General features: G+C 33.6%; 5 protein-coding genes across 8 annotated transcripts in view; 1 reads left to right on the top strand and 4 right to left on the bottom strand.

Annotated features, from left to right (window-relative positions):
• Positions 1-1,045, bottom strand: part of LOC133316803 (protein SUPPRESSOR OF FRI 4) — a 4,176-nt gene extending 3,131 nt beyond the window's left edge. For all 4 annotated transcript variants that reach the window (XR_009752254.1, XR_009752253.1, XM_061518584.1 and 1 more), the window contains exons 1-2: positions 718-1,045; positions 132-232 (exon numbers count right to left, since the gene is read on the bottom strand). Coding sequence is in view for 2 of the 4 variants with exons in the window: in XM_061518584.1 (XP_061374568.1) it covers positions 132-232; positions 718-911 (295 nt within the window). In the remaining 2 variants the exon portion in view is untranslated. The remainder of the gene's footprint in view (positions 1-131; positions 233-717) is intronic.
• A 16,711-nt stretch (positions 1,046-17,756) lies between these two features.
• Positions 17,757-21,630, top strand: LOC133316827 (uncharacterized). The gene is made up of 5 exons (XM_061518610.1): positions 17,757-18,347; positions 19,324-19,482; positions 20,786-20,884; positions 21,021-21,170; positions 21,321-21,630. The coding sequence occupies exons 1-5, from the start codon at positions 17,757-17,759 to the stop codon at positions 21,453-21,455; spliced, it is 1,134 nt and encodes a 377-aa protein (XP_061374594.1). The 3' UTR covers positions 21,456-21,630.
• A 1,287-nt stretch (positions 21,631-22,917) lies between these two features.
• Positions 22,918-26,806, bottom strand: LOC133316816 (uncharacterized; the record flags this gene model as incomplete). Its single annotated transcript, XM_061518600.1, is given in 5 exon segments — positions 22,918-23,056; positions 23,362-23,501; positions 24,463-24,571; positions 26,053-26,518; positions 26,521-26,806. Coding segments are annotated over 5 exon segments (1,140 nt in total), but the record flags the coding sequence as incomplete, so codon positions are not given.
• Positions 26,807-46,963: 20,157 nt separating this feature from the next.
• LOC133316815 (uncharacterized) lies at positions 46,964-50,359 on the bottom strand. The gene is made up of 4 exons (XM_061518599.1): positions 50,322-50,359; positions 49,626-50,169; positions 47,517-48,403; positions 46,964-47,456 (listed from the first exon to the last, which is right to left on the bottom strand). The coding sequence occupies exons 1-4, from the start codon at positions 50,357-50,359 to the stop codon at positions 46,964-46,966; spliced, it is 1,962 nt and encodes a 653-aa protein (XP_061374583.1).
• A 5,485-nt stretch (positions 50,360-55,844) lies between these two features.
• On the bottom strand, positions 55,845-56,387 carry LOC133316814 (dirigent protein 5). Its single transcript, XM_061518598.1, has one exon. The coding sequence runs from the start codon at positions 56,385-56,387 to the stop codon at positions 55,845-55,847; it is 543 nt and encodes a 180-aa protein (XP_061374582.1).
• Between the last annotated feature and the right edge of the window lie 15,702 nt (positions 56,388-72,089).

Genomic DNA, 72,089 nt, shown 5'->3' with positions numbered 1-72,089 from the left:
CTTTGGGTTGTTTGCAGACTGCAGTTAATAAGTTGTATCGAGTATCAACCGTCAATGAACCAAACAAAAACCAAAAATATTTTTCGGCCCAAGACAGAAGCCATCAGACAAGAATAAGAACAATATATGACCTTCATCTCCATAATGAGCAGCCAAGACATCTGGTGGAATCCCTTGCATTCCATATATTTCAATATCTGTACTCTCTCTCCCAGGTTTCGCATTGGGCACCCTGAAAAACACAAAAAGGAAGATCTCAACAATAATTGACAAAATGGCAACAACTTAAGGAAACAACACAAAACAAATGATCAATGTCGAGATTTTAAGGCGCACATTCAAAAGGCACTCGTAAAAATATTTTAAGTTTACGCATCAAGTGTAAAATATGCTTGGCTAACATACCGCCTTCCTCTTCGTTAATATAAATTCATTCAGTAATGGATCATTAGTAATCAAGATAAACCTCAAACCAGACAGCCACTCAACCACTTACAAACACTCCATAAAAGTAACTAGCAACCAGAACATTTACTAAATTTCTAGCATCATGATTACGATGTGCTAATATAAAGAAAAAAACAATTAACATGAGTGAAACTCTTAACACGCAAATTACATAAACCTCTATTTTTTTTTCTAAGATGAAATTCAATGCGATTATACCCCAAAATACAAAACCCTAATTTAGGAGAAATCTAGGAATGAGGGTTATACTTGGTGACGGATTCCTTGTGGACCTGGAGAACGTGGATGGCCATGCCGCCAGCGGTTGAGAGCTTCTTGTGGCAGACATGGCACTTGAAGTGCTTCGCTTTCTGATGCTGCACTAAGATCTTCTCGTCATCGAATTCCCGATCGCAGTAATAACACCACACCTTCGAAGAAACCCTCTTCTTCTTCTTCCCCATCTCGATTCCGATCACTCGAGAATTGGGTTTGTGCCAAAGTTTGGAGCTTGGGGTCTGTGTCGTGCACCCACCCTTCAATGGAGGAGGAGGAAGAGGAACTAGGGCTCAAATTGTTCTCCTGTTTTCGCAAATTGAAAAATCAAAACCCTCTCTGTTGATATGGATACGGGGTTATTTCTACAATTGAGCAGAGTTTTGTGGTCCAATTGAAATATTCATTTGTTCGAGGGATTTTTTTATTATATTGGTTCGGTGTTTTTCATTTTTAAATACATAAGTTAAGTATGTCATTTTAGAAGAGAGATAAACACCAAAAATAAGAATCATGTAAGAGAGAAAGTGGGTGATTTTTTTAATTTAAATTTTAAATAAAAAATTATGGTGTGTCTATCTCTCTCTTAAAATGACATAATTTTATGTAAACACTTTTCGTTATTATATACCAGTACTAATATATGACCGTGCTTTCAGAAAAAAAAAATTGATCATTTTGTCAAAAATAAAATAAAATCGAAAAGCAATTATATAACATTATATTGTAAAAAATATGTTTATCACAGGGTGTCCAAGTCATTAATTCTCACAATCAAAAATCAATTATGTACGTGTAATAAATTTTCATATTTATACACACACAAAAAATTCTTATACTTCATTTTAGATTATTTTCTTTATGTGTGTGACATATATTAGATGACGATTTGAAAAAGATTTGATAACAAATATTTATTAGTTTAATTGCCTACATATGTATGATACCTAGTACATTTTTTTAAGAAATAATATTTTTTATAAATTTCTCTAAATAAACTTTAGGAATTTTTTTTTTATTTCAAATAAACTATTCCAGTGAAACGTATGAAATATAATAAAAAGGGTTTAAAGGATATAGAGTGATGTTATTTTAAATGAAAGAAAAATACAAGTAATAAAAAAAAAGAGTTTTTTTAATTCAAATTTTAAATAAAAAATATTAGTTTGTATCTTTTTCTTACTTAAAATAACACAATTCTATATTTTTTTAAAAAAATAAATATTTTTCCCAAAATAGAATGATTTATATTTAAATAACTTGATTTTATTTTGTTTGTTTGAGACACAATTTTGTCGTGCAAATAGAATAAAAAACCAAAGAAAACAAGTGTCATTTAATTGATTGAGACATGTTAAGTGACTTTGTCAGTTATGTGTTGTGTATTGAGGTAGATGCGTTGGGTAACTCGATAATGACAAATTGATGATATATTTTCATTAATCAATCCAAATTAATTTAAACAGCAATAATCGAACTAAAAAATTAATAATTGAATTAATTCAAAATAATTTTTTTTATAAAATTTAATTAAATTGGATCAATTTTCAATTTGGTTGATAAAAATTGATCAAATCCAAACCGATATAATGATTTCTCAACTTACCCTCTATTTACTTAGGCCTATTCTTCAATCATAGCCCAAAAATCATATAGTAAAATCCTAAACTCAAGACCATCGACCCATTAGCTTCTAACGCAAGAAAAAACCTAACCACCCAAACAACCTCAAACCATAAAATACGAGGAGCAAGCAAACTCGGTTTGGGAGAATAAAAACGATTTCAAAGAGATTGTATGGCTTCATTTTGATATAGCCAGTGGTTTGTATGACAAAAATTTTAGATTTTTTTAAAAAAACTGAAAATCAATCCAATCCAAACTGAATAAAATTGATTGAATTGGACCGGATTTAAAAAAAAATCTAAATCGAATGAATCTCACATGATCAAACTAAAGAGATTGGATCGAATAATTTTTACTTCCAGAACCGATTTAGACCGCATCTCAAACATCCCTATTTCGGGATATAACTTATCCGAGCATGAATCGGACATTTTAGACCATGATGTTTTTGGCAAATCATGCCTTCAAAATATGACTGATTTCATTAAGCAACTATTTATGCTTACCAAACTCGAAAAAGTCATTGAGAAATATAATAATACCCCCCAGGTTAAGTGATTGATGTAACTCATCATTTATTTGTGATTCGATTTCCTATCCAAGCTATTTGTTTTATAGACGAAATATTTATGGGTTTGATGTTCGTTATTTTAAATGACATAAGTTATGTCATTTTAGGAGAGAGATAGACACAGAGAATAAAAATTATGAGGACGAAAGTGAGTGATTTTTTTTATTTGAGTGGGTGGTTTTTTTTAATTCAAATTTTAAATAATTTTTTTTTATTTTGTGTCTATCTCTTTCTTAAAATGACATAACTTTATGTCATTTAAAATGACAAACACTTTTCCCAATATTTATAGGTTGTTTTAGTAACAATTACATCTACAATAAGTGTGGTGGATCAGAAAATTTTATTTATTTCCACACATTTAGTGATGGGGTTCAAAAAAAAAATGCATTAAAAAAAGAATATAAACAAAAAAAGAAAAGAAAATTTGTACATTTCATTAATCCCTGCATATGCACATAATTTTCTTATTTAAATGTACGAAATACTTTTATGCTTTTTTTTCACCCCCAAAAAGTATAATATAAATTTAGATCAATCTAGTATATTTTTAAGTAAATAAGATAAAAATTAATAGTTTCATATAAAACTTGAGACTTAAAAAAAATAAAAATCTGAAGCCGACTTACACAAATTCTCATAGATTGCTAGTCTCTTACGGCGTTTGACCACCATATTCCACCCCGATCTGACGGTGGTTCCCATTTACCAGCGATAGATTGCACTGTTCTATTTCTTTTCGCTCTCCAGTCTCAACCACCTCTTCCTCCTTCTAACTCCACCAATTTCACTTCAATGCAAAAGCACACCGCAACTCAACTCCACCTAACGAGCACATGGGAAAGTAAATTATTATTTTTCAAAAGTTTGTGTCCGCACTTGTGGTCACTTGCAACAATGTAGGTCCACCAGTGTCTACAACTAAATTGAGAAAGTATTTTCATCACAACTAGGAGAGAAAGATAGAATGGGAGGTCGAGGGAGGGCTAAGAGCCTATAAAGAAGCAAGAAATTCATTAACGCCTAAACCTTATCATAAATCAACTAAATTGTTTGGCCTTATAAGAAAAGAATTGCTTGATCTTGAATATTAGTAAGTGATTTGATGGTTTAAATTGTACAAGCTAAACTTGCTTACCTCAAATTAGTGTTAATATTTGTCGCTAGCATTGCACTTCATACTCACATGTTCACAAAAGATACAGCAATACACGTTTCTAAGGGATGTAGGCCTCCCAAAAAGTAACGAAGGCACTGAACCTGCTTACCTCAAATTAGTTAATATTAATGTATTTGTGCGCTAGCAATGCACTTCATACTCACAAACAACACACGTTTCTATGGGATGTAGGCCTCCCAAAAAGTAACATAGGCACTATGAGTCAGACTCAATAGAATTTAATCAATCTTTGTTTTTTAATTTGGTTGAGGGATAAGACAAATTGAATCCATTTATCAAATATTTCATTAGAATCATTGATGAAATATTTGAATTGGTCAGGTTTTCAAGAATTGAATCAATAGTCTACAGGCTATAGCACACCCACGCCGGAAGGGCATGCTCCGATAGCCATACTGTATAAAGGGACAACGACCCTTTTGCCACTTTTAGGCAAAAATTTACTGGACCGCCACGCTCCAAAAAATAAATTCCAGAATGCCACGTCACGTAACTCGCTACAACACCTAACGAGTTAGGAATGGACACGTGGCAGCAACTTTAAGGCCACAAAACTCGCTGGACAGTCCAACACTTTTCTCAATCGACGTGTCAGACTGCTCAATTTGAGATATGGTAGTCGACGTGGCTGAGTTGTTGCACTGTGCAACGACTTACATGGCACTTTTTTGACACGTGGCCCATAGTTGCCACACTGCATAGTCAGTATAGTTGGTTTGGCACAAATACCCATATACAAACAAAAGCTTTGGTACAAATACCCATGTGCAAACAAAAGCTGGGTTTTTTTATGCTGACACATTTACTGATGCATGTGTGGGTTTTTTTAAGGCATATGGGATATGATTAATGCAGATGCCACCTTTTGTTTAGAAAGCAAATAGAAAGTTTGTTTGGTTACTTTGTTTATAAAGGAATGTTAAATTCTATTTTAAATAATAAATTTTATGTTAAATATTTTAATTTGAGCAAAAAAAGTTAATATTTATAAAACTTACATGGTAAACAATAAATATGACAAAAAAATTTCTAAAAAATATTTAATAATTGTATTATATAAAACAAAAATAATAATATTCCTAGTTCTCATTAATACTAGCATCCACAAAAATAATTACATATCATAGAATAAAATTTTGTCATTTTTTATTGTTTACAATGTAAGTTTTATAAATATTTCACTTTTATCGCTCAAGTTGAAATATTTAACATAAAATTTATTATTTAAAATATAATATAACATTTCTTTTATAAATAAAGCAACCAAACAAACTTTGTGTGAGCTTTCTAAAAAAAGGTCGCATCTTAATCATATCTCATCTGCCTTAAAAAAGCCCACCCTTGCATGAGTAAACGTGTCAGCATAAAAAAATCCCAGCTTTTGTTTGCAGATGGGTATTTGTGCCAAACCAACTATACTCGTTGTAGTGTGGCAACTATGGGCCACGTGTCAAAAAAGTGCCACGTAAGTTGCTGCACTATGCAACGACTTAGCCATGCAGTCTGACACGTTGCTCGAGAAAAGTGTTGGACTGTCCAACGAGTTTTGTGACCTCAAAATTGCTGCCACGTGTCCATACCTAAATCGCCAGGTGTTGTAGCGAGTTAAGTAATATGACATTTTGGCAAAATTTTGATAGAGCATGGCATTCTGATAAATTTTTGCCTAACACGTGGCAAAAAGTTAATTGTCCCCTATATAGAACCTACCATGACATGAAACTACACACTTACCACTCAATTTAAGAGAATATGTTTGAGAATTTGGAGGAGAAAGAAATGAAGGGAATCTAAGAGAGAGGGAGGGGAAGGAAGGAAAGTGAATTGAAGGGTATTATTTTTCTTTGTTTGGAAATTAAAAATATAGCAAGAGAAAAAAATGGAGGGGTAATGAGATATTTTTACAATTTTATCATTTTTAAAAATATTAATATAATTATTATATTTTACAAATTAAATTAAATTTAAAATTTCTAAACAAATTATTTATGTACTTTTCACACTATTAAAAAAGATCATGTTTTGGACGAAATTTTTCCTTTGCAAACAACTAAAATTTGGTTGAAAAATACTTTTTTTATGGAATTTTTTTATCGAAATGCGCTTCATCCAAAGGCGATAGAATTTAGTATTCGTCGGAATTTTGGACGAAAATAAATTTACGTCAAAATTTTCGACGAAAAATAATCCGTCAAAAAATAAAGCATTAACATAATATTTATTTAATGAATTCCGTCAAAAATTTTTACATGAATTGAAGACATAGGGTGAGGTTTCACGCAATTGATGACATGCATTTTTTCAATATTTTCTCCGAAAAAATTCTGTCAAAAATTTTCAACAAAAAAACAAATTCCTTCAAAGAATTTCACGCGAATTGATGATATGTTTTTTCTCAAAATGTTTCATAGAAAAAATTCCATAATTTTTTTTTTAAATCTCCACGTGGATTGGTTTTGTGTTTTTTTTTCAAAATTTTTGACAAAAAAGTATTGCATCAAAATTTTTGATTGAATTTACTTTCTGCCAAAATTTTTGACAAAAATCATTTCTTGAATATTTTCGATGGAAAAAAATTTCATCGAAAGTTTCGGCGGAAAAAAAATTCGTCAAGATTATCAACGGGAAAAATAATTCAGTTGAAAAGTTTCGGCGAAAATATTTCCTTCGAAACTTTCGATAGAATTTAGATTTTGTCAAAAAATTTGACAGACATTTTTTTGTCGAAAATTTTCTTCAGTGATTATGAGCAAATCTTGTTCGTATCTAATTTTGTCTCTTTCAAAGGAATTTAGATTCCGTCGAAAATTTCGACGGAATTTTTTTGTTGAAAATATTCGTTAGTGATTTTGACTAAATTTTGTTCTGTCTCTATTTTCGACGGAATATGATTTTTGTCAAAAATTCCATCACTATTTTCGAGGAAATATGAGATTTTTCTAGTAGTGTCACATTTAAAAAATAATTAATATTTATGAGGTTTTCACATTTTAAATCTAAGGGCGAGTAAGTAATTTTTAATATTTCATCCACAAATCTCCCAAATTAGGAAAACCTTAATTTTATGAGTGAGAAGAATTTTGGTAGATTTTACAAAAAATTTCAATTCCCTTCCCTCTTTTTTGTATAATCATAAATAAAGCAAAGACATAATAAAATCCTCCGTTTTCCTCCTAAATCCATACGGAGAACAACATTATTTCATATTAGAAAGGCATAATTGTATAAACGAGAAGTGGCAGCCCTTGTTTATGTTGTACGCGCTTAACCATGTCCCGGCGCCTGGTGAAAAGCTGTCTGGGGTCCTGGAGGTGGCCTTGGGATGAGGTTCGGAAGCTTCCTCCTAATCTCCAACTCTGCAAAATAAATAAACGCATGTAGCCATAACTCAACAAAGGCTAGTGCTTATAGATTTTGCACTCATGTCCATATGATCCATTAATTAATTACCATACTTTTGAAATTTTCCAAAACATAAACAATTTACTAGGCCAATTTATCATAAAATCATAATTAAAAAATATAGTGAAGTTTCACAATTGTTTCAGGAAAAAGTTGTATTGACAAATTTTTTTTCTTATAAACTTATAAACTACACTAAGTCTGACTGGCATACATTAAGAGTAAAAGTGTATGACCGATCAAACTTAATATAGTTTATAAATTTTTAAGAAAAGAAGTTTGTCAATATAACCCCTCTCTAGTTTTGGAAGTTATTAAACTTCTGTATGAAAAGTGTGTTTGTGTGTGAGTTCTTAAGCCTAGAAAACCTGCAATATTAACTTTGCCTCAATAGCATGAAAAAATTGCACGACCCCAACCCAACTCTATGTATCAGGAATCAAATGTGTAAATAATTAACACAAACCTGCACTAACTTGAGTCGGCAGCATGAAGGAAAACGATGCAATTAACACAAACATCATTAGAAAAAGGTAGAAGGAATGCAGACCCATCTCCTAAGTTTAAATGGTAAGGCATGTCCTGCGATTATTCAAATTTATAGTCGTCCCATATAAAAGTTGCCAGTCGATTCGGTTGTTTTCTTTTTGTTTCCTTTGTTGACTATTGTACATTGGATCAGGTAGTGATTGAAATTTTGATCTGATTTGCAGAAAAGTATTTATAACCAACGAACAAGGCGTTTACTTGACCAATTCAATGAGGATCAGACAATCGAAAGATAATATTTACGCATTAATTCTATGTTCATATTTGTTTTTATGCAAATTCAAAGTATTGAATTATTTACTTAAGACTTTATAATGTAAGCGGTAATGGTTATAAGTAACTGTAGCTAGACTCACGAGTACAGATGTAAATGGGCTGTGTTAGGCTGGGTTTGGCTTAAAGGTAAAAAGTATTGGGTATGACCTGGCCTATTAGCTTATGTAGGTCTAAATTACAGGTTTGACTTGATTTATATTTAAAAAATAAAAGCCTTGGTCTAGGCCTGTTAGCCTGTTTAAGCCTATTAAACATTCAACAATCAAAAAAATAACTAAAATAATATTATTTTATTATTCAAAATTATTAAAATAATAATTTTATTTATTATAATTTAAATAAATAATAGGATATAGGCTGCCCTGTAGGCTTATAGGCTAGATATGTACAAAAAAATCTATGGCCTATTTTCTAAATAGGTATTTTTAAAAGCCTAAGCCTATTCTATTTTACTATTTATAATAGACCAAGTTTGACCTAATATAGGCTAAGTCGTAGACCCGTGTAGGCCGACCTAGCCCATTTTAACTTTGTATCATTTTAGGTGGAATGACATCGTTTTGATCTATAATTGGTGATTTTTATATTCTCTCTCCTTCATAAAATTAGGAAGAGAGAAAATGGATGAAGAAGAATATAAAAAATCATCAATTATGTACTAAAATGACGTCGTTCTATTTAAAATAATATAAAAATATATATTTTAAGGATTTTATTTTTCTCATATTATTGAAGATAAGTATCTCCTATCATAGACACATGATGTGGTGGGCTCACCAGTCACCACCCATTAAAAAAATAAAAAATAAAAAAATGATGGCATAACTTTTTATGTGAGAGTAGCATAAGATAATTATCTCATATAAAATGAGACAATAATTTTTCATATTTTAAAAGGATGCATATTTTTCTCATCTTTTATTATTATTTTCAACGAAAACCAGTAAGTTTGAAAATGATTTTTTTGGGTCAAAGGAATACAGCTTACCAACACCTTACGCAAAAAAGTCTTAAGGTTCCGTCTATTTCCATTTTTTTAAGAAAAATAATTATCAATTAAAAAAGTGTATTTAATTTTTTTAACGATGATTAGATAAAATTTATAAAAAAAATTGTTTTGAAAAGTAATCTTAATATTTTTTTCAGAAATTTAAAAGGTTAATTTATCAAAAAAATTCTCAAAAACTATACCATAAAGAACATGTTTGGTACATTTTTTTAAAACTTAAAAGCTTACTTTAAAAATAAAACTATTAAAAAATGGGATTAGTGTTTCTCATATTGTAAAAGATAATTTTATCTCATATACATACATAAAAGTGTAAGGGCCCATATTTTTTTTTCTCTTTTCTCTTCACACGAGTCTCACACACTTTTATGTGTGCATATGAGATAAAATTATTTCTTGTAACATGAGAAATATTAATCCCTATGAAAAAAATAAATCTTATGTTGTAGGAGAATTCTAATCTCATGTAATAGATACATGAAGTGTGAGACCCACTTATTAACAATAAAAAACAAAAAATGAGTGGCATACCTTTTTATTATGTGTAGGAAAGATTTATTTTCTCATGCAACATGAGAAAAACAAAAAACAAACCCCTATATATATGGGTGTGAAATTAACGTTTCTCCAGGCAGTTACCTTTATTTCTTGCAACCCAAAAACGACATTGTTTTAAGGTTTAAAATTAAAAATAAAGGGTATTTTTGTAATATTCATGATGCAGGAGAAAATTAATATTTTTAAAATATCCTTTATTTTTGACCTTAAATCCCAAAATGACGTCATTTTGGAGTTGTAGGGATAACTTTATCTCTTTTAACAGGAGAAACACTTTTTTCTAAATATATATATATATATATATATATATATAAATATTTATACAGTGATTATAGATAAATTATCTACATTCACCCCAAAACAACGTCGTTTTGGATTAAAAGATTAAAAAATTATAATGATAAAAACTATTATAACCTTGAAATAAATTAAATTATAAAAACACATTGATTTACGTCCCAAAACGACGTCGTTTTAGGCTCAATGCAGATAACTTACTTACAATCAATGCAAAAGAATGAACTCATATACATATATATATATATATATATATATATATATATATAGAGAGAGAGAGAGAGAGGTGGGATCATTTGACACCTCATCTAAGAGCCGTTAAATCAAAAAAGATCAACGACTCTGATTTGTAAACATGTGACATCATTGATCTTTTTTGATCTAACGACTCTTAGATGAGGTGCCAGATTTAAAATTTGACACCGATGTCAAAGGATCCTACCTCATATATATATATATATGTATATATATAGGGGAGAGATAATTTGAATCCAGAGTAAGAGTTATAAGTCTTACTCCTCATCCTAACCGTTGATTTCCGTCCATCCAACGGTTATAGTTTAGGAAGTTATATTAATTAATTATTAATTACACTATAAATGACAACCGTTGATTTTCGTTCATCAACGGCTGAGATGGAGAATAAAACTTAAAAGTCTTACTCTGGAGTCAAAAGAACCCTCCCCATATATATATATATATATATATATAAAATATATATATATATATATTTACAAACTTTTTTCTAAATATATATATATATATATATATATATATATATAAAATATTTATGCTTTTGTAGCAGAAATAATTTTTCTGCCACACTTAAAAAAAAAGTGATTGGATCCCAAAAGAGAAGAGAGAAAATATTAGTGGGATCAGTGGCGGACCCAGGAAAATTTGTTTATGTCCGCATATTTAGTGGCAGGTGTTCGGGGCCGCGCCTCCGAATTTTTTTGTTTCTTCTATATTTACAAGCAAAAACATTGTCAGCATATAAGACACTAGATTTGATCTAGTAATAAGGGGTTTAGATAAGTTGTATTAAGTTGTGTGTTGAATTATCACTTGTATAAAAAAAAAAAAACAATGTCAGTATACTGATCTATACAAATATTAGAAACCAATAATCATGATTTCATAACTAGAACGGAAATTTTTAGTTTTAGAAAGAAAAAAAAACTTGTCAAGGAGTATGAAAAATGATTATATATACATGGTAATAAAAATGATTATATTTTATAGTAAATGTTAAGTAAAAGTCATTTTTATTAGGAAATTAGAAGAGTTTAAAACATAAGAAATCTCTATTAATGAGTCAACGAAGAAGCTATAGTTAGTTTAACATCATATTTTCACTTAAATCTTAAAATTATTAAGGGTAAAGTTTGGTACAGCGCGTCACAATTTTTTTTAATTTATTTTTGCTAGTCAATTTATAGGACATGCACGACAATGTATCTATTTTTTTTTTTTTTTCAGTTTTTAGTCTTAGGAATAGAAATTATTAAAAAACATATTTGACAAAAACAATTTATTTTTCTGTTCTAAAGAATGAATAGGCAGTTAAACAACAAATTTTTTTTTTTCTATTTCATTATTCTTAGGCACATTATTTTATTAAATACTCATTTCATAGAATGGGATATCAAATATATTATTTTGTCCAGAAACTCTTATCTAATAAAAAAATAAAAAAATATTTATAATATAACAACTAGGACGTACTAGATAGAAAGGGAGGGCCAGAAACCAATAGAATGCACGAGGGGTAAGAAATTCCTTAACGCGTAAGACTAACCATAACTCAAAGTCTATGGGTCTGTTTGGATTCGTTATTTATTTATTTTTGAAAAAAATGACTTTTTAGGCATTGTTTTTTTTTTTTTAGAAGTAATTTTTTTAAAGCTAAAGATCTTTTCATTTTGGATATAGCACCTAAAAAATATTTTGACCTAAAATTTTTTTTTGGCCCCAATTCGTCGTTGCTAGCCATAACTTGGGTTAAATTCTTAGTTTTCCCTTCTTGATAGGTGATATGGAATCCTATCTTAAATCCTCAACGAAGATGATGGGCTTCTCTGGTCTTATATGGGGTGTGCCTCATCTAACTTAGACTTTTGTGTACCTGAAAAAAAAAATGTTTGGATGTTAAAATTAAGATTTTAATGTTTTTACAGTCAATCTAGATAAAGGTACCTGAAAAAATGTTTAAGAAAATATGTAAATTTCGATTTGTGTTTTTTTAGAAGTCCTACATTTTAGCTTAGAAAAAAAAATAGAATTTTAACTTTTTTGTGGTTTTTTTCTTAAAAAAAAGTTTATATCCAAACACTTAATTAAAGCGAGAAGCATCTATAAAGAGAAATAACTTCGAAAAAAAAGTGAAATTATTTGGGCTTGTGAAAAAACAATTGCTTGGGTTTGAATAGTGGGTGTTTTGATGGTTCACAGTGTATAGGCTCAACCCATCTAGTAGCACTAAGCTCTATTTCTTTTGCAGTTTTAACCAGCTATTCCTCTAATTATGTAATACTAACTTAGGGTTTTATAAGAGTTATGTTGTAGGAAAAGTGATTGTGTTATGTTATAGAGATTCGTTTTGCGTGCCGAAGTTTTTTTTTTTTTTTTTGCTATGGGCCCCACAAAATGTTGTGTTTGTAGGAAAATTTTTGTGGTCATGTTAAATGATAGATGATAAACCCTACTAACTTAAATAAGTATTTGTACGCTATAAATATAGGGTTTGCTTTTTCAAGTTATCTGCAGTAAGTTTAATACGATATCATTTTGGGTAAAAATTATGATATTTTTGTAATTTTAATTTATTTCAGAGTTATTATAGTTTTTATAATTATAATTTTTTAATCTTTTAATCCCAACATGACATCATTTGGGAAGTAAATGCAGATAACTTATCTGCATTAACTGCAGAAATATTTTTCTGATAAATATACTTATTAATCTGAAGTTTACAAAAATATAGTAAAGCGCAGGTAATTGATAAGATAAGTCATGCAGAAAAATATTTCTGCAGTTACTGCAAATAAATTATCTGCATTTGCTTTCAAAACGATGTCGTGGGATTGCAAAATTAAAAAATTAAAATTATAAAGACTATAATAACCCTGAAATAAATTAAAATTAAAAAAATACCATGATTTCAGTTCCAAAATAATGTCATATTGGTGCAGATAATTTATCTACAGTAATTGCATAAAAAACAAACCTAAATTATGATATGAAACTGCATAATCATCAAGCAAAGAATAAAAAAACACAAAAATGATCAAAGAACCATGACGGTGTTGTGGAGGGAACATTGGGGGATGACGATGAGTAAAAGCAAAGAGAAGAGATAGCTAAAAAGTTCAAAATAAAAGACGAACCAATATATAAATTATTTTGTATTTTTTTTTCGGTAAACAATTATTTTGTATTTAAATTAGAGGGAAAAGTTACATTTGACAGAGAAAATATATATTATTTAATTTTTACACGATAAGGTTTTGAAAATATTTACATTTTTTTATATAATTAAATTTATAAAATTTTATTAAAAATTATGAATATTTATAAAAAAGATAAACATAAAACTTTTAGATAAAATTAGTGCATAAAAATTTTATTAAAAGAATTCATTTCGTTTAGGGTGAAGAAACTTTGCACCAAACATAGTTACACTAATATCCATATATAAATCGTGGCATAAAAAAAAAAATCAGGATTCACGTGACTTTCTATATATTGCTGTAAAATTTCTCAATAACAGCAACAAAAATATTAAACAAAAATATTAAAGCCTTTCCTTTAACTGGTAAAAGGGATGCATTAATGAGGTTTCCTTTCTTGATTTGCTGATTACACGCATTCCAGTCTGGAAGCAGCAACACTTTTTGTCCTTTTCAACCTTACCTTTAATTTTAGAGAATTAACATCTGAATAATGACATTTTGGCGGAAACTACACTCATCAACCCAACCAACAAATTGTCCTTTGTTACTGTGACTGGCTTCCAAACATGAACTCTCTTGTTTCTTTATTGTTACACATGAGATAAATCATATATAAATTCAAAACTATCCAATGGGGGAAAAAAGGGTAAGATTTACAATTTTCAAATGTAAGTTTGGGAAACTCTGTAATGCAAATACTCAATAACAACATATAAAATATCAATTCTTTTGACACTCATTTAAATGTCATGGCGCCACAAACAAATAATTGCACCCCTCAAAAACCATTTATAATGGAGAAGTATACGAGGCATAATTTCTTGTGCAGAAGTATGTGCTTCTACTAGGCCAAAAAGAAAAAATAAAAAGTGCATAGCACATGCTTATCTGCATTTAATCTAAGACTAATAGTATTCTGCTTAATTGCATCTATCTTCCGTCAATAGCTCTGTAACCCAATGATATTGTCCTGTCTTTAATGCGTGAAAATATGGAATACATCATAAAATAAATGAAAATCATAGTCTAACTTTCGGCATAATTAATGACCACCATAATATTATTGGAGCTTATGAATAATCATAAACTTGATATTTATGCGGTCAATCATCATAGTTTTCGCAAAGTTAGAGCAATGTGTTGCGTTACCGTATTCTAGGAAGCACCGACACTTCAAAAAAACTCTGACGTGTCGTGTCCGACACTTCCCGACACTCTCCGACACTCCAACACGCATTATATAAATTCAAAAAAAGTTCAAAGGTTGCGTTGCGTTGAGTGTTTAGTTCCAACTATTAGATTCGTTGGATTACAATTACCATTTAATATAAATATTTAGGATATCTTATGTTTCTTTGCAAAATTGATGAATATTTTAAGTTTAATTTTATTTTTTTGTTAAATTATTGAATATTAAATATAATATACACTACATAAATTAAAAATATTATTTGATATCAAAACGTGTCCTAACGTGTCGAAATCTAATATTTTTTAGAATTTACGTATCGGAGTGTCGTGTCGTATCGTGTCACGTGTCGGTATCGGTGCTATATAGACCGTATTTGATTGTGGCCAAAATTAATTAAACTAAGTCCCAACCAAAAGAAAGAAATTACCCCCTTCTATGAACCAGTGGGATTAAATAATTCGAGACATTGAATCAAATTGATCCATTATTTGCGTCATTTATCTCAATCTAATTGATCGAAACCAGTACAATTTTTTTTTTTTTTTAAGAAATTTGTGATAATGTAAGGAACCTTTGAGATATAAGATACACTATTTACATTGGCACTCATCAAATTATGCTTTTTCTCCGAGATGACAAACCTATCTGTTTTTCAAGTCAAGAGAATTAATCATATCTTTCATAATTTAATGAAGTGATCAGGGAGTACAGTTCCGCATTAACTGAAATCATCATGTGACTCCTATATATGATGAAAGTATTACCAAAATTCTTTGTCAATTAAATACTGATTAGAAACCACTAACTAAAGAGCATTGCCTAAATCCTAATCCTAACTTTAACAACTTATTTATTGGGTTGCATGGCTTTCGGATATATCCAAAATGGAAACTGCATCTGCATTAATTGGCTGAGACATTGAGTCAAATTAGAACCTTATTTGAAAGCAATAAGTTCCTGTACTCTCTAAGAGAAAGATTGAATGTAGTTGGCGTCAAAATTCTAAATGTGCAGTACAGGCAATTAATGGTGATCTTAAAAGATGCTTTTATTGCTTCCATAAGCCATATTCCAACCGCATCGAAATAGCAAGCCGAGCCTAAACATCAATAACAAAATTTACATCTTTTGGGAAATTTAGTTCATCCTCTTGCCTCCCAAGTTATTCTTTTGTTTCCCATAAATAAAATAGTAGTTCAGTTTGCGCATAAAAATTAAAAATAGGATGGTGCGAATATGTGTTTCATCTTTCATAGTATTATTTTTAAGAAGGATTTAAAATTTTAATTCTGGACCTACCTCAAACTCCAAATTAATTCATAAAAAACCTATAAAATTAATGAGAGAATTCTAAAAAAAAAAAATGTGGTCCAAAATCAGGTCTAGGGTGAAAAAATTGTACAGGACCATTATTATTTGTCCTTTTGCTTTTGTTCTTTACTCCTTTGCATCCCATTTTCTGATCTACTTTGCATATTTCAAGGTTATTTGTAGACCACTACATTTCATGGGTTTCTCGCCTTTTGAAAAGTTTTCATAGATATGAATATAAACTAAAAATTAGGTGACAAATTCATTTCTTTCAAAGGAGAACACAACCATCATATATTCATATGGGTCAAGGGTCATTTTTTTGGGAACCAACATGGGTCATTTTTTAAAGACAGAGGGATTTAGTATAATACACTCATCAAAGGTAAAGAAAACAGAGGGAAGTGGGTGTAATACCATGTGTCGTTTGCACCAAGAGTGCTGATCTATCATATGGTTTGTCTTGACATGCCAACAAATCACCTATTTCCATTTTAATAGAATTTCAAAGACACCACAATTCAATTGAAAGCAAGAAAGGTACTTACTTAGAATTATTAATATATATTTTTTTCACTAACACTTTCTTGTGGAAATAAATAATGTTTCCGGCCATGTATTTGACCTTGAGAATTGAGACCATATAAAAATACAATCCTGATCTGCATGGACGTACGTACAGCAAGGATGCTTTACGAGGAAGACATTCCACGGATCAAAATCCAAGACTCCTCACATGATAACAACTATTTCTATGCAGGGGTGGTAAGTTAACGATGCTATAATCCCCATATACCTTTGGTTTTGGACTTTGCGATTTTTGTGCTGGAAGTGGAAACCTTTTTTAATGCTCTCAAATATTATGCAGCATCAACAAAGGCATTTATGATGCATTGGATGGACTCTAAGATATAATATAATATAAAAAATTGTTTTTATCTTTTTCTCTCTGATATAATATACACTAACGTGAAACATTTTCATTGACGTGATGTACTTGCACCCATAATATAATAATTTAACAATTAAAGATTCATTTTTAAGATAAATTTATTTTAAAAAAGTCATGTGCTATATATAGAAATGAGTCGTATTACGTTTATAATTTTTTTATTTATAAATTCTTACTTGATTATATATTCGGAGAAATATATATGTGAATGGTTGTATTCTAAATTAAAATAGATGATTGAATTTGTAAATAAAAAATTATAAATATAACCTTTTCCAATTAAAATTATATCCATTGAGGTCTCAAACCAATTTTCCACTATAGTCCAAGGAAGGACAGTGAGAGAGAAGGGAAAGGATTTTCAACTTTTCTTTTTGGTAGTTGAATTAGTTTAGCTTAAAAAGCACAAAAAGAAGCAAAAGCTAGTCACAGATTCCAGTCCACAGCCTGAGGCCTACACTCCTATCCCAGCAAAGACAGGGCTGACCCCACCTAACAACCCCACAATAAAAGGGCACCCCACAAATTAATAATATTAATTATTTCAAACTGATAATTAATCAAAATATATTCCCTGCAAAATCCTTATTAAAGTCTCATTAGTGTCTCTCATATTGTTTCTCTCTCTCTCTCTCTCTCTCTTAAGTTTGAAACTATGCCTGTTATCAAAGAAACAGAAACAGCAGTAGCACAACACATAAAGTGGAGAAAACCCAGGAACCAATTCGGGTTCAGCCACCAACCCATTTCAGAAACAGATCCGAACTTGCAAATCCCTTCCATAATGCAATCCACTCGCTGCAAGTCCACCATTTCCTCTCTGCTTCTATCCACTTTCTCCAACAACACCTCCTCCAATGAAACCACCATCAATGGCAGTGCTCACAGCAGGAAAAAGAGCAACTTTCCTGCATCAACCTTCAGAGGGTTCGGGTGCACCGCCGGTGCGTCGCAGCAGGTGTCGGTGCCGGCGGTGATTCGCACATCAGCGGATTGGCAAGGGAAGAAAGCAAGAAAAAAGAAGCACAAGAGGAACAGTAGCAAGAAGAACAGTAACAGCGGCAAGGCTTGCCATGGTGGGGTTCTAGATCCTGGTTCTGCTACTTGTGTGGATTTTCAAGATGTTTGGTGTGGCCCTGGAATTGGGTTCTCAGCGGATGCTGCTGCCTCTGTTGATTGTGTTGTGTCCAGAAAGAATGCATCTGCAAGAGGGAAAATTGATGTTGAGAAGATAACTCACAGGGAGGTATTCTGATTTCTTCACATTGATTGATCCTTCTTCTCTTTCTTGCTCTTTTTTTGTTTTGGAATGATTTGGTGCTTAAGTCTGTTGAAAATTTTATTCTCCCACTTCTTTGTGTTCTTCTATGTCTAATTTCTTAGGTAGGAAGACCAAGAACATGGTTTGCTTTCTATGGATAGGCTGCATTAATAAAGTTTCTATTTTTTCCCCACTAAATTGAACTTTTGCGTGCATTAAGAATGCTATTATTGTTTGGCCTTCCTTTCTTGATTAATTTATGATCTTTTGTTCACAAATCACCGTAGTAGCAGTATAGAAAGTGATCACTGGTTTTTCTATTGATGCACTTTGAAAAGTGTGTTGTCCTTTGATTTTCATCCACATTTCCTAGTCCTATGCTACTTTCGTTATATTTTAATTTCTATAAAATTACTAGACAAAATTAATTATTTTTTATTTTTATATATGAGCATGAAGTCTTCGATTGTTTTCAAGTAGGGCTATATTTTTTTTCTTCATTTTTTTATAAGTAAACACCCTTTTTAGTCCCTGTAAATATCTACGAAGTCCTTTTTAGTCCCTGACAATAAAAAAGGATCAAATTGGTCCCTGAAATTACAAAAAAAGGGCCATCTTAGTCCTTATGTCAACTCCCAAATACGTAGAGTGGCATTTTTCTTGTACTTTCAGGGACCAATTTGGTCCTTTTTTATTGCTAGGGACTGAAAAGGACTTCGTAGATATTGCCAGGGACTAAAAAAGGTGTTTACTCTTTTTTTATATTTTATTTTTCAGTGCATGTGTTTTCTGAGAATCTTATTCATGTATTAACCTTAGGCATGACACTTTTGCATGTGGGAAATTGAATTTTAACTATTAAAGTGAAGAACATTTGTGCTTGTTCATCATCAGTTCGGTTTCAAATGCCTTGACATGATTATGGACTAACAATCCTGCTTCATCATAAATATATTGGCAGCGTTCATCTTATTTAGGAAGGCGCACTGTCTACCCAGAAACCATGTTGTTTCTGGACACTGATCCTGACATTTCCACAGCACGCTTTGCCTCTGAGTCTTTTGGAACTGCAACATACTATCGCCATATTAGAGATCCTTCCTCTGATGGTTTTCCTGAGGTTGGCTCATGCTCAAATACACCCTTTCATGTGTTCTCTTTGTGCATGCTGATAAGTGCAGATTTAGTTTGGTTGAATGTGATTCATAAAAACTCAGCAAATTCTGGTTTATTCATATCAGAAATGATAATTTACTCTTATCATTTTTTACTTTTCAAAAATAGTAATATGTGAAAATGTAAAATTCTGGAATTCAAATTAAGTACTGGAAGTTACTGTGGATTGGACTTGAATGAACTGGTTACTAATTTGTTAAATTTGATTGGCTTACCTTGAATTGAGTTTCGGAATCATATTTTTTCAAGTATGTTTTTTCTATGGTTCTCCCAAGAACATTTTCTCCATTCCCAAGACTTGAGACCCTCTCCTTACCACTTGAACTAGTGGTTATTGGTAAAATGAATGATTTTTTGATATGTAAAGAAATGACTCAATGGGCTACCAATTTTATGATAAATGGTAAAGGTCGATTGCATAGAGCACTACTCCAAGCCTCATCTTCATATAAAAAAATAAATAAATTATGATAGAAAAATATATTTGGTAGTTAAAAACTTATTCAATTATCTTCAAGTTTTTTAGACATTTTTTAACTAAAAAAAGTTTTTTTTTAATCTTTTCAAAAAGAACAAACTGGTCTGCAACAAAACTTTGGATTCTTAATATAGTTATAGAGAGTCGAGTCAACAGCTTGGTTCAGTGGCATTTCTCTTCTTTTCTGGGACAGTTTTAGTTGGCTTACCATGGGTTGAGATTCTTGTGTAAATAGGATCGTAGAATAGACACCTAACATAACATCATGTATGTTTATTCAAGAATTTCTTTGAACTGTTTACTCTAACTGACAATAATTGCATTGAAGTCAGTTTCTTTTAGTGGTTAATTACATGTTTTAAATGTCCCAAAAGTTACGTTATTCATGGACATGAGGCATGTGTACTATCTACCTTATGCTTCCTGTAACTCTTAAGACGGTCATTTGTTTTATGTTGTAGTTACCATTTAATTATTTTGTTTTATTATCATGTCTTTTTGCTAATGTTTTGGTAATTTATGAATGGAGAGGTTTTACCATGCATCTTTGACTACAGTGATGCATAACCCCTGCTATTTTACTGAGTTGATATTACTAGCCAGCCAAACACGGTTAACGTTTTAATAAATGTGTCTTGAAGGATAATGTTTGATACATGCTAATGCATGTAAATAGGAGCGTTATGTTACATCAAATCAAGTCTTTGCTTAGATCTTATTGTAGTTAAGAGCTAATATTTCATATTTGATTGTTGCTGGTGCTTTGAAGATAATGATGCTTCAAGGAAGTCTTCTAATGGGGGGACGGGTAAATTCACACGACCAATTCAGAGACTTGAGACTTGACGTTGATAACATGTCTTATGAGGTGAGTTCTTTCTCCACTTAAGCTGTTTTTTTATTTTTCTATTGTAATAATTATATCCCCAAGCTATCGATATTATTTTCCTCGCACATGTATCTTTGTTTTATGTTTGTCAAAATTTCTGATTTGTGTTTAATAGCAATTGCTGGAGCTCGGTGAGAGAATCGGTTATGTGAACACTGGACTTAAAGAAGATGAGATGGGATGCAACATAAGGAAGACTACTAAGCTTCAATTTTTGGATGATGCATCAAAGCATCAAGTTGATAAAAAGTGCATCATTTGTCAGGTAATTTTGTAAAATTAAATTTTCTGATTTACATATAATGTTCCTGACATTGCTTTGTTTTCACATATTGTATATGGCTATATGCAATGCAGAAAGCTTTTAAAACGTGTTCAAATAATTGAATATAATTAATCTTGCTTTTGAGTACAGGAGGAGTATGAAGGAGGTGATGAGCTGGGGAGGCTTAATTGTGAACACAGCTATCACTTTCAGTGTATAAAACAATGGGTTGCTCAGAAAAATTTCTGCCCAGTGTGTAAGCAACAAGTTGTGGCTCGACGCTGAATGACACAATCGACAATCCTTATGGTTTTTTGGACAGCTGCAATTTTCATACTTAAATTGGTGTATAGTTTTTCATATCCAATATAAGCAAGAATTTTCATTCTTTGCTGTCAATCATCATTTCTTTCATCTTTCAAAACTTAAGCCTCCTTCGTGAAGAGGGGGCAAATATGTTATCAGGTAAAGGTTTCTTAATTGGGATGAGACCTTTCCATATTATACGCAAGAGTTGGTCTTGCCTTTTAGCAAGTAATCCTTTTTTTTTTTAATGGAGTTTGTATCTTGTGACAAAGTAGGGTGATTATATTTGGGATGCTTGCCCTCAACTATGCCCATTTTGGATCTTATGGTATTAGTTTTTGTTATATCTCCATTATCACATGTTTATGGGAAAACTAGTCTGCAAAATAAGATGAATTGCTATACAAATAGCATAAAATTGATATAAACAACCGGACTTCTGTCATGGATCAAGTGATCCCACTATGTAATTTACTTTCAAAATCAATATGAAACGGAGCAAATACCTGGAAAGTGTATTGTAGACCTTAGTATGGTCTTAAATGGTATATTGCATTGACTAGTCTGTACACGCAATAAATAAATAAGACCTCAACATGCCTCATTTGAAATAAGCACAATTCCTTATTCCAAATATTATCATCAGAGAAAATACCCACGTGGACCATCATGAAAAGCATAACTCATAGTGGTACTTTTTCACTGACGAAGCTGTCTAGATTATTGGGTTTTGCTCTTTCACTAAAGTCCAATAGGGTCTAGAGTATAAGAAGAGTTCAAGAAACCTAAAGCCCATTCTGCTTAGGGCTAGGGTTTCTTGGAACCCATATATATTCTACGCTTATAGTCATCAGCCACTCTAGTCTTTACTTTGAGGTTGCAGAGGCTGAGGTAATGTCATCTCTCTGAAAATGAGAGAGAGTGCCCACACACTTCCCGTTTTCTCTTGAGACATAGTCTGGAAGATCAGCTACAGTCCAGCTTCAAGGAGGTTATTCGTGCTATGGCGCTGATGTGAGCAGTTCGTGAAGAAGAATCATACAAGGGAAGATTCTACACGAGATCTGCACACCAAGAGGAGGTAATCGTGAAACGAAGATGATTCGGTAAGCATACCAATATACTAAGTCCTAAACCGCTCCGCATAAATCCAATAGTTCCTACATAGATTTACACCACTACATATATTACCACTCATGGTTCTCAAAAATAAATAAATTAAACATCTTTGTTCTCTTGCTCATCTGAGTGACATTGTCTCTGTTAGAAAGATATGACCTCCACAAACTTTTTTAGCATTATCATCACACTCCTAACAATTTATGCTGTCATGTTCTAAGAGCACTAGAGCTCTTATTGTCTTGATTATTGGCCCCCAAGAAAAAATTGCTATTGGGTCCAGTTGTTAGCAGAAATTTATTTCAACCACCAAGCTAAGGTCCTACTTTGGAGCCATTTCTTCCTTTATTGTTGATAGATTTACAAGAGAAAGAATGTGTTTTGCAATTTCAGCAGAGGCATTGGTGTCTGCAGCTTTCAGAGCCCTCTCAGTCATATCTTCCATCTTCTTCTCGTCCCGTCTAATCAAGAAAGAAGGAAAGAGAAAAAGAATAGATAAAAAGAGATACATGTTGCTTCTTCAAGATACATGATGTTCATCTTGGTTACATGGTCTTTAACTCGAACAGGAAAGTGCTGAATGTTAGAATTATTGAATTTCCAATATACAGGATTTTAAAACAAAGTTCTGTTAATGGCATAACAAAGATAGCAATATATATGGTGATTTAGATTTCTTTATCCAAGCATATGGCATGCTTTATGAATATTTATAGTATGATTTCCAAAGCTTAAATTTGTAACAGACATGGAAGATGAAGACAACATACTTAAAATTTCTTCAATTGCAATTGCTAGTGTACTTGAGTCAAGCTCATCCTCAGTTATAACCGTCACACCAGCTAAGCCTGCCATCAAGGAAGCATTTCTGAACTGATTCCCCTCAGAGAAATTTGGTGATGGTATCTACGAATAATATTGAAAAAGGTCTTCATTTTCATTTGTATGAGCCACAGATCCAACTTAAAGGAAAGCTTTGAGGGGCCTAAGTTACATTATATATGTGACTATTGGAAAATATGGAAAGCATGAAAATCCTATGCAGTTCAGTATCATATACAAAGTAACATCATGACTGAAACCAACATTGAAATAATAAAAAAAAAAACAGCAATTGCATAGTTTGTTACTATATTGTTATGCCAGTTGAGGGGACTATATATACTTTATGTGGTATGAAGTCTAAGTCCAACAAATACCCAGGACTCTTGTCATGCAGATAACAATCTCCAAATCCATTCATACATTCCATAATTGCCTTTATGTACACATTGGATCTTATGATATGAAGTTCTCTAACATGTTATGTTTTGTATTTTAATTTTAATGAACAAAGCAGTATGGGAAGTTGTTGGGAATAGTTATGTAACAAGCATTTTAGCTCTCAATTAGCATAAATTTGGAAGACACCTCTCATAGGATAGGGTCTGTTCTCTAGCATAAAACAGCATAACTGCACAAATACTAATTATGTTGAATTCCTGAGTCTCATGATGGAGCACTGAAGGGAATAATGTATCTAACACTAATTTATTTTTTGAACATTATGAAAATCATTAATGCCATCATGAGCTTAAAAAATATGCAAGTCAAAACTTCTACATCTCTGCGGTTGATATAGTACGTTAAATATCTCTGAATAATACATGATAGTTTAAGCAAGTTAGTTCATTATCATTTTTGGTAGATGGTTCCCACACAGGGATTAAAATTCTGCTTAAATGTTTTAAAAAAAGGCTGTTCAACATAATTTATCTGAATTATTACATTCACCTTTTAAACTTATCAACTAATAATATATTTTATAATTCTTAAGCATAATGAAAATAAGAAGGAATGAAACGAACAGCAAAACATATCTAATTACCAGGATAGACGGTTTCCCAGTCGCTAATATTTCATAGCAAGTCACTGCACCTGCTCTAGAAACAATCAAGTCTGCAGCTGCATATGCCAAATCCATACAATGCATGAACCTTCATAAAAAGTGAATACGTCAGATAAGTGATCACTAGACCTCAGATTGTACTGTGAAACAAAAAGGATGCAGGCAAAATTATTTTCAAAAAGAAACCCCAAAAGTTAGAACAACTTCAGAATGAACTTTATTACAAATGATTTATTCATTGCTAAAGAATATACTCCTAAATTAGAACTGATTTTTTGGTGAATTTATTTAGTACTTAGTAATATGCCGATGCAAATAACAGAATTTATGGCTGGAAAGATGGTAAAGGAGAAAAATCCTAGATAAAGTAATGATTATATTAAATCAATTAATTTTAAACTGGTCCTACATAACTAAGGGCGTTAAAAATAGGTTGTTTATCTGGTTATTTTTGAACTGAAGAAAGCAGGACTCCCATTCATGCCAGTTTCAAAAAGCATTGGATAGAGGGGTCTCACATCAGGAAGTGTACTAAAGATAAATGATTTGACTTTGCATCATGCAAAGGTTTTGGGGCTTTTTGACCTGACAAATGCGTTATTCGAAATATTCCACCAGTTTAGTTCTTTGACCAAACGTATTATCAGACTAATGCAAGAAGATGCATATCAGGTAGCTACGCGTTTAGTCGCGCATCTGACACATGCGTGTTTCATGTGATAACAAAAGTGAGACATGCACATATGCCACTAGAGACGTTAGTACCAGGTGCGCACTAGACATGTCAGTACCAGGTGCGCGTCTAAACACGTAAGTACTAGGTGCGCATCTCAGTCCGTCCAGTCTGATCACGTCAGTATTACGTGCGCGTTTCAGTCCGTCTGCAACATAATACGCGCATGTGTCAAGTGCACGACTATACACATAGCCACTTGATGTATGTCTTCCTACATTAGTCCGGTAATACGTTTGGTCAAAAAACTAAATCGGTGGAATATTTCGAAAAACACATTGGTACGGTCAAAAAGCCAGGTTTTGGTTTGTGTTATTCTAATAAAGAAATGACTTTTCACATCATGAAGTGGGAGAGAACTTTCCCTCACTCTTCTCAAATTCCCAAAATCACAACACCCGATGATGTTGATGTTATATAAATACAAGAATAAATACTTTTTTTTGTCCTCGAGAACAAACACGACATATTAGTTCTTTTGAGGGATTAACATAGGTATTCTTTGAATTTCTGAAGAACCATGATCTCAACTAATTGGATCTATTTTGAATTTTTGAGGGACTGTAAGTCAACTTTTTTATTTCTAAGGGATTAAAATGGGCCCGGTGTTTTTTTTGTAGGATGAAAAATGGTATTTACTCTAAATATAATCCTTTCACAAAGAGAAAGCTAAAAAGCATTACCATAGTTTCACTTTCTAAGCAATTTTAGATGAACTACTACATTTAGAATTACTTGCACAAAAAGGGATTATATTCCCAAAAGAAGAATTCACAACGAATGGAGATGTATCAGATTATAAAGAAATCAATGCAGGAGGATGGAACGACACTTACGATGCCATATACAAGCGTGGATGATTTTTAACTAGGCTGTCCATTTCATCATATGCTTCAACCCCAGTTTGCCATATAATATACAAGCTATTATTCTGTCTCAGCATGTGATAATACAAATTCAGCATTGCAATGTTAACAGTATTAGCCCCAAAAGACCCACCAAGAATTAACAAAACCTTGGCCTTAGAATCACTTGTCTTCTCATAACCTTGAAAAAAATGTGACCTTGCATTCATCTTTGAAACAGGGTTCATGAGTGACAACCTCACTGGGTTTCCACAAACCACACACTTGTTCCTCGGGAATCTATCAATGGCTGAGCTAAAAGCAACAAAAATCACATCAGCAAAAAGGGAAGGAACAGAGTTGGCCAGACCAGGGACAGAGTTGGGTTCATGGATGACAAGCTTTATGCCTTCGAGCTTAGCAGCGAGGCAAATGGGGAAAGAGACATAGCTACCAGCCCAACAACAACATGGGGTTTGAAATCTCTGAGATGGCGAAAGCATTGGATCAGAGACTTCACCAAACGGTAAGGGGAGAAGATGAGGTTGTGGTGGCTATGGGAAGGGACAGAGCCGAAGTTGTATCCTGCAGAGTATATTGCAGCGCTTTCAATGCTATTTGGGTTGCCAATGAAGAGGTTGGCCATTTTGAGCCCTTCGGCAATGGCCACAGCAGGGTACACGTGGTTGCCGGTGACGCTGCCGGCGAAGACCACGCGGAGGTTGTCGAGTACAGGTGAATCAGTTTATTTGAGAATAAATTAACTGTAATTAAATTCATTTAATAAATTTTTTAAAAGTGAAATTTTAAAGTATTATTCTGACACTGTTATTATTATGGCCTAATAAAATTTTAGATGGATTTGTAGAAATAAGGTGAATCAGTTTTGTCGCCTTGCCCAATCTATTGACGAATTTGGTCTTTTGAAGTGTAAGATCATAGTATTTTTAAGGGGGTGTTTGGTTTAGGTGAATTTTCTTTTAACCAGGGAAATATAATTATCAGAGAAATTGAATTAGATAGGAAAATTTAAAAAAAGTTGTTTGATTGGGTAAAATTTCACTAGGAAAATTGAGTAAAATTTCTGAATGTGTGTTTGGTTGAAGATAAAATATTAATGAAAAAATTTATTGAAATTACAAAATAATCATTTTAAAAAGTTGTTTGCTCACGTGTGAGGGGTAATCTTGTCACGGTTTTGTACCACTTTATTAACTTATCCTATCTTCAAAAAATTATCACGTTCCAAGTTGCTTTCGTTAATAGTGGATTTGTTCCTTTTTAACATGCAATTGTCGATAGCTAGGCAACTGAGAGTGATGGGTAAAATTCATGATATCCTTCTACCAAACGTGAAGAATTGACAATGGCGGAATCACTTCGCTCGGAAACCACTCAAAACTCCTGAACCAAATGTCCCCTAAGAAAAAAAAATGTGTCATTTTAAAGGATATAAAATTATATCATTTTAACTGAGACAAATATAAATTATGTGAGGAAGAGAATAGACAAAAAAAAATGTGTAAATTATACCTCTTTGTAAAATTAAAATGATACAAACTAAACTAAGCACGTGTTTGACTTACATCAATTGATTATTAATATAGCAAAAAATGCGTATGTATACTAAGAAGTTGTCCTTGTCTCCCTGAGATATTATACTACAACGATTCGCATTCATAGATTCCCTCGATGCCAATTATAATGTCAGAGCAGAGTGACCCACCTGCGTCATGTTGATTCTGTTGCAATTTTCGTTTGTTTTAGAGTAAATATATTTTTTTTGTCCCTAACAAAAATATGATATACACTCTGGTCTCTTACAAAATAAATTAGTATCGAGGTCCCTGATAAATTCAAGATAGACCTTAGTTGAAATCGTAGTCCCTCACAAATTTAAAAAAGATCCATATTAGTCCCTCAAAAGGACTAAAATGGATCTACTTTTAGGACCCGTTTGATGGACATGATAGGATAAAAACGGATAGGATAAGAGAGTTGCATAAGAATAAGATATGATATGGATAGGATAAACACATATCATATCCCGTGTTTGATGTGCACTGGATGTCTGGATTAGCAATCTGATAGAATTATGCTATGCTGTCATGTGTTTGAGGTGCACCAAATATCATCAGGATATGATATAAATAGACTAAAATACCCTTTCTAACAAAATATCATATAAATATTATAAATTAATTTTAAATTTTTTAAATTTATTTATACAATTCTAACAATTATAATTTTTTACATACCAACATCATCTCTGTACATATATAAATACAACAATTTATATGTACTCTAGGTGGAAGCAAATAACAACAGAGAAGTATTTAAGTCATTACAATCATTTCTCTGTAATAAGCTTTACAGACACATAACCATTACAATAACCCTAAATCTCAAATTAGGATTTCGCACAAGAGCCATATTTTTTTCTCTTCGAATTCAATAATAATCAACCAAAACAAAACATAATTTTAGAATAACACTAGAAAAGAAGCCTTAAATCCCCAAAAATTCAAAAGAAAAAAACACATAATCCCTAATTTTGATTGCAACGAAAAAAAGGGTATTGATATAATTAGATAGAAGAGAAACGAACCTGATGATCAAATACTGTTGGTTATTCTTGCTATTGTGGTTCATAATATAATTAGCCACCGTTTTTGGTGTTGTGGTTCTTCTTAATGCTTTTCTTTGACAACGATAATGCTTTGCTGGGAAGGGCGGACCGTGGTGGGGTTGGCCAAACTAGCCGGTGGCAAGGTTATCGGGATCGATCAGTGATGAACGGGGCAAGGGAGAAAGCGACGATCGATGAGGGTTAGGTTGGAATAAAATAAATTTGTTTTTTTGTATCCTGTCCTATTGGAGTGTAACCCAAGCCCTCCCTTGGGATAGGTTATCAGCAGTAGGATAAAATGAGCCAACCTGATAACTTTATTCTATTCTTCAAGCACACCAAACAATTGATTAGAACATGATAGGATATACTATCCTATCTTATCTTTCTTATCAGGTGCTGAATTTCATAGGGACCAACTAACTATTTTTTTTTGTAAAGGACTAAAGTGAGAACCGTGTTTTTTATTAGGGATCCAAAATGATATTTACTCTGTTTTAAAAGAAAAGTGTATGTCATTTCAAATGATATAAAATTATGTTATTTTAATTAAGTAAGAGAAAGAGATAGATTATGGGAGAGAGTGTAGACAAAAAAAATAAAGATATGAGTCTCACCTCTTTGTGAAAGTGAAATGACATAAGTTATGTTATTTAAAAGGCTGCTTATTTTAAACACGAAACCCTGCCCATGACTGCGACTTTATCAATTTGTGAAGGTTGTTTACAACTTATGAATCGTGATACTATTTTCGTTGCACATCAATCAGACAACAACCATGTGTGATCAAATGCTCATTACACAAAGGGTTTTACTAATATCATGTTAAAGGAGATAAGTTATCTCATCACATAGATAAATTTGTGGACTCCATCACTGAAGAAAAGAAAAAAAGAAAAGAAAAAGGTGGCACAATTATCGAAGGATGTGCACGAGAAAAATTTATCATATGTAGAATAAGAGTAGTTTTTCCGTTACACAAATTCATGAGTTAGCAGATTTAACTTTTGGACTTATATATCTTGATTAATTTACTGAAACCGCATTCACGTACTAATTGAACGTGTATATAGTTATTTATTACGGCAAGCTCAGATTATGATAAAAGAGGACAAAGTGTAAGATAACATGTGTTATATAATTCTTCTGTTACACGAGAAAGACACAATTAAGGGAAGAGAAAGTAAAGAATACACAGGTGAATCCCATTTCTTAATTGTGTCCTCAAGGGACACGATCCTTCTCTTGTAAGAGGAGAATTATATAATCCTAATAAGATACCTCAACTTTCGTAAGTCTGATGTTTCTGTTGATCTGAAGACAAAATATTACCTTCATAAATTTAATGGCAGCAGCTTACCTTATTCAACTGAATTACAGTTTATAGATAACACCAGAAAAGCTAGCTGGCTTAGTGGGGTATATCGGTGGAGTGCCATCCTTGTATGGTGCTGAGGCAGCAGCACTTTGTGGTAAAGCATTAGGGTCAGCTATATTTGATAGCAAAGTCATGCTGTACGGACGTACGGTTGTGTAGATCCAGTATGTATTATACTTATAAGTTCTTTTCTCTTACAATTTTTTTTTTTATAGTTATTGAATCAAAATTAAATCGATAAGTCCCGCTTAATGTTATTTTTTTGATCCAATAACCATAAAAATGATTTTAAGAAGTTATAAAGAAAAAGAAATTATAAGTATAACCACTCCTTTATTTAAATGCCGTTCTTGAGTTCTAAATTTTGGGGAGACTGCTAGGATGGATTAGTGGTAACGTCATTCCCTTGACTTTGAAGGCTGATATTTTACTCCGAAGAGTTACATGTTTTTATATCCCAAAATTGCACTGTTATTTGCCTCTTGATTATAAACAATTAGCTAAAACATACATCCTATTCAATGAATCTCCGAGCCTTGATTAGTTTTGGATTATTCTTGTATTTTTGTTTATTTTATGTATAAGCCAACTATGTATGCAGTATGCTTATCCCAGATGGGCCTATAGAATATTTCCTCCACTTTTCAAGCCCATTAGGAATTTTAAGAGCTATGAACTAAAACAACACTATGAATTTGCTTGTTATATGCTCTAATTTACATAAATATATTAATTGCATTTAACTGATGTCTGCAAATTATTATAACTACAGAGTAGATTTAAGAAAAGATGCAATAAATCCTCGTTTGAATGTGCTATTTCGAATAATTTTTTTTAAAAACTTTTAGCTCGTTTAGATAGGCTGGATGATAAATGGGGGCAAAAAATTTAATGCAAACATGTCACGTGTGTGCCATGTTATTTTGCGTGGACTAATGACTTTTATAAGCATCTCGCTACATATGCACAACGTTGAGGCGGGAACAAACTTTTATCAGCATGTCATTTTATTTGTGCTAATGAATTGGTCAATGTGAGACTTGTTCAACACACAAAACAAGAAGTTTATGTACCAAAAAAAAAAAAAAAACAAGAAGTTTAAGACAGATGGTTTGTTTGATTGTATTTTAATTTTTTTATTTTTAAAACTGTTTTGTAGAATAATTAATAAAATATGTGTTTTCTATTTTTTTTTATTTGAAAGTACTTAAAAATCAAAACATAAAATAAAAACAACTCATATGTTCTCTACATTTGATTCTAAAAACCAGAAAATAATTACAATTTTTAAATTTTTTTTACAAAACAAGCCTTCTCAAATGATTTTTATTTTTATTTTTATTTTTGAAAATCAAAAAAATATTTTTCGACACAGATTTCAGACAAGCTCTCTCTTGCTTTCCTCTGATTATACAACTCTGTGGAGTACTGCTTTTGGAACCAATTAAGTCTCCTCCGTGCATAGGAAATTGAATGAATTGGGCCAAAGTTTTGGTCACGAGGAATTTGAAAGTGGTGCATGAAGTTTTCTTTCTGATTAAAGTTGCATCAGAGTTATTCACGAAAATATCAATTAATTATTTAGGGGAATCTTTAATATTTCAGCCTACTAATCAAGCAATTTCCTGGGAGATTTCATCGGTGTAAGTTAAATGGAATTCCAGTGAACAGGGATACCAAAATCAGTGGCCTGAAAAATCAGAATTGAAAGCATAATCAACCTATATATGCATTTAATTTTGATGAAATTGAAACACCAACCACTAATTAAGCATCTTTTCTAATTTTACATTAAATTAAGCAGTTCTTTTTTATAAATATTTTGCACCTTTTTATTTTATTTTAGTCTACAACAAGGCGAAAGAATTTTAAGTCAAATAAAAGATTGATGGAGGATGAGTGTGGAAATGAATCGAGCAACTCACGGTCAACTCAAATTTTGGTTCAATTGGTCTATAAATAAATCATCAACAAACGATCTGAGCAGAAGTTAGAATATCTAGCTGATTTAAAACATGGACGGTTTCTTGTATTGCTTTCTTTTATTGTTGCACTTGTTTTCGTTACTCGAGTTGCTGATTAGTGGTATCATTGGATTGATTACCAGTGGTTTTATAGACAAGTAGTCAAAATCCAAGGCCATTTGAACTTCATTCTCTAACTAGTACCTGTTCATGTGGACTTTGTCACTTAATGTGTTATTAATTTGCTATTTGCTATACTGTAATTTCTCCTTTAATTTATAGACCTGCATGTAGTCAAAGTCCAGGGCAATTTGCTATACTATCAATCTTGATTATTATTTCTAGTTTGTACTTTGAAGTAGGCCTCGATGGTGTTCTTTTCCAAGAGATGTAGTTGCCAGCTAAACTTTTGTTTTAAATAGATTTACAATTAAGACATGCAACTGATGAAATCAATGTAATGTATTATTTGACTTGGGTGAACTCATGCAAAGTAAAGGCACCTTAAGGTTTTTGGTTGAAATAATTCTTTAATATGGTATCAAAGCTTCAGGGATCACGAGTTCAATTCTCACCGCCCCCACTTTCAGGTGGAATTAAGAAAAGCACAAGACGGACCAAAAAAATGGCTTGTGCAGCAGCACAAGACATATCAACAATGGATTTGTGCCATATCCACACTTCAAGCCCAAAGGGCTCTAATGTGAGAGGGTGTGTTAGAGAATAATATAAAGTATTAAAAAAGACCATTATTTAACAACTTTAAAGTTTTTGGTTGAAATGGTTCTATATTCGAAAGTGTGTAACCATAATTTTCCCATTTTATGCCCACAGCTGACCCTTTCGTAGATAGTTCCCCTTGTATGCGTTGGCAAGTTTATTGTAAGTCAACTAGCTAGCAACCCACTACACAAAAAAGAAAGAAAGAAAGAAAGAAAAACACACACTAGCTACTAGACTCACCTACATATAAATCACAAGTATCCCTCCCTCACAAATCACAACACATATATAAAAGTAGCCATTTGTTAATTTGAAGCAATCAAAACATGAAGGTGAGACGTTTACACTTTTGCTAAATGATCATTGCAATATTACATGTATATATAGAATGAATTATTCAGTTTTAGACTTTGCAATTGCTTCAAAACCAAGAAATAATATATACATGAAATTGCCTACTTTTGTAGCAAAAAATAGTCATACAGTTGCAACTGAACTCTGACAAATGCAGAAGCAAGGCGCTCAAGATTGCTGCTGAGGAAAAAGGTGCATGCATGCGCGTTTCTAATGATTTTGTCGATATTTACATACATTATAATAAAAAAAAATAAAGATTTTGTTTCTGGTTGGTTCTGAAATTGTGATGATCAACGAAACATGCATGCAGGTGTGAACTCAGTGTCATTAGAAGGGGAAGAGAGAGATCGGCTGGTGGTGACCGGAGATGTCGATGCGGTGTGCTTGGCTCGGGAGCTGAGAAAGAAGTTCTGTTGTGTCAACCTTGTGAGTGTAGAAAAAGTGAAGAATAAAGACAAAGATGAACTACAAGGCAAAAATGAAAACATAATGTGTTGTTGTACTTCGTGTCCTCCTCCTCCTCAATATTGTGGCCCTTGTCCCTCTAATTACTACGTGGTTTATGATCCACACCCCTACGATTGCTCCATCATGTGAGTGCTACACACCAAGAAATAGAAGAAATTAAATTAAAAACTACTGCAATTAATGCAACCATATGTGGTTATGTTTAGTGTCCAATCTCTCCTCACTAAAGTCATATTTTATTTTTTCCAGTTGGCCCTATCCTCTACTTCACTGAAATTTTCGATTTGCTTCTGTTAATAATTTCCTTCATTTCTTTATGCGAGTCTATATTCTCAAAGCATTAATATAGCAATGGGTAAAATTTCCCAAGTACACGTTAATAATTATTTATTTTCATGACACACCCAGTTATAATTTTACTCAAATTTTCAAGTCTCACACCCTCTCCTCTAATGGCCAAACTAACTTCGTGCGTCATCGACTTGACGGAAATTATATAAATATTTAGAAGATGTTTAGATTAAATACATTCGTCGACTTGCATTTGTGTGTGTATATATAAATATTTTTCCTTGTTACCAAAAAATAAATAAATATTTTTCCAATAATAAAATTAACTTTTTGATTGCATAAAATTTTTAGTACTATGATTTGTTTAGAAAATAGAATACATTGACATAGAACACTTGCAATATTACATAATTTTATGGAAAAAGTGTGTGTCATTTTAAATGATGTAAAATTGTGTCATTTTAAGAGAGAGAAAAAGATAGATAAAGGAGGAAAGAGAATTGACAAAAAAAATAAAGGTATGGATCCCACCTCTTTGTGAGAGAAAGGATATAAGTTGTGTCATTTTAAAGGATAAACAATTTTCCCTAATTTTATACACTCCTCAAGGATATTGCAATTTTATGCGTACCACCAGACTACAACTGGTCGATTAGATTATCTGCTCCAGTTTGAGGATATCATATATTATTATGTTTGAGAAGTATAAAAACTATTAATGTAGCCTCACCCAACAACCAGTCTTTTAAGACAACTAGGGCAAAGAAAAATTTAGATGGTGTCAAACATTAAAATATGGAAGTTCAACGTGGCTAATTTTCAAATTTTAGCTATGGCCAAAGCTCCTCTTCTCCACGTAACGTGCCACTGCAAATATCATAAATTTTTGGGTTGAATCGGTTCTTTATATAGTATAAGGAACCAATCCATCTAAAAATTGATTCAATTCAATTAAAATTTGCGATTTTTTTTCGGTTCTCGTTTTTTCGATTTTCGATTTATTCGGTTATCGATTTTTCGGTTCGGTCACCGCAGTTTGAATCGGTTTGGATCGATTAATGAACACCCATATTCTCAAATGTCTCTTACAAAAAATATATTAATCTCTTCTAAATATATTCTGTATTTATATTGACATAGACTTGGACGAAGTCAAACCATTTACCAACAGCTGCCGTGATATCGTGTAGATATGGTCGCGTGCTTAACAATGGTGTTAAATGCTCGTCCTGTCGGGCTCCTCAATAATTGCGATTTATTTTGAGTTAACAAAAAATTACATTTAATATGGTAGGTTCAGGTTATATTTTGAGCGACGTTTTAAAATTCGAATTGGTGATTGACTCGATCAGATACTGAATTATTGAATTAGTAGTTTAATCAAGTTTATTCAAATTTTAAAATAATATATAATAAATATTAAATTATAAATATTATGTCCAACAAATAAAAATGGTCTAATGATAAATTTTTCGATTATCAAACAAGGGAATTCAAATTCAAATTTCATTGCGTACAAAATATATATATTTTATATAATTTAACATAAAATCGATTGAACTCGGTTTAGGTCCAATTCAAACCGAGTCAACCGTTTTGAATGCATAACCAATTTGATACCCATGTCAAACTGGTGAAAAAATTGAGTTATCGAAACTTGAGTCGACCGGTCGGTCTGAGTCGAATTTTAAAACACTAATTTTGCTTTGTTTCAGTTTGATGTAATATCACATAATATTTCAATTAAAATATCTAATTATTTTGACGATTATTCTACCGCCGGCGTATTCTCATTCAAACGGTCTCAGTCATAACCAATACCGCTTACGTTATCTTTCAATGTCTAAAATCTTAAGTAGATAAGTCAATACGTTAAATTTGCATAAAGAAAAGAAGGATTTAATGTTTTTATCGTGAATAAAGATAAGTTATCTATATTCGTTCTAAAAATGACGTTGTTTTGCATTGAAAAATTATAATAAAAAATATTATTATAATCATGAAATAAATTATAATTACAAAAATACCTTAATTTTTACTTCAAAACGACATTATTTTAGGTTCAATGTAGATGAGTTATTTACATGACCGTAAAAAAAATGAACAAAAAAAGAATACAAAAATATTAATAATGCGGAATAGTTATGTTCCAATTGTCTGATCCGTATTGGATTGGTCCAGAAAATGTCATGTTGGTTCTTTATAAATAATATATTCTGCATCATTTTATATAGTATTAGATCATAATTTCAATTACCATTCGATCCAATGTGCAATAGTCAACAAGGGAAAAAAAAAAAAACGAATCTGACTTGCAACTTTTACGACGAGTATAAATTTGAATAATATCAGGACATGCCTTTACATATATCACTCTTTAAACTTAATTAGGAGATGGGTCTGCATTCCTTCTACCCTTTTCTAATTGTGCTTGTAGTAATCGTTTCGTTTTGGTTCATGCTGTCAACTCAAGTTAGTGCAGGTTTGTCTTGATGATTAATTTTGTATATATTTCTTATATTTATCATTCAAATTATGAAGATTCATAACACAAAGGCATTTCATCATATCAGCTCACTAATTATGTAAATATTAAATATTTGTTACATAATATCGTTCTGCTCTCTTCCCTTGTCCAATTTCTCATTTGCATGCCTTAATCGCCTGCAATTTTTTCATGCTATTGAAGCAAGTTAGTGCAAGTTTTTCTGGACATCAGAACTCAAAACACTTGGATATGGAAGTTTATAATAAATTGTGAAACATTAATTGTTCAACTTCACTATATCTTTTTCATTATGATTTTCTGACAGATTGGCTTTGTTAAATGTTTATGTTTAGAGACATTTCAAATGTGAAGTATATAAATAATTAAAGGATCATATGAAGATGAGTGCAAAATCTGCAAGAAAAAGACATTAATTAATTTGTTGAGTAATGAATATATAAATACGTTTATTTTACAGAGTCGGAGATTAGGAGGATGCTTCGGAACATCCCAAGCCCACCTCCTGGACCCTTGGCAGCTACTTATCGTGCGCCAGGAAGACATGGTTAGGTGCGCACTGCGCACCACATAAACAAGCTCTCCAATTATGCCTTTCCTATATATGTCGTTCGCCATGTGGATTTTGCATTTTAAGTTATTAAAGGTAGGTTTTGATTTAATTATGATCAATGCAACAACAACAACAAAAAACCTTTCTTATTGAATTTATTCAATCGAAGACTTAAACTGCTTGAATTTTTTTTATTTTTTATTTTTATACAATAGTGAGAATTAAAAACATAATTTAATACAAATTATCCAAATTACTCGACCAATTTTAATAGCTTTAAACTGTTTGAAATTAAATCCAGAGTGATATTACCTGTTATTTCAAATGCATCACGAGAGATAATCCTGTTCGGGGCGGGTATAAGATTAAGTCTTTAAATCCCTCCAAAAGATATATTTGAAGATAACCGTTTTACCCAAATCAATCAATATATATATGGTATTGACACTATTGGGGTTGCTATAGTGTTATAATTTTGGTATAATGATAGCAGTTTGAACCTATAACCTCGTATAAATTATCTATCTCCCCATTATTAGCTCGCTGGTTGCTTTAGTGTTATGATGAACATGATAACTGAAGGAGTTTTCAAGCATTTATTGAATTCTCCCACTACCTAAGATGTACGGAGACAAACACGAGACACGACACGACACGTTAATTTTAAAAAATGTCATATTTCGATACGTTAGGACACGTTTTGATATTAAATAAAATTTTTAATATATATAATATAATTTATATTTAGTACATATAAGAGTCCATAATAAATCATATAATCAATCAAATATTTAAATTTCATAACATAAATATAAATATGAGTAATTTTTCGTATTTTGTTAATTTTTAATGTCAAATTTCATAACAGAAAAAAATTAATTTATAAATTATTTCTTTTATATTTAGTTAACAAAATAAAATTAAGATTTAAAAAAAAAAAACATGTCCGAGCGTGTCCCCAAATATTGATCGCGTGTCAGAACGTGTCGGAGAGTTGATCGTGTGTCTCCAAATATTAACCGCGTGTTGGACACGTGTCCGAGCATGTCCGTGTCGGACACGTGTCCGACACGCAATATGAGCACTACTTCTAAGATTCAGAGATAAGAAGCTATCAATGGGACAAGCTCAGAATGAGAAAGTCTAAAACTGTGTGTTGAACGTAATAATAGAGTATCCTTATATATTTACATTGAAGTAATGGAAGGTAGGGGTGTAAATGAGTAGTCAGTAGCAATATTGTCAAAATCAAGTTTCTACGTAGAAACGGAAGGGGTTGTAGAAATTAAATCGTAGAAACGACACGAAACATAAAGTTTCTACTACTTAATTAAAGTTAAGATACAAAATTATATATATAAAGAAATATCATATAAGTCACCGTTCAAAATTTAAGGAACAATTTAATATTTAAAAGATACAAACACACATAACATAAAAGACATAAGTTCAAAAATATAAAAAAAGAGTTTAATAACTCCTACAACCAAGTTCCAAAATATAAAGAATAAAGTTTAATAATTTCTAAATTATATCAATTGAGTCAAATCATAACATTATTTTGCATCAATTGCATGTCCTCAATTAGGGTTAGCAAAATGGGCCAACCCGGCCCGACTCGACCCAACCTGCATTCAACCCGAAAAAAACGAGCCGAGTTAGGGTTGGCTAGAAAAAAAAAACGAGCTAGAAAACTCAACCCAACCCGACCCGAGTCGGGTTAGGGTTGGCTCGCGGGTTGGCTCAAAAATATGGCTCGTGGGTTAGTTTGAAAAAATAGCTCGCGAGTTGGCTCAAAAATTGGCTCGCGGGTTGGCTTGAAAATTACTCACGGGTTGGCTCGTTTTCAGCCTATTTAAATGACCCTGTAGTATTAATGCACTTGCTATGTGGCTTCCATTAGCTTAAACAAAGGGTTAAAAAATGAGAAATAAAAGCAAAATATTTTAGTTTCAAATTTTTTTCACAACAAATTTGCATCAACATCCAGAAACAATCAGAACCATTTGCTACCAAGTGGGTAAGATATTTGAACCAAACAAAGCCAGCACAACCTAACAATATAAAAATGACATGAATGTGAGAAGATTAGGGACTTAGGTTTAGAGAAGGAAGAAAAATGATGACAACATGTGTGAGTTTTGTCCATTTTTGTATATTATATTTTGTTTGTTTTTATATAAAAAAATAAAAACTCAACCCGCGAGCTCGCTCGTTTGACCCACGGGTTGGCTCGTTTTTTCACGGGTTGAAACGAGCCGGGTTGACTCGGGTTTACAACTCGTTTTTGCCAACCCAACCCGGCTCATTTAGATGTCCTCTTCTCTTGATGTTATAACAAGTTCATTTGCAAGTGCTGTTATAACAAGTTCATTTGCAATAAAACGTAATAGATTGATTCAAAATCCACCTTAGCTTGTAGTCAAACTTTTCACCAGTGGCTTAACTCTTTTCTTTCTTTGCAACAACAAACGACTTTACGCAACAGTTTTTTTTTTTCCAGATAGTTAGAAGAAGAGAGTATGTATTTTCATTTGGGGGAAATAGAAATTGGGTTTTTTAAAAGAAAAAGAAAACTGGATTATGGGTTAAAAGTTGACCCGATTTAATTTTTTTTTTAGTATAAGACTCGGTTCAGTTTTGTCATTTAAGTAAAAACATAAAAACTTGCGTATTTATCGTTTTGACGTTTTTTACATGGAGTTTCTACCAGTTTTTACTGAGAAAATTTTTTACTTACGTTTTAACATATATCACTTAAGTAAAAATTTAAAAACATAAATTTTTACCTTAATTTTTGACAACAATGGGAGAGACTGCTAGGATGGATTAGTGGTAACGTCATTCTCTTAACTATGAAGGCTGATATTTTACTGTGAATAGTTCCATGTTTTTGAATCCCACAATTGCACTGTTATAATATTATTTGATGCAAATCCTGTTGACATATATTATTTAATAATAAGGATCAAAATCTAAACAATTGAAAAATATAAGTATTTTGAAAAAAATATGAGAATCAAAACCAAATTGGATTGAAATTATAAAGATAATAATATTATTTAAAATTACAATGGGATCCCTTAACAAATTGAATTTTAAATAAGAATAACCATATAAAATTTAAAACTATATATCGACTTTATTTTCAATGGGATACCAGCATCTCACTCCACTTAAAATTTCATTTACACAAAAAAAAAATATTAATGGTCGTTACAAATTATTTTATTTTGGGATCCAGGAAAAAATACGAAAAGATATCGACGATCGATCGACTTGTCAATGGACCGAACTCATGCTACATAATTACAGCTCTCTCTCATTTTTTTTTTTTGGGTAGAGAGTATAGCTGATCTAATAAAGACTTGGGGAGATATCGTTTGAGCTATGTAGCTCAATAAGTTATATAATTATTTTAATATATTGGGTAATATAGTTTTATACTAAAAGCGTGTGGGAAAATTACTTTTATTTTTTTAAAAATAAACTTTAAAAAGATAAAAAAAAAATCAATTCAATAAGTTTTAAAAGTAATTTTGTAACATAATTTTAAGTTTTTGATAAACTACTCTCTAAAATTTTGAAAAACTACTAAAATTAATTTTTTTAAGAAATTAATATCATAAAATTTTAAATATACTCATTAATAAAAAAAAATTCTTATAAATACCAACAAACAGAACTTTAATCAAGCAATTTTTGCGTAACGGTGCTGGTAACTGGTATAAGCTCTATTCTCAAATTTGAACCAGAAAAAAAAATCATTTTCAAATTTACTCGTTTCATTGAAAATAGGAGAAAATGTTTATCTTTTTAAATTACACAACTTATGTCATTTCACTCTTATAGACCCACTTTTTTATTTTATTTTATTTTTGTCTACTCTTTCTTCCTCATGATCTATCTCTTTCTCTCACTTAAAATAACATAATTTTATATTATTTAAAATTACACACATTTTTTTCTTGAAAATAATAATATTGTTTTTATTATAGACCTAGTCTAGTCATAACTCAATCTTAGCACCACCATATTCTCATTCAAATGGTCCCAGTCATAACCAATACCGCTTACATTATCTTTCAATGTCTAAATTCTTAAGTAAATAATTCAATACTTCGAATTTGCATAAAAAGGAATATGAACATAGAAATAATGCGTAAATGTTATCTTTCGATTCTCTGATCCGTATTGAATTGGTCAAGAAAATGCCTTGTTCGTTGGTTATAAATACTTTTCTGCATCATTTTCTGTAGTATTTGGTCAAAATTACGATGACTACTAGATCCAATATGTGCAATAGTCAACAAGGGGAAAAAAAAAATCTGACTTGCAACATTCTTGAAAGTATAAATTTGAATAATCTGAGGACATGCCTTTGCATATTACTCTTTAAACTTTACGAGATGGGTGCGCATTCCTTCTACCCTTTTCTAATTGTGCTTGTATTAATCGCTTCGTTTTCGTTCATGCTGTCAACTCAAGTTAGTGCAGGTTTGTCTACTCTTGATGACTAATTTTGTATATATTTATCATTCAAATTGTGAAGATTCGTAACACAAAGGCATTTCATCAGATCACACTAATTGTGTAAATGCTAAATATTTGTTAGATTATCGTTCATGCTCTCTTCCCTTGTCCAATATGTGCATGCATTAATCTGTAAGAAAGAGGCTTTTATTTGTTGAGTAATGAATATATATATATGATTCGCTTTTTCTGCAATTACTGCAGATAAGTTATCTGCAGTAAGCCAATACGACATCGTTTTGAGACAGAAATTATGGTGTTTTTGTAATTTTAATTTATTTTAGGTTTATAATAGTCTTTATATTTATAATTTTTTAAGATTTAAATACCAAAACGACGTCGTTTTGAAAATAAATGCAGATAACTTATCTGCATTAACTGCGGAAATATTTTTCCCATATATATATATATATATATATATATATAGGGTTCGTTTTTTCTGCAGTTACTACATATAAGTTATCTGCAGTAAGCCCAATACGACGTCGTTTTGAGGCAGAAATCATGATGTTTTTGTAATTTTAATTTATTTCAGGGTTATAATAGTCTTTATATTTATAATTTTTTAAGATTTCAATACCAAAACGACGTCGTTTTGAGAATAAATGCAGATAACTTATCTGCAGTAACTGCATAAACATTTTTCCCATATATATATGTTTCATTTTTTCTGCAGTCACTGTAGATAAGTTATCTACATTAAGCCCAATATAATATCGTTTTGGGCGGAAATCATGAGGTTTTTATAATTTTAATTTATTTCAGGATTATTATAGTCTTTATAATTATAATTTTTTAATTTTCTTTAGAGAGTAAATGCAAATAATTTATCTACAATAATTGCATAAATATTTTTCTGATATATATATATATATATATATGTTTATTTAATTTACAGAGTTGGGGATTAGGAGGATACTTCCCAACGTCCCAAGCCCACCTCCTCCACCCGTGCGAGCTAGGAATCCTGGGCCAGCTAATAATCCTGCGCCACAAAGACCTTATTAGGTGCGCATGACATAAACAACCTCTACAATTATGCCTTTCTATGTTTTTCGCCATGTACATGGATTTAGCATTTTAAGTAAGGATTTTATAATTCTCATTTAACATGAGAATTGCAATTTTCCTACACACCCTTCGATTTCCGTGCTGACATGGATCCCACATACTTTTTATCTCTACAACATGAGATTTCAATTCTCCTTCAACATGAGAATTATAAAACCCTTTAAGTAATTGAAGGGAGGTTTTAATTTAATTATCATCAATGTAAAAAAAAACCTTTCTTATTGAATTGATGCAATTGAAGGCTTAACCTGCTTGAAATTAAATCCAAAGTGATATTACCTGTGATTTCAAATGCATCGTGTAGCTCAGCAGCACATTTAAGATAACAAATAATATTCCAAGATGAGGAAAATAACCGTTTTATCTAAATCAATCAATATATTTGGCATTGGGCTGGTTACAGTATTATAATTTTGCTATGATGATTGCAGATTTGATCCTATAATCTCATATATTAATAGGAGGAGTCAAAATAGGTTATGACACGCAAGTTGACCCGCGACATGACATTAAAATATGTGTCGTGTTCATGTTGGAAAAAATAACCTGCAAAAAATTTGTCTCATGGCAAATTCACGTCAACCCATATTTTTTTAATATTTTTAATATATTTTTCTTTTAGTTTTTTTTTTTTTAATTTTTGACATATTTTTTTAATTTTTTTTGTCAATTACTGTTTTGATTCATAGATTATGTGTCATTCGTATCGTGTTAACTCGCAAAAAATATGTGTCATATTTGTATTGCATGTATTCATGTCGTGTCATATCGTGTTAGTTCACTCTTTGCTTTAGTGTTATAATGAATATATATGTGAAGGAGTTTTCGAAGTATTTATTGAATTCTAATTTCATAATAAATGTTTCAGATACTATTAAGTATTACCAACAACCATGAAATGTGTGATCATGAGTATCGTATTTAAAAATTAAATTAAATAAAATTGAGTATGAAAATGACGCTTCAAAATATTTTATAAATTTGAGAAATTCCTAGTGTTTCGGGATGAAAGATAGAGATTTTGCTCTTTGCCATTCACTTTATGCGGATGATGGAATGCAATTGTAAAAAAAACGGAAGTCATGTTCAGCTTTTCAAAAAATCTCTTGCATCACGATCACCATTTGCATGATCGAAAAACAAATCTCATTTTTATGTATGGGTTAAAAGTTTGTCATTTTAAAGAACCTAACTCATATTCTTTTAATAATTTATAATTATGTATTGAAAGATAGTACATAATTATAATATTAAACTTATATTTTTTTATTTTTTAAATCAATAAATAGTGTTTGAAAAAAAAAAGTACAACTTTAATATTATAATTGTGTAATACCTTTAGTATATAATTATAAATTGTTAAAAAGACATAAATTATATTCTTTAAAAGGAGAAATATTTTTTCAAATATACAAATTAATAATGCGTGATTTTGTTGGTAATACGAAGCTTCCACGCGATTTCATCTTTTAATGGTGGCCACGGGCGAAAAGTCAAAACCTTGACCATAACTTCGTGAAATTATTATCATATCACTACTCTTATTTATTTATTTTTCATTTTTCTTTTTCAATTTTTTCTTTGAATGATTTTTTCTTTGGATATTAGGATATATACCAGTAACTTCAGTTAACGCTGCAAGTGCCTCGGATTTTCTCTGAAAATGAAACTACGCTGAATAGGACATGCAAAATTCATGTGTCTAGCTATAAATTAATTAGAATAAGATCATGAAGCAACCAACATTACCATTCAAGATTAGAAAAATGGGTATCTTTTCCCTTCAACGTTTCCTTTTTTTTTGGAAACAAAGGAATTAAAAACAAAGCTAACGCTGTCTAATTACACGTGGCCAAGCCACTCCCCTAAAGTCATTCCCCAACAACCCAAAACACCTTTGGGGAGGAGTATCCAGCAACACCGTCTCCCAATTCAAGGAATGGGAGTACCCCGCCAGCCAGTCAGCCACTCCATTGCCCTCTCTGTATGTATGAACAAAGGACACCTGCCAATCTCGTTCTCTCAACTGGTTGATCTTTTTCACCAGGCCTGCATATGGGTGGTTTGAATCACACCCAATCCGGATCATATCCAGAGCAACTTGGGAGTCCCCTTCGCTGATCACCTTCCTATACCCCATATTCCAAGCAGTTTGTAATCCCAGTAAGAAACCCCATAATTCTGCTTTGACCGAGCTTCCTGCTCCCAAGTTTCTAGCAAATCCCAAAATCCAGTGCCCAGATTCATCCCTTAGGACTCCTCCACACCCACTCTTTCTATTTCCTTCCAAAGCAGACCCATCCGTGTTTATTTTGATCCAACCAACTGGTGGAGGTACCCACTGAACAAGGGTTTCCACTTTTTGTCCAACTTGTAACCCAATATCTCTATACAGTTTCCTTGCCTCCAAATTTTTTTGCAAGAAAGTACGAATAGATCTAACTATTTCCTCTATTGTAGAGTTTGTATTTTCAAAAACAAAACTATTCCTATTTCTCCATATGAACCAGCAGATAATCCCGAACAAGGTACTGCCCTCAAAGCCTCCCAGTAAGCTAAGCTTAGGTGAAAGGTTGGAAACTAACCAGTTCTGCAAGTTCTGGCTACGAAAAGCTGCCCAATTTTCCCTGCTGATGAATTGTCTCCATATTCGTTGAGTCCAGGAACACTCCCTCATGACATGACTGCAGCTTTCAGGGTAGGAGTTACATCTGGGGCAAGTATTTGAATCAGAAAAATGCCTTTGAAACCTCCTTTGGTTGGTGAGCAGATTTTCACCAAGCAAAAGCCAGAGGAAAGTCTTGATTCGAGGAGGACCCTCCCATTGCCACACTGAATTCCAGCGAGGCTGAACTTGAGGAGGATCTTCAATACAAAGGCTGTTCAAAGCTGTCTTGAAGGAAAAATTCCCATCATGGGATTGCTCCCAAATCACCTGATCTTCCCCATCATCCATCCGAGGGGGACATGTACTTGCAATACAGTTCAAAGCTACTTGGGTCAGCAAATCCCCAAACTCCTGCCAATTCCATTCTCCAAGCTGATCCGCCATTTGTGCTATCCTAACAATATGGGTTCCAGGGGGTAAGTCCTGGACAATGTGGTCCTTTAGAGGGCCAATGGGCAACCATTTATCCTCCCAAAAAGAACTGTTGACTCCATTACCTATTAGAATCCTTGACCCTTCATAAATTTTGGGCCACACCCTCGCTAAGCCAAGCCATAAATTTGAGAAACTGCTTTTTTTCTTGATCGAAGGCATCAACCCATCCTCCACTTTATATTTACTTTTCAAAACTTGCACCCAAAGATCATTTCTATGAGTGAGAGTTCTATGCCCAATTTTCATGAGGCAAGCTTTATTGGTTAGTCTTAAACTCCTAATCCCAAGACCACCTTTCTCTTTTGCCTTGCAAACAGTATTCCATGGTAAAGCATGGACTTTCCTAGCTTCTTGACTGGATCCCCATATGAAACCCCTCATTTTCTTCTCCACTTCATCACATGTTCCAAGGGGTAGAAGTGTTGTCTGCATGGAGTATGATGGTAGGGCAGCCAGGACAGATTTAGTGAGCACAATCCTACCTGCCATGGACAAGGATTTTGCCTTCCAGGCACTGAGTTTGCTATTAGTCTTGTCAATTATATACCTAAAGGTATTTTTATTAACCCTCTTATGAAGTATAGGAATCCCCAAGTACTTGCCTAAGTCAGCAATGGGAGCAAAATTCAGAATTTGACATAGTTCTCCTCTCTTCACATGATTCACATTTCTTGAAAAGAAACACCTTGTCTTACTGTTGCTCACCTTCTGCCCAGATGCATTACAAAAATGACTCAAAATTTCTGAAACTAGCCTGGCTTGGTCTACTGAAGCTTCTGCAAACAAGAGGAGGTCATCTGCGAAAAACATGTGGGAAATAGGAGGACCTCCTCTACCCATCTTAATAGGATTCCAATTCTTCTGATTCACAGCCACATTAATGAGTTGACCAAGTCTTTCTATGCACAAAACAAACAGATAGGGAGATAGAGGATCAGTATGTCTTATACCTCTAGAGGGTGTGAAGTCATTTGTCTGGGTTCCATTCCAAAGCAAGTTCATGGATGAAGAAGATACACACTCCATAATAAGATCCACCATAGAACTAGGAAATCCAGCCACTTGTAGGGTCTCCCTGAGGAACTCCCAGCTAACTCTATCATAAGCCTTCTCCAGGTCAACCTTAATTGCCATCCACCCTTTCTTTCCTTTCCTTGCTCTCATAGAGTGGAATATCTCTTGGCTGATCACAATATTATCCGAAGCATGCCTCCCTTTCACAAAGCTGCATTGATTTGGCATGATTAGCTCCCTCATATAATTTTTCAAACGGGAGGCCACAATTTTTGTAACCACCTTGTAGATGACATTGCATAAGCTTATAGGTCAGAATTGACTTATAGCTTCAGGGTTCTCTACTTTGGGAATCAGACAAATTAAGGTTTGGTTAATTCCAGCAACTCTCTTCGGGTCCTTAAAGATATCTTTAATGGTGTTGCAGACTGAGTTTCCCATAATATCCCATTGGGACTGAAAGAATACAGCATGTAGCCCATCTACTCCAGGGGCTTTAAAAGGGTGCATCCCAAAAATGGTGCTTCTGATTTCAGCTGAAGTTGGGGCAGCTTCGAAATTTCTCCAAGTGTTATAATCTAAGGGAGGGAATAAGCCTCCAATACAAAGTTTGGGTAAGTTATGAACCTCCTCCACATACAGATTCTTGAAGTAATTCATAGCCAAAAGCTTGAGCTCCTCTGGCTCCTCCACCCAGACTCCTTCATCATTTCTCAATGTTGTTACTTTATTTCTTCTTGTTCGGGCAATGGTAGCTGAGTGGAAGAACCTTGAGTTCCTATCTCCGAAAGCCAACCAATTGCATCTTGAACGTTGGAACCATGTTAGTTCCTCTTAGACATAGATAGAATTTAATTCCTGCCACAAGTCTTTGTGTAATCTCTCCAGAGCCTCATCAGGGCCCCTGCTAAGATGGAGCTCAATTCCCCTCAGTCTTCGTTGGATTTGATATTTCTTATTCTGCCTTCCCCTGAAGCTATTATGGTGCCAAGTTGTTGCATCCTGATGGAACTTAGATTTTGCTGGTATCCACTCAGAATTATGCTGCCAACACCCCTTCACCACATCTCCAAAGCTATCATTAGTCAGCCATGCAGCCAGAAAACGAAAAGGTTTTAGATCCTTGTTTTGATCAACAGAGGAGGTATCCTTATGGATAATGGGCCTATGATCCGACCCATTAAACAAAAGGTGAGTGATGGACCTGTTAGGAAACCCCAGATGCCAAGCTTCATTAACCACTAATCTGTCAATTCTTTCTTGGAGACAGCCCCTTTTCCAAGTATATTTAGGGCCAGCAAAGCCCAAATCAAAAAGATTACAGTCACTCAGGCAAGAGGCAAATTCATCAGTACTCTCCCAACACAACCCTGATCCTCCCTGCTTCTCCCCTTCTTCCAGTAACACGTTAAAATCCCCCATGACAGCCCATCTATTCACTCCCCCATTGCTGATTCTCCTCAAACTATCCCATAGCTCCTTTCTTTCCATCCTCCTGGAGCTACCATAAATAAAGGTGAAGTGTTCCTCCTGCCCAACACCTGGCCAACTCAACTTGGTGTGAACAAATTGATGGTTATCCTCTAAAATGCTAACACAAGTAGCACTTTTATTCCAAAGAAGCCAGATGCCCCCTGAAAAACCAACTGCTTCTCTCCTGAAACAGCTATCAAAACCCAATCTCCTAGTAATATTATCAGCTCTCTTCCCACTGATTCTAGTCCCAAGCAAAGCAAGAACTTGAATTTTATTCTGACCACCATATCTTTAACAAGCGTAGAGAAACCTTTTTTCCCTACCCCTCTACAGTTCCAAGTACAAACTATCATCAAGATAAAATTAATAGACCAAAGACACCCGTACAACCAGACAAACCACACCATTGGTTCACTTATCTCCCTCCATATTAGTAATATCATCCAGAATCATGGACACTCTACCTAGGGGTGTAAATGGGTTGGGCTGGGCTTTGGCCATCCTGGCCCAAGCCTACGTAAAAAAAAATTCAGCCTATCTGGCCTACTGGCCTATTAAAGGCTTTATTTGTAGGCCAAGCTCGGTCCATTTTCAAAAATAAGAAAGCCTGACATGGCCTACAGGCCTTGTAGGCCTCCCACTATATATACTAAGCAAAAAAAAAAATCGTATAGAGTAAAGAAAGTTTCATTCATGCATGCACTAGTACTTCTCATTAGAAAAAAAATGACAAACAAGAAAGAGTCAACATAATATCTCAGCTCTAGAATGTATATCATAGAGGAATAGAGTCAAAGACATGGAAAAAATAAGAAAAATACAATTACTGGATGCTGAAATAAAGTCTACAAGAGAATGTCATTCATCTAAAAATCTTTAAACCACCATCAAGTACAAGGGAAAGAAAAGTATTATTGAAAGTAAGAGATATTAGTATTTAGTACTTTGTGTCTTTGCTCCATGGTATTAAGCTGCAACAGCATGTAAAATTTGGAAACATTAGACAAGTTTTCCTTTAATAAAATAAAATAGCACAAAAAGCAAGAGATATTGGTGTTTGGTACTTTGTGTCTTTGCCACATAAAATAAATATTATTTTATTATTTTATTTTAATAAATTAAATAGGCCAGCCTACAAGGCTGTAGGCCGGGCTTGACAAAATTGGCCTATTGCCTATTTATTAAAAAATCTTTTTTATAAGTCTAAGCCTACTCTAATTTTCTGAAAGGCCGGGCCTGGACTGGGCTCAATGTAGGTCGGGCCGTAGGCTGAGCTGGGCCAGCCTGGCCCATTTACACCCCTGACTCTACCCTCCTGGCTGATATTCTTTCCTCTCCCACTATCATCAGGGGGAATCTCTTTAAGATTTGGTTGTAAGACAGCCCCTGGTCCTGGGTCAGTGTGTTTGGGTAGACTACACTCTGGCCCAGTCTTCAAGTTTTTTGCTTGCATGAGAGCTGCCCCCTGAGGCTTCAGTCTTATACTGGATCTACTCACCAGGATAGCCTCCCTACCTGAGCTCCTTTGAGCGTGCACCATGGCAGAGTCTAGTGACATAGATGGCTGGATCATCTGTTTCTTTGGGGTCTTTTCAGTGACTACATGTACCTGTTTTGGATTAGTTCTATCAGCAGTGGCTTTATTCTTTCTGTTCTCTGGAATCCTTTTTAATTGACTAGCCTCAGCTGAGACATTTCCACTCCTTCTAGGCTGAAGGGTCTCCTTCTCCTCCTCATCTCCAAGGGATTCAAATCTGGAACCCGAAACCTTAGACTTCTGTCCCTGCCCATTCTGCTCACTTCCAGCTTTTCCTTTACCCAAGCTATGCTCCTTAGCTTTGTTTGGTGTAGCTGGCCTCTTATTATTCCTCTTCTGTATCGTCATCCAGGTACCAAACCCATCTACCTCCTGGCTCTTTTCCACTTCACCTGTAGAAACCCCTTCACCATGGCACTGTGCAGGGTGCTCACTATGCGTACCCTCACTTGTATTCTCCTCCACAGACTTAATGTTCACAGGATTAATCGAACAATGGTCTCTCCTGTGGCCATATTGACCACATAGGAAACAAATAAGATGTAATCCTTCATAACCTATAAATAATTGCCTTTGACCAATTCGAAATTTGGACAACAGGCTTTTACTCAAATCAACTTCTACGCAAATACGGGCAAACCTACCTCTATCAGTTACCTCTTCATGTAAACCACCTTCCCTGAGAGAGCTTTCATCAATTCTGAGAGTCTTCCCCACCATGTTGCCCATTCTCCAAAGATCTTTGTAGGTGTAGAACTCCTGGGATTCGAATCCAGACAGCCAATTTCTTCACCCTATCATCATGTGGGTCAAAATTGGGTCTCCACCGCTGGACAATGAGGTAATGGTCAGCGACTATCCAAGGACCTTGTTGCTGGACGAATAGGTAGTCTTGCGCCTTCTCGAATTCGACCAAGTAGTGGTCATTCTCCAGATCTAAGACTTTGTAGTCACCATCGAGGTGCCACAGTTTATGCAATCTATTCCAAAGAAATTTTGCCCCAATTCGTTTACCCATCAGCTTCACGATCAGGGCATTACGCCATCTCTTGCACTGCTCCAGCTTCTCCAAAATGTCAAATTGGAAGTACGGGTTCAGGGGGTCATCTTCCCCGGTTTGTTCGTAAGCTCTCATAGCTTCTTTTTCCTCATCTTCCTCCCTTCTACACTTGGCCAGCCAATCATCATCTTCGTTCGCCTGGAGCCCGTCCCAAATTCCATTAACTTGGATAAGCTTATCCTTGTATGACACCAGCCTACGAGGGTCCCTACGCGCCTCCCCAACCGGTTCCACCACTTTCTCCATCCCTTCAGCCTCAAAGCGCATGACTCTGTCACCGGTTTCGATCTCTATTGTGCCCACAATCGGAGATCCATCGTGCATTTCCTGATATAGCAGCACCTCGCCTTTCGCCTTCTTCGATTCTCTGATGTTTCCTCCTTCCCCCTCAGTAGTGGGGGGACGCCCCCCTTTTTCCACCATGAACGAGTACCAAAACCTAGCAGACCTCAAAAAAGATTCTCACGCGCATACCCAAGCCCATGTTTGTATATCCCTTCAACGTTTCCTAAATGCATGTGCTTGCATTAATTTTGTGCTAATTTGTTCATGCAGTGTCCACTCAAGTTCCTGCAGGAAGGGAGGTGTAAAATAACTAAAAAATTGAACCGAACCATGAACTGAACTAAATCGAATCACTCTTAAAATAATCGGTTTTTAAAAATCAGTTCATGAAATGAACCGATTTTTAAAGAACCAGTTCATGAACCGAACCGGTTTTTAGAACCAGTTTAAGAACCAAACCGATTCCGAATCGAACCGAACCGTTTTTAAATCGAACCAAATTGATTTTTACAACTTTTTTTTAAAAAATTTTAATTTTTTTTTGAAATAGGGTCGACCCGAACCGGTTTCGATCTGAACCGAACCGTTTTCAACCGAACCATTTTCGAACCGAATCAGTTTTGAATCGAACCGAACCGAACCATTTAAACTTATTCGGTTCAATTTTTCAAAAAATTCGATTCGACTTGACCCATGCACATCCCTAACTACAAGTTTGTCTTGCCATCTAAACAAAGGAGAAAATACGAACACACCCTTCTTTATATAAACAATTGTTTCTATAAATAATTTTGAATTCATAATGCAATTTTTGTCATTGCAATATATATATAATGATGAGATGTGATATTTACACAGACATCTCTTTCCGGAAGCCTGACAATTTTTCAATTATCATCCTTCATTATGCGATTTGTACTTCCATAATGATTATATCAAGAAGAGTTCTCAGTTAAGGTCATTAATTGAATTACAACATACATATTGACTCATGAATTCATTTTGCAGATTTGGAGTTTGTGGGTAAACTGGGTCTCATTACGAGCCTGGTCAAACTCAATATTTGAGAAGAAGAAATGAGTTCAATAAATTATACACGGACAAAAAATATAAGCTTCTGTAGGAGTCTCTCTATAAATGGCATAATAGTTTGCATTTTGATGACATTAGTCTACTTCATCTCTTTACTTGACAATACTAAATAAATGGTAAAACATATATATTTGCAATTAATTATATCAAATATTGTTATTTAATTGACTCGATTTTGTCGGTAGTGTTTTTGTCAGAATTTATATAATTAATAGAATCACTGCGTCCATATATCATCTAAAATCAGATAGTTACTAAAGATTAGCTAAGGTCAATTAGCAGTTGATGCAAAAGGTTTTGATTTTCAACTTTTATTGATGAATATTCGTTGTATAAGACAACTTTTCTTTTTCTTCCACTTGTATTTGAGGAAAATAAATCTTAAACCAAGTATTCAAAGAATTAGATCATCTTCGCTGCACCATTTACTATCTTTCTTTTTTATTTTTAAATTAAAAGAATTCACAAATTTGTCATTAATCTTAAAAAGAACAGAAGAAGAATAAATTTAGCATGACCCCAAAGCTGAGCCTCGAGCCCACAAACACGGTTAACGAACATATATCCAGTAAAACTGTCAAAACGGGCCACTTCATCTAATTTGGCCCTAACTCGTGCGGGTTACGGTCAAAAAAATTCGCAGGGCCAAATGAATCTCAATAGTCAAGGACCGCATGGGCCAAAAGCTCTATTTATTAGGGCTAACTCGCAGGCCATTTAAAATTATAATTTCATATTTTTTTTTATCATATTCAATATATTACAAAATATTTTAACAAATAAATTGTTACACTTTCTTAGCATATTTTATACAAAGGGAAAATATTATCTTATGCTGTAGGAGAGTATTTTTCTCTCCTACACATACATTGACTTCCGTGTTGTTTTTTCTTCTTTTTTTCTTTTTCTTTAAGTGAGTGGGTCCCACTTATAACTATTTCTATGACATAAGAGAGCTTCTCTTATGTCACATGAGATTAATAAAGCCCTTATACAAATTATAAATTTTTTATAATTTAATTTAATTTTTTTTTTGATAACATAATTTAAATTTTTTTTTTTTGATAACATAATTTAATTTTTTTAATAAAATAAGATTTGTACATAAATATACAAGTAAAAATGTAAACAAAATTTTAATATAAGGGAAAAGTCAGTTACTACTTTTACTAAATTCATTATTAAAGGAGCCATCAAATAAAGATTTTCTCACCGGGAGTCATAACAAAATTCAACAATTATAGTGAAAAACTAAAAGTAATGATGGAAAAATTATCTTAATACCAGTATTGAATAACTGCTCTTAATAATTTGAAAGAAAAATAATTGATTTTCTTTAACTACTACCGTTACAAAAAAAAGTTTAGTTATTATTATCCACAAAATTACTAAAATGCATCGTATACAATATGTTTGAATACAAATTTGGATGTATAAGATGCTTAGATGTTAATAAAAAATTTATTTTTATTGATGCGTAGATGAAAATCTATGTTAAAACATATCACTACTGAAAAAATAATTTTTGTTGTAAAATATTATGAATGAACTTTCACATGTTCATAACACGTGATTTTTTGTTTTTATAACCTTTGATAGATTCTATAATCATTACACTAATGATGTGTTGAATTGTAGAATACATCCAAAAGGGTATTGTAAAATATTATGGATGACCTTTCACATGGATTATGGATGACATTTCATATGGTTATGCATGACCTTTCACATGAATTATGAATGACATTTCATATGAATTATGCATGACCTTTCACATGGATTATGAATGACCTTTCACATGGTTCATGACTTCTATGTTTAAAAATGCATCTAAGATAGGTCCTTCCTTATATAGGACTCTTTGCTCATACTTATTTTTATTTTATTCTTTCTTTTATTTTATTTTTTCTACACTTCATTTTCCATTCTTTCATATTTCACTTTCTCTTATATTCTCCATCAAATTCACAATAAACTTTACTTATATTTATAAATATTTAAATTTATATAATTTTTAATTTTTTTAAATAATACAAATTTTGATGAAAAAAAAAGTTTAGCCCGGGGGTCATCCCTAACTCAGCTCGCTAAATTATAGAGTTTTGAGGATTAAGGCTAAAATAGATCCTATCACAAAAAAGCTCGAATAGATTAGGGCCAAATATAATACTTTAACGGGCTGACTTGCGAGCTTTAACTCATTTTGACAACATCTGATATCCAGTTTAGGCTTGACAGAGTTTATTAGATTTAGGGCCTGTTTGGATCACCTGATAAAGAAGATAGGATAGGATAACTTATCATATCCTACTTTTATCTCTTGTTTGGTAGGTCAATAGGATATGATTAGCTTATCAAGATAGGATATCATTTTATTTTATCTAATACATGATTTCTTATCCTATGGAAGGAGTTGGGTTAGAATTCAACAGGATAGGATAATAATATTGGATACTCAATATATCCCCACGCTACCCAATATATCCTCACGTTATCCAATATATTTGTATTTAGTGTATTATATTTTATTTTTTCTTTTTCCTTTCCCCTTCTACATAATCTTATCAGATTGCTATCAGGTGCTCATCAAAAACAGGATATGATATAGTCTTATCAGACCCATATCATATCCTACCATTATCAGCACCATATCATATCCTACCCTTATCCTATTCTGTACACCAAACACAGGGTAAACCTCCAAAAGCGTAGTCTTTTTCCACTTGTTTTTTTATCAGCTAACTCATATATCATCTAATTTTAAGCAAAAAGGTTATATTTTCAAAACAAATCAAATAGAAGTTGACATTTTAAATTCTGCAAAAAGACAAGAGATAATAAAAAAAATCAAGAGATATTCTAATAAAAATATAAACAAAACAAAACAAGAGATAATCTCCGAACATTAAAAACCAAGTTTTAATTGGATTAGGTATTAACAGAGACGTTAAAATAGTGAAGAAAAATTATATTTTTATAATAAAGTCACCCAATGTGTTTTATTTTCCGTTTAATTAACTAAAAATAATTTTACCTAAAATTCAATATCACAAGGGTTAATCAATAATAAAGGAGTTCATTTTTTATGCGATTACTCATTTGTAGTAAACTTAATACGACGTCATTTTGAGACAAAAATCATAATATTTTTATAATCTTTATAATTTTAATTTATTTCAGAATTATAATAATTTTTATATTTTTTTAAATTTCAATAACAAAAGAACATCGTTTTAAAAAAAGTACAGATAACTTCTCTCTGGAATAACTAATTACCGAAACATTTTTCCGCGTCTCGATTAGAACATCACTAGCAGAGTCATTGCCCCAACCCAAGCGCAAAGATGAATTACAAACTCGCTTCCTCGCTTTTTTATATTCATCTTTTTAGCCCTGGCCCTGAACCATCTCGATGTGGTACACAAGTTACATTTCAATTTCTCTTCTTATTTGTCAACTAACAAACTTTTTGTTAACAAACGGATCTGTTCGCACCAAATTTTCATTGCTAGTGTAAATTTAGAAATAATAAACTCGCTGTATCAGCTAACGTATTTATTTAACAAAATTAAAATAGAATAGGTGTAGTTCTAGTATTTCGAACATATTATTTACATCGGCATGGTATTCAGGAAGGAACGAGGATGGATCTGGGATGATAGTAGATTTTGAATTTCTTCTGATAAGAAAGAATAAGAAGCATTGGAGTAAAGCAAAAAAGATGAAAAAAAAAAAAAGCTTAATCATCGTAGCTTCTGGGAATGATATGGGAATTCAAGTTGGAGTTTAACATGGTAAGTTGCAGCCACTTCACTTGGTTGTCTATTAGTGTGACTAAAAACTGCAACACCACGAGCAAAGGCAAATGAACCTGTTCCTCCTACCACCTTGAATTCTTCTCTGTCCTTGTGAGCTGATTCCTTGGCCTGCACGCTTAGGCTACCCGAATGATCTGGGGTGTCAAAGGTAAGATATATAACATTGAATGCTGATTGCTCGAACTGCTCCACAGGAATTATGAAGCCTTGTGCTTTTCCCACCACCTGTGAAGTGTTCTCTGGTCCTTCTGTAAGGACACGGTGAAAAATGAATGCTCCAGCATCTTCCCTTGGTACAACATGTGTATTTGAGGTTGGTATACGAGGTTGTTGGATGTACAAGGACAGATCAAGCCATGGCCTTGAATGAGTACTCTTCTTGTGAGACGCAGGTGATAGCAAAGCCAAAAGAATGACTGCTATTGTTGCTAGAGAAACTGCAGCGCAGAATATGATACGTGGCAACATTATGCATCAAATGGAGATTTCAATTTGAGATTTGTGCTCCCTTTATGATGAAATCAAATTACTACATTTTCCTTTTAAATTGAAAGGTTTCTCATGGTTAAATTAATTAAATGTTATTGGCAACCTAACCCATTTAGCAGTTTAATACACCTAAACCATTATGGAAAACCTTCCTGCTTGTCTTCTTGTTGCCTGGCGTGTATGAGGAATTTCCATTGACTCATCACATTTACATATTCCCAATGTCTAACTTTCTTTTATTTCCAACTCTAGTAAATTCTGCATCTGGGCTCTAATTTGATAGAAATTCAGCAAATGCCCCGTTGCCCTCGTTTAGGACTGTCCTTAAAGTTGGAAGGACACCTGTGTAGTAGCCCAACTGGCTAGCACTTAGTGGACCATTTTTTGTTCAATATGGTAAACTATGCAAGGCAATTTTGTTTCTTTCTGTCTCCTATTATTAGTGCATCGTCAATTATTTTGCATCAAGTTTGGTTGAACAAACACAGAGGGTAAGACTTCTGTTGCCAATGGTTTTGGTCAAAATAATTCCTAGTTACAAATCAATTTTAGAAAGGACACTTAACACTCGGAGATATCAGCTTAATGGTGTTCAACTGAATTATTAATTTAGCAGAATTTTAACCTGAAAAAAAAAAATATATAATTTATCACTCTGATAGTTTGTTTGTTATTATCAATGGTTAAAAATCAATTCAATTTAAAAACTTAAAGTATTAAATGAAGATCACATTAATAATTACATATATTATATTCCTAACATACTTTTTCATGCGCCCTTTGAAGAAGTGTGAATAATACACAATTTTTTTTTTTTTTACCTTATACTGATTTTAACTTAGGGAGTCAATATTCAATTTCAGTACAATTAATTTATGTCCGGGCCACACTCCCACAGCAAAGCATTGCAGTTTTGAGACACTAGAGTAGACCCACAACTTGTACCGTCCTTACCCCTCATACCTTTTTCTTTTTTCTTACAAAATGGCTACAGCATGGGTCGTCCTTATGCCTTTTTATACACTGAATGGACAATGCATAGTGGGGATTGATATAGAAAGCACAACCATTTCCAGAGTCAAGGTCATAAGGTCACATATCGATGGTGTTCTGACCAGTAACCCGGCCCAAGGGCACAATTAGGCTCATTTACAGTCATCTCAACATGTGCATGATGTTCTCGCTTCTGAGTAATTATAATTAATATATATATATATATACATATAAAAGGGTGGATATGGATGGATCTCAATTCATTTATTGAATTACACTTATTAACTAATTATTAACTTTCAATAAATTATAACTGTCGGATTATCGTAAATCAACGATTTAGATTTGTTATCACACTTTTTAGTTTGACATCGGTATGAAATCATCTTGTCCCTATATATATATATATATATATATATATATATATATATATATGAGGTAGGATCCTTTGACACCAGTGTCAAATTTGAAATTTGACACCTCATATGAGAGTTGTTAGATAAAAAAAAATTAACGACTCTGGTTTGTAAGCATGTGATACCATTGATCTTTTTTGATCTAACGGCTATCAAATGAGGTGTCAAATGATCCTACCTATATATATATATATATATATATATATATATATATATAGAAAGAGAGAGGATCCTTTGACATTGAGATCAAATTTTAAAATTTTATATCATATTGTAACCGTTAATTTCTGTTAATCAATAATTATTATTTAATTGAAAATTATATATATATATATATATATATATATATATATATATATATATATATCTTTTGATATCAAGATCAAATTTTAAAATTTGATTTCAAATCAACAGTTATTATTGAAATTTTTTGTCATTCATATATATATATATATGAATTAGTATTACGAACGCGTGTCACCTTAGTTGCGGTGTCTCCATTTACTCGCACCCATTCTTTAAAAAAAAAAACAAATTGTAAAGTGGTGTTCGCTCTGTGAGCATATAAAATAAGAAAAATATTTTTCTCATGTTATATGAGATAAATTGTCTCATGCAACACACAAAAACATGAGCGGGACCCACTAAAAAAAGAGAGAGAAAAGAAAAAAGTGGGTCATATCCCCTTTTTTGTGTGTTGCATGGGATAAATTGTCTGATGCAACATGAAAAAAAAATATTCCATAAAATAAATGATATGATCAACTTATATATACTGATGTAAGAATAATAATTTTTATATATAATTGTAAACATTGATTTATGTATATTTAACGGTTGTGATTTTTTTAAAATTAATAAATAATTAATACGTATGAATATGATCGTTAGATTTATTAAAATTAATGTAAAGATTTAAGGTAACATTTCTTATTCTTATATAAATTTATCTTGTCACATAAAATAATGTACCTTCCTGATCTGACTAAAAGCAGGCTATTCACGTCAGAATTACGAAATTCATAAGAATATTTCTCACAATCTAATCTCAATAAAATTTATAAAATGTTAGTTATTTGACTAGTTTAATAACAAATATTTTAGATAAGCAATCTGAAATTTCACAAAGTTCTAAAACCATTCCACTAATTATTATCTAATTTTATACCATATAAGAAAAAGTTATATAAAGTAGTAGTTACAACTTACCACATGCTATATAAGAAGCAATCTAGTAGTTACAACTTACCACATGCTATATAAGAAGCTGCCATACGGCAGTCTATTGGGTTAATAGACCTATCTATCTTCATTACAAATTATAGGCAACAACGGGACTCTTCTTTTCCATAAAAGTAGTGGATTAAGTAAGTAGAAAACTAGTACCAAAGCTTACCAAAAAAAAAGAAAACTAGTTACAAAAATAAGTAGAAAACTGTTCATACTTCATTTGACCGTTCCTATGACTTGTGTTTGAGTTTGATAAAAGAGATGCAAGTAAATTAATGGGAAATAATTTTCTTTTGTAATAAAAGAGTTATCTCATGTAGTAAAAACAAAATTACAAGTGAGACCCTTAGATAAGAGGATAGAGAGAAAAAATAGAAGTGAGACTTACCCTTGTGTAATTTTTTTTTATGGAACATGAGATAAATATAATCCAAATTTAATTTGTACTTAGGAATTTTTGTAATTGTGTCCAATTGGATTTATTTAAGCACTTTGACGTCAAGACTCAAGTCCCTGTGACGGCAGAGCCAAAAAATGTTAGCCTCTGTCAAAAACCCACCCCGAATAATTTTAGCCCCGGCTATCTTTCTATTTGTTTTGCATAGTTGCCAAATTTTATCTTCTATCCATGCCACATTCTAGAAAATTTCAAAATTAGCTAGTGCCAAGGCACTAGCTAGCCTCAATGTGGCTCCGCCACGGCCTATGACCGTGACTATTTTTTCTTGTGGGCTTAATTTTGTTAGAAATAATTAAGTGTGAATAGTAATGAAGTTCCACATCGATTAGAAATGTTTCTAGTGATGATCATATAAGTGCAAAAAGGATTCATATAACTTGAGTCTTTGGCTTTGTTTGAGAGTTTAGAGGAGAAAGAGAAGGAAGAGAAAGGAAATAAAGGGTATTATCTTTCCCTGTTTGGGGTTTAAAACCCCCCAAATTGGAGGAACTTTAAATTTAAGAATAAAAAAGATTTTGGAGGGTTTTGTGAAAATTCTTAAATCTTTTCCCTCACTTTTTTAAACTCACTTGAGTCTTAGGCTTTGTTTGGGAGTTTAGAGGAGAAAGAGAAAGAAAATAAAAGGTATTATATTTCCCTATTTGGGGTTTAAAACCCCCCAAATTGGAGGAACTTTAAATTTAAGAAAAAAAAGGATTTTGGAGGGTTTTGTGAAAATCCCTAAATCTTTTCCTTCACTTTTTTTAAACTCACAAATAAGGGAAGAGATTAATAAAATCATTTCCTTCCTTTCCTTTACCTCCTAAAACTAACTCTCAAACAAGCCCTTGAGGTTTTGGGTTCAAATATGAACTTATTGTGGTTTATCATTTGGGCCCATTGGTAGATGTATGTATCTCTTGTAAAGGGTTTTGGGCTCCCCCATACCATTCCTAACTTTGGTATCAGAGCCAGAGGTTTGGCTGAGACTGAGTTTATAAAGATGGTGATGCACTTAAAGAGACCTCGATAGAAGGCTAATATGACACTAAGTTGCCTTTAGAAGGGAGCATGATGTTGAGCCTCATACTTGAAGGGAGGATGTTAGAAATAATCAAGTGTGTCCACATCGATTAAAAATGTTCCAAATTACAAAAAGACCCATACAACTTGAACTTTAAGGTTTTGGGTTCAAATGTAGTGTCGGTTGTAACATCCCGAGCGCTGACGAGGGTGGGGAGTGATCGCCGGTGCTAAGAGACACGGACAAGGAGCAGCTCCTGACAGGCTTCTAGCGTGGGGTTACATGCATGAATGAATCGAATCGACACCCGAAAGAGAGGGATTCCAAAGGCTGTGCAGGTATAAGACTGCACAGTTTAGGATAACTTATAAGAATTAATTGGTACTACCTATACTAACAAGATGCATCTTCTTTTCGGTAGCCCGGAACGGAAGAACTCCATAGTTAAGCGTGCTTAACTTGGAGCAATTCTGGGATGGGCGACCTCCAGGGAAGTTTTCCCGGGAAGTGTGCGAGTGAGGAAAAAGCACACTGAAAAGTCTCGTGTTAGTATGTGAGGATAGTCATTGATTCTTGAAGCGGCCAGGCGTTACAAGTGGTATCAGAGTCGAGCCCCTCATCTAGTACGGTGTGGTTCGAGGACGAACCAAGTGGAAGCTGGTGGACATGTAACATCCCGAGCGCTGACGAGGGAGGGGAGTGATCGCCGGTGCTAAGAGGCACGGACAAGGAGCGGCTCCTGACAGGCTTCCAGCGTGGGGTTACATGCATGAATGAATCGAATCGATACCCGAAAGAGAGAGATTTCAAAGGCTGTGCAGGTATAAGACTGCACAGTTTGGGATAACTTATAAGAATTAATTGCTACTACCTATACTAACAAGATGCATCTTCTTTTCGGTAGCCCGGAACAGAAGAACTCCATAGTTAAGCGTGCTTGACTTGGAGCAATTCTGGGATAGGCGACCTCCTGGGAAGTTTTCCCGGGAAATGTGCGAGTGAGGAAAAAACACACTGAAAAGTCTCGTGTTAGTATATAAGGATAGTCATTAATTTTTGAAGCGGCCAGACGTTACATCGGTCAAGTTATTGTGTTTTATTATTTGGGCCCATTGGTGAATATATCTTTATAAAGATTTTGAACCTTTGGGCTCCCCTACCATTCCTAACATAGAAGAATCTACTAAACCAATCTATATTCATATCTCTTTCATTCTTTCTTACATTTACTATTGTCACGTAGCGGTAACACCTGCTGCAAAAGTCACAACTAGATGGTTACTACAAGAGCTTCATTCATTGGATGTTGTTTTGAAGATAGAACCATGTTGTCATGAACCATACTCTGGCTTCAATAAAATGAGAAGGAAAATCACGTGGCCTCACTTGCTGATGCGATTCAATTATATGATTTGCCACCACAGTGGTCGGATTTGGCAAGTGGTGCGGCCCACCTTATCTATGTTCATCTGTGGACTTTAGTTGAGAAGTTTTATAGACCAAAATAGAATTAATTCCCTTATCTGCAGTTGAAAAGTTTTTTAATCCCATAATAATATACTTATTTTTATTCCTTACACTGCACTAGCACACATGCATATGTTCTGTTATCTGCTAGTTTGATACAAGTTATAATCACTGAAAGGTTTATTCTTAATAACAGAATTAAATATACCCTTATAGAAAGGTGCCTCTTATTCTTATATATATATATGTCTTGAAGGTCTTCGTGGTCTAAACGCTACCCATTTTGAATTCTTTTCAAAGATACCATTAGCAACCATAATTCCAGAACCCATCAAAAGCTACGAAGATATTTGCGCAATTATGGTGATGCTGTTTGTCTAATTTTGATTTGTTTTCATGCTTCTTCCAAACTTTTCCAGAGAGAACCAGAACCTTATATTGGCCAATCAAGGTGGGCAGGTGGTACCCAAATAAGATTCCATTAAGCAGTTTAGCACTGAACATACATGAGGAATCGTCCTAAGCCCAAAAGGGGATCATTCAAAAGGTTCCAATGGAACATACCAGCTGTCCAAATCCTATTGTAGCATCTTTAGTCTCTGATCCCCATTTACCAAAGTGCGGCCTATTGAGGCTAAATGAGGAAAGAAGGTATGGGGTATTGACAGGTGTTGAAGATAAATTACCCCTCTCTTTAATGATAACTAAATTCCTCTGTGCAATGCCAAGGGAGCTTTGTGCAATGTAAAGAGACTTGATTAATCAACAGAAAGAGTTTTGGTTCGATATTTATATTTTATTTTTGAGATTAGCTTAAATATCCTGACTTGCTGTGTATTCTGAATTAATTTCGTAATCGGCTAAAAGAATTTTACGAGAATACGAAAGAGTCAACTCGCCTCAAATAAATAATTAGAGTTGAGTTAATTAAAAAAAGTATCTTTTTCAAAAATAAATTTTCCTTGCAAATTTCACTTTTGTTAGTGAAAAATGCATTAATAATAAGAAATTTATTTCTTTTAATTAGAAATTTTGGGTTTAAGTTGAGAAAATGATAATGGGAGATCAACTCGTAATAAATTTAACATATTTGAATCATATTAATCAATAGATCGATAAACTAATATATATATGGGTTCGCTTTTTCTACGGTCAATGTGGATAACTTATTTACAATGAGTCCAAAACGACATCGTTTTGAGGCGGAAATCAAGGTATTTTTGTAATTATAATTAATTTCAGGGTTATAATAGTCTTTTTCAATATAATTTTTTAGTTTTTCAATCAGAAACAATGTCATTTTGGAAGTGAATGTAGATAACTTATCTACATTCACTTTAAAAATATTAAAGCCTAAATATATCCCTAAAAAAAATTGACTTAGAATTAAGAGATAAAGAGGAATGTGTGCTGAGGGATGCTTTCACTTCTCCATGCTTCCTGGCAACCTGCTGCTTTCCTTGACCCATTGTCATGAACCTATTACCTATATGAAAGCGGAAAATGCCATTACGAGATTTCTGTTTACAGCATTTTCTTTCTTTTCATTTGTTGCCAATATACATCTTCCAATTAATTCATATATTGGATTTCATTCTCGTTCATAGATCATTTAAATCAGTGGCAGAGCCAGCATGACATGTTAGTCAGTGTCAAAAAATTTAACTAATGTCCAAATAGCTATGGTTCTCTGGCTACGACCAAAATGTGGCTAATTTTCAAAAAAATTGATATATGATTTGCAAGGTTTCAAGTGTAACTAAATGAACTGGCTAATTAAGCCAGTGACTAAGCACCTGTTGGCCCCAAAGTGGCTCCGCCACTCATTTAAATCATATTTAACAGTTGTGCCTTGCAATTTCAAAACTGCACCATTTGAAATAAAGAATGGGACTATTTGGTATATATAAATGGGGTTTGAATCTCTGCACCAGAAACAAATTTTGAATCTCTGTAGCAGACACAAAAAACACGCCTATCATGTTTTTTTTTAAAAACTAAATAAAAGCTGAGTCTATGGCATAAAAAAATTCATTTGCAGGGGCATAATAAATATTTTCCCCAATATAAATATATAAAAAAGACATAGTATTTAGAAACAAAATTTGATTGGTATATTTGTCGGTTGAAAGAGGATTATATCATTTTTTTTTTGAAAAACCGATATAGAGACAATGGGGTCGGAAGGAGAAGGCACTCGCAATGCAATGAAGCAAAGAAGTATACAGATCAAGTTATTATTTATAGTATCATGAAATCATGTGAGTTGTTAAACTAAGTTTTACGGGGAAGGATTCGTTTATAAATTTTTTTGAATTTTTTTACAAATTACACTATGTTCTCCCGAGAGAACATAGTGAAATTAGTGTTCTTCCGGGAGAACATAGTATAGTTTATAAGAGTTTGTAAATATAACCTGCCTCAATTTTTATTAGTAAAACTTAGGGCTCGTTTGGATGAGCTTTTTTTCAGTCAGAAGTTACTTTTTTTTTCTAAAAAAAAGCACTTTTAGTTTAAAGTGCATTTGGATGCTGTTGGGAAAACTTGGTTCCCTCAAGCTCGGCTCAGGGGCCTTTGTGCGGAAGTCAATCAACAAGATCCTGATCTCGGATCTCGGTAATACCTCAGCCTGAACTTCACCAGGTCAGGCAGCGCAGCGGAAAAAACAAAACGAAAAACAGGAGAGAGAGAGAGAGAGAGAAGAAGAAGAACACAACCAGATTTAACGTGGGAAAACCTTCTCCAATGAAGAAGTAAAAACCCACGGGACCTAGTCCAGATCAAGAATTCACTATGAAAATAATGGTTACAAATAATCAAATACACCAATGTGGTGGTTAACTCAACCTCTCCAACAATGGTGATAATCAAACTACCCTAGAGATGTTTCACTCAAACACTCTCTAGAAATCTCTCAAATGCAAAGCATAAAGCTTTGCTCAGACAATCAAATAATTCTCTCAAATTTGTTCTCTCAAATCTGACATCTCCAATTTTGGTCAGTGTGCACCTTGACGAGTTCGAGCTCTCCACCTTCCACCACATCTCGGATCCAGTGATACCTCACATCAATATGTTTTGTGCGGGAGTGATAGGTAGAATTCTTTGCAAGATGGATTGCGCTTTGATTGTCACAACCCAGCTCGTACTTGTCTTGATCATGGCCAAGTTCCATGAGGAACTTCTTCATCCACAGCATCTCTTTGCTTGCCTCAGTAGCGGCAATGTACTCAACCTCAGTTGTAGATAGTGCAACACATTTCTGAAGTCTTGATTGCCAAGAGACAGCTCCTCCGGCAAATCTCATCAAATATCATGTAGTCGACTTCCTCGAGTCGGCGTCTCCCCCTAAATCAGAATCTGAGTAGCCTTGCAACTCGGCTTTGCCTTTTCCAAATCGGAGACATAAGTCTGTCGTACCTCGGAGGTACTTGAAGATCCACTTCACTGCTTCCCAGTGCTCTTTGTCGGGGTTTGACAAATACCAGCTTACCATTCCTACAACATATGCCAAGTCGGGTCTAGTGCAAACCATTGCATACATCAAGCTTCCGACGGCAGATTGGTAAGGGACCTTCATCATCTCATCTTTGTCTTCATCAGATCTCGGACATTGCTTTTGGTTCAGCTTTATGTGTCCGGCTAGGGGGGTGCTCACTGTTTTGGCTTTGTCCATGCTGAATCTCTTCAAAATCTTCTCAATATATTTCTCTTGACTCAGCCACAATAGCTTCTTCTGTCTATCTCGGATAATCTTTATTCCGAGAATCTGCTTTGCAGGGCCGAGGTCCTTCATTGCGAAGGACGAGCTCAACGCCTTCTTCAGGGCGGCTATCCTCGATTTATCTTTCCCTACAATAAGCATATCGTCAACATATAACAACAAAATCAGAAAAACTCCAGCCTCATACCTCTTCACAAATAGCAGTGGTCGGCATCTGTCTTTTCAAATTTATGATCAGTCATGAATGATTCAAACTTTTTGTACCACTGCCGAGGTGCTTGCTTCAAGCCATAGAGGCTCTTCTTCAACCGACATACCAAGTCTTCTTGGTCTGGAGCTTGGAATCCTTCAGGTTGCTCCATATATATTTCTTCTTCTAAGTCACCGTGAAGAAATGCCGTCTTCACGTCCATTTGTTCTACCTCAAGGTCCATTGAAGCCGTCATGGCTAACACGGTTCGGACCGAGATCTTTTTCACCACAGGAGAAAAAATCTCCTCAAAGTCTACTCCTTTCTTCTGATTGCAGCCTTTCACTACAATCCGGGCTTTGTATCTCGACTTTTGCCCGTTCTCTTCATTCTTAATCTTGTAGACCCATTTGTTTTTCAGAGCTCGTCTTCCTTTTGGCAACTCAGTCAGCTCATAAGTTTGATTCTCGTGCAGAGACTTCATCTCGTCTTGCATTGCCTTTTCCCATTCTTCTTTCTCTGAGCTCATCATAGCCTCATCATAACTCTGAGGCTCACCGTCTTCAGCAACAACGGTGTATTCATCAGATGGGTATCTCGTAGAGGGTCTTCTTTCTCGAGTTGGATATCTCGGTTGTTCTTCAGCTTGAGAACCCGGTTCATTATTCTCATCTCGGATCTCATCATCAACTCGGACCTCAATGTCTTGGTCATCTTCAGCTTGTTGCTGATCATCATTTTCTTGATTTTCTCCCCCTGCTTCAGCTCGAACAGGAGGGATGGGTTCTTCACGTCTGACAGTAACCCGGACTTTGGGCTTCGAGATGTCATGAATGTTCTCATGCTCATGAAAGATTACATCTCGGCTTCTCACGATCTTCTTATTGATTGGATCCCAAAGTCGGAACCCGAACTCACATCTCGGCGAACCAAGATAAATGCATTCTTTGGTCTTTAGATCAAGTTTGGCCCTTTCATCTTTAGGGATATGCACGAAAGCTCGGCATCCAAACACTTTCAGTTGATTATAGGCCGCTTTCCGACCTGTCCAGACTTCTTCTGGAATTTCTCCTTCAAGTGGCCGTGATGGTGAGAGGTTGATCAAGTCAACAACAGTTTTGACGGCTTCTCCCCAGAATGATTTTGGTAACCCGACATTGGATATCATGCTTCGTACCTTCTCTTCAATTGTTCTGTTCATCCTCTCAGCCAGTCCATTCAGCTGAGGTGTCTTGGGGGGCGTCTTCTCAAGTCGAATCTCGGCCGCTCTGCAGTATGCATTAAATGGGCCGCAATACTCACCACCATTATCAGATCAGACCACTTTCAATTTCTTGCCAGTCTCCCTTTCAACCATAGCATGGAATTCTTTAAAGGATTGGAGTACCTGGTCTTTAGACTTCAAAAAATATACCCACACTTTGCGGGAATGGTCATCAATAAATGAAACAAAGTACTGAGCTCCTCCAAGGGATCTTTCCGACATGGAGCAGACATCAGTATGGACGAGGTCAAGAATATACCTTCGTCGTCTAGGTTGATCCGGTCTCACAAAAGAAACCCGGTGCTGCTTTCCAGCTAGGCAGTGCGTGCAACTCTCCAACGCTTGGCCTTTCAACCCAGTCAATAGTCCTTTCTTGTTCCGGATCTGTAGCCCTTTCTCACTCATGTGGCCGAGGCGCTTGTGCCATAGCTCCAAGCTAGGTTCATCTCGGACAGAATTGGCTTCTCCGCCATTGATCTTTCCTTGCATCACGTACAAGGAGCCTTCCTTCTTACCTCGGGCCACGACCAAGTTTCCCTTGGCCAGATTCCATCTCACACTACCGAAGTAGTTCAATAACCCGGCATCATCAAGTTTGCCTACTGAGATTAGGTTCAAACTCATGTCAGGAACATGCCTCACATCTTTCAACACAAGTCGGCATCCGACATCTGTGGTCAGAGTTACATCACCGACACCAACAATCTTGCTGGTCACTTGATTTCCCATCTTCACGACTCCAAAATCACCACGTCGGTAAGAGGAGAAAAAACCTTTGTGTGTAGTAACGTGGAAGGAGGCACCAGAGTCAACAATTCAGGTGCAGTCATCATATGCAACATTCAAATAATTATCCTCTCCAAGAAGGAATATCTCGGCATCCGAGTTGGCAGCCACCACAGTGGTGCTCTTGTCTTCCCTCTTCTTGGGAATAATCTGATCCGGCTTCACAGAGCCGTTCTTCTCATCATTCTGCAGGGTCCAGCAGTTTGACTTCTTATGGCCTATCTTTCCACAGTAAAAGCACTTCAACTCATATTTCGGCTTTGACCGACCTCTGGACTTATCTCGTCTGTCACGACCTCTACCTCGGCTTTTGCTTCTACCGCGGGAGTCGGATTTCCCTTTGTTCTCAGCAACGTTGGCCTCAGACGTACTCGAAGTACCTCGTTCTCTTCTCCTGGATTCTTCGCCCAGGAGGCTGTCTGTCACGACATCCATCTTCAATTTTCCATCTGGAGTCGAGTTATTCAGGGTCATCACCAGAGTATCCCAGTTTTCTGGCAGCGAGCTCAACAGCAGCAATGCCTGCAATTCTTTATCAATTTTCATATCAGCCTTTGACAGCTGATTCACAATACCTTTGTAGGTGTTCAGGTGTTCAATCATGCTCATGCCGTCTTTGTATTCAAGTTTCACAAGTCGGCGAACTAGGTGTGCTTTGTTCCTAGGAGTTTTCTTCTGAATCATGGACTCCAGCTTCGTCCACAACTCATGCGCGTTCGTGAATTCAGACACGTGCTCAAAGAGGCTTTTGTCAATATATTTCCTGATCGTGGCTACCGCCTTCCGACTCAGGATCTCCCACTCCTTATCTGTCTTGCCTGCTGGTCTCTCATCAAGGATAATGGGCTCATGCAAATCTTTGCAGTAGAGATGATCTTCCATCATCGGTCTCAAATAGGTAAAATTATCTGCGGTCAACTTGAACATATCTCCATCATGAGTTATGCCACTGGTCTCCATCTCGTCTCCCTCAGAACCCGTCGAACCTGGGCTCTGATACCACTGTTGGGAAAACTCGGTTCCCTCAAGCTCGGCTCAGGGGCCTTTGTGCGGAAGTCAATCAACAAGATCCTGATCTCGGATCTCGGTAATACCTCAGCCTGAACTTCACCAGGTCAGGCAGCGCAGCGGAAAAAACAAAACGAAAAACAGGAGAGAGAGAGAGAGAGAGAAGAAGAACACAACCAGTTTTAACGTGGGAAAACCTTCTCCAATGAAGAAGTAAAAATCCACGGGACCTAGTCCAGATCAAGAATCCACTATGAAAATAATGGTTACAAATAATCAAATACACCAATGTGGTGGTTAACTCGAGCTCTCCAACAATGGTGATAATCAAACTACCCTAGAGATGTTTCACTCAAACACTCTCTAGAGATCTCTCAAATGCAAAGCATAAAGCTTTGCTCAAACAATCAAATAATTCTCTCAAATCTGACATCTCCAATCTAACCTAGCCTCCTCCCTCAACTAATGAGTATATATAGAGGAGGTGGAAATTAGGGTTAGGGTTAGGAACCCCTCAAATGGGCTTGGGCTTAGTATTGAAGGAGGAAGCCCAACAGATACTGCTTTAAAAAAAGCAGAAGCCATAAAAAAAGTCAAAAACTTACTTTTTTCAGAAGTTAAAAATTTTAACTTCTCAAAAAAACAAAAGTCAAAAGCTAATTTTTTTTTTCAAAAAATAAATATTTTTTAAAAAATCTAAATAATCTTAACTTTTATAAAAAAAAACACTTTTAAAATACGTAAGACATAAAAGTAACTTTTTTTAAAAGTGAATCCAAACGCATTCTTGGTGTAAAGTATAAAAGTAATTTTTTTTTTCTCTCTGCTACAAGACACGCTGATACGGCGCACTTCCATTGGTCGGATCTACCTATGACAGTGGTTTTTAAAAATTTTCCGGACTCTAGGCTTTTCTCTCTCTTTTTATTTATTTTAATAATCGCTTTCAAATCTTAAGATGTTAGAAACAGTACTCTTCTTATTTTCTCAAACTTTTAATTAGTTTTAATATATTTTAAGATGTTAACATATCTTGCACCAATATCGATATGGGATATGACACAATATGATACTCTGATATGTTAATTTTAAAAAATATTAGATTTTGACATGTTAGGGCATGTTTTGATATTAAATAATATTTTTAATTTATGTAGTATATATTATATTTAATATTCAATAATTTAACAAAAAAATAAAGCTAAACTTATAATACCCATCAATTTTGCAAAGAAACATAAATATCACAAATATTTATATTAAACTCAATAAAATGGTAATCATAATCCAACAAAACTAATAGTTGGAACTAAAAACGCAACGCAACACAATTTTTGAACTTCTTTTTGAGTTCTGCAACGCGTGTAGGAGTGTCGAGGAGTGTCAGATACGACATATCAGATTTTTTAAAATGTCGGTGCATCATAGTTGTTAACTTATTGATGGTAAATAAATTTCAATTAACAGTTATTTATATTAAATTTGAATAGTTAATTTATTTTTCTTCAAAAATTTACTTTTTTTAAGTAGTTTAAATATGTAAATCAACAGACAAATATTTATGCAGTTACTGCAGATAAGTTATCTGCATTTACTCCTAAAACGACGTCGTTTTGTGATGGAAAGATTAAAAAATTATAATTATAAAGACTATAATAACCTTAAAATAAATTAAAATTATAAAAACACCATGATTTTTGCCCTAAAACGACGTCGTATTGGGCTTACTGCAGATAACTTATCCGCTGACTGCAGAAAAAGCGAACCCGTAAATAAAACATTAAAATAAAGTAGTAAACATAAAACGCCAACATTCATAATATATTTGGCAACAATTTATTGTAAAGTAAATTTCATTCTAAAATAAAACTAATTTAAACACAAATTGAATTAGAACATACAGTAAGCAAAGTGCAAGCACCAGCAAAGCAGAGTGTGGACTAAATTGCCTCACAGGGGATAACGCGTAGGATATTTGGGATGGGCAAATATTAAAATTAAATGGTTTGAAAGTGAAACCAACGGAATTAGATTGGTCATTTATAATCCATATTATGTTTAATTGTTTCACTTACTCAAGTGAAACCTTATTGTCCCACGTTATCAATTTGATAATTAATTGAGATGCTGTAACAAACCAAATTGGAGAAACGGAGAGGAGAATAAAGAGGGAGAAGGAGGAGATCAGAAGACATTGGGAGAGAATTATGGAGAGGAAAGAGTCATTGACCAGGGAGGCTTGACATGTTTAAATCAAAATAATTTTAGGGGGCGTTTGGTTCAAGAAAAAAAAAATTACTAGGGAAATAGAATTAATAGAAATATGGTGAAAAAATGATTTTGGTAAGAAAGTTTAAAAAAAGTTGTTTGGTACGCTAAAAGATTATCAGAAAAATTGGGTTAAATTTTCTGAATTTATATTTGGTTGAAGGTAAAATATTGATAGAAAAATCGGTTAAAAATACTAAAATAACCCTTTATCATACTTTATGAAAATTGGTTAATAATACTAAAAATTTTCTCAATGGAATGTGTCTTTTTTGTCTTTTCAATGGAATGTGTCTTTCCATTTACCCATCTAACTACAAAATACCATCTTAGAAATGGTCTTCTAAATAGTGCTCTCTATCTCATTTGCTTCCTATTTTTCAAAAGCTAGGGAAATATATTAGATGGAAAAATTATTCAATATCTTGAACCAAACATGGTGATTCCAAAAGACCAAAATCAGATGCATAGAATTTTTTTTCAATAACTTGAACCAAACACCCCCTTAAGAGTTTAAATAACATATGGAAGTGATCAGTCCAAGAGATAATTGATTCGATCATATACAGTTGAGCCTGGTTTAATAGCAATCTGAATGAATTTGCTCCATGATGTTTGTCGTCGGGATGCTCCTGCAGGATGGTTGTGCTGGGATTGAGTAGTTTGTTTGGCTGGAACAAATGTGGGTACATAGAAGACACTTTGACGCTCGAATCAGTAATTGATCAATAAGTTTAAGTTAAGATGGATAAGATGATCAAATATGGGTTTCAAGATTTTATTATATAGTGGTTGGATATTTTGTTTATGTGGCCTAAGTATGGCGGACTTAGTCTCGTTGGTGCACTGAGGTGGCCTCTATAGCCTATCAC

This window comes from Gastrolobium bilobum, unplaced genomic scaffold, assembly GCF_033153095.1.
Source record: "Gastrolobium bilobum isolate Gb01-03AN ecotype WA unplaced genomic scaffold, APGP_CSIRO_Gbil_v1 utg993, whole genome shotgun sequence".
In the NCBI taxonomy this organism is placed as follows: domain Eukaryota; kingdom Viridiplantae; phylum Streptophyta; class Magnoliopsida; order Fabales; family Fabaceae; genus Gastrolobium; species Gastrolobium bilobum.
The sequence above is the reverse complement of the archived record's forward strand: the minus strand, read 5'-3'. Positions and strand labels throughout refer to the sequence as shown.

What these genes read in the sequence shown, in the direction of transcription:
- LOC133316827 (XM_061518610.1), top strand. Translation starts at nt 17,757, where the DNA reads ATGCCTGTTATCAAAGAAACAGAAACAGCAGTAGCACAACACATAAAG. An exon ending in AGAAGATAACTCACAGGGAG is followed by an intron (nt 18,348 to 19,323) that starts GTATTCTGATTT and finishes ATATATTGGCAG; the next exon opens with CGTTCATCTTATTTAGGAAG. An exon ending in AAAAGTGCATCATTTGTCAG is followed by an intron (nt 21,171 to 21,320) that starts GTAATTTTGTAA and finishes TTTTGAGTACAG; the next exon opens with GAGGAGTATGAAGGAGGTGA.
- LOC133316815 (XM_061518599.1), bottom strand. Translation starts at nt 50,359, where the DNA reads ATGAAAGCTCTCTCAGGGAAGGTGGTTTACATGAAGAG. An exon ending in AAGGTGGTTTACATGAAGAG is followed by an intron (nt 50,170 to 50,321) that starts GTAACTGATAGA and finishes ATATGGCCACAG; the next exon opens with GAGAGACCATTGTTCGATTA. An exon ending in GAGAGATTACACAAAGACTT is followed by an intron (nt 47,457 to 47,516) that starts GTGGCAGGAATT and finishes CCAACGTTCAAG; the next exon opens with ATGCAATTGGTTGGCTTTCG.
- LOC133316814 (XM_061518598.1), bottom strand. Translation starts at nt 56,387, where the DNA reads ATGTTGCCACGTATCATATTCTGCGCTGCAGTTTCTCTAGCAACAATA.